Raw genomic sequence first — 72,089 nt, 5'->3', positions numbered from 1 at the left:
TTGCTCCCTGTTCTGTCATTTGCCACCCCCAAGAACGGTCTAGCTCGATCCTTTTTCAACCCCCCTTTAGGTACTTGAAGGCTGCTATTAAATCCCTTCTCAGTATTCTCTTTTCTAAATTAAATAAGCCCAGTTTCCTCAGTTTGTCCTCATAAGTCCTGTGCCCCAACTTTTGTTGCCATCCTCTAGACTCTCTCCAATTTGTCAACATCCTTTCTGTAGTGGGGGACCCAAAACTGAACACAACACTCCAGATGTGGGACCATACAGTTTTAATAGATTTTTAGAGTCAGAAGGGACCTGGGTAGATCATTGAGTCTGATACCCTGCCCTGGGCAGGAAAGAGTGCTGGGGACAGATGACCCCAGCCAGGTGCTTGTCCAGTCTTCTCTTAAAGACCTCCAGGGTAAGGGAGAGCGCCATCTCCCTTGGAAGCCCATTCTAGATTCTGGTAACCCTTACCATGAAGAAGTTCTTCTTGATGTCCAATCTAAATCTTCTCTCTGTCAGTTTGTGGCCGTTGTATCTAGTTACCCCATGGGGTACTCTGATAAACAGGCCTCACCAGTTCTGAAGAGAAGGGAATAATCACTTCCATTGAGCTCCTGGGAACACCTACCAATACAGCCCAGTATGCCGATAGCCTTCCTGGCAAGAAGAGCATGTTGTTGGCTCATATTCAGCTTACTGTCCACTGTAACCCCCAAGTACTATTCTGCAAAGCATGCTGCCCAGCCAGTCAGCACCCAGCCTGTAGTGATACATGAGATTGTTCATCCTAAGTGTAGGACTTTGCACTTGTCCCTGTTGAACCTCATGAGATTCCTTTTGTCCCAATCCTCCAATTTGTCTAAGTCACTCTGAATCCTAGCCCTATCCTCCAATGCATCTTCTTCTCCCCCCAGCTTGGAGTTATCTGCAGACTTGCCACCATTCAGGTTGTTGATAAAGACATTGAACAAAACCAGACCCAGGACAAATCCATGGTGCAGTCCACTGAATACCAGCTGCCAACTAGACATTGAGCCATTGATTACTTCTCTTTGAGCTCAATGCTCCAGACAGTTTTCTGTCCAACTTACAGTCCATTCATTCAGCCCATACTTCCTCAGCTTGCCTGCAAGAACTTTGTGGGAGACCATATCAAAAGCCTTGCTAAAATGAAGGTACACCTCATCCACTGGTCTCTCCGCATGCACAGAGCTAGTCACTTAGTCATAGAAAGGCAATCAGGGTGGTCAGGCATGACTTGCCCTTAATGAATCCTTGCTGATTGTTCCTAATCACCTTCCCCTCCAACTGCTTAGAAATGGATTCCTCGAGGATCTGTTTCATGACTTCTCCAAGGACTAAGGTAAGGCTGACTGGTCTGTAACTCCCTGGATCCTCCTTTTTTCCTTCATTTAACATGGATACTATGTTTTCCCTTTTCCAGTCTTCTGGGAACTCTCATTATCATCATGAGTTTTCAAAGATGATGCCCAATGGCATCATGCCACAAGTGCATGGCAAGAGGCATGATTGTGAGATTGGTCCAGGGGGAGCCCAGTCCCAGTTGGGAGCTGCCATGGCTGGGAACTCCATGCACCACATTTGAGAGGCTCCCAGTTGCCAGGGTGCCCTATACCTGCAGGGCTGGTGAATCCTTGCTGAGGTGATCTCCCTATTCCGAGGGTGTGGGAAGTTCCCACTGAGGCTGGAGGATTGCTGCAGAGGCAGGTTTTCCTGCACCCCTGTATCATCCCTGTAGCAATCATCTGGTCCCAGGAGTTGCCTATACTCACAATCTCCAGGTTCTGGGTGTTTCACATACCACCCAAGTCCTAGGGATCACAACAACCATGATCCCCAGGGGTCAGAGGTTTGTGTGAAACCCCTGGACATGGAGGATTCTGTCTATCAAGATCCCTATGGCTCAGGGATTCTATACTGGGCTTGATGCACCCCTGTGGTCTGGAGCCCCATGAGCTGACAGGGCTCATAGCTGCAGGGGAGAACTTGCTACATGTGCAGATTAAAGCTTGATAGCCACCAGCTATAAAGTTAATGCATGTTTCTGAGATCTAACTTTATCATTGGTTGGAATTTTTTTTACTTTGAACCTGTAGCTTGTCTCCAAGTAACTGTGCAATTAACCAGTAAATTGTGCAATACCTGTAATGTGTAGATGGGGCCACAGTTATGGTCTGTGATCCCACATCCAAGTAAATGCATGATGGTTTGTTTGTTTTTTAAGAGATAATTTATTTTGACATTTCTCCCTCCTCCCCCTCACCCCCCAGCAGTGTTAGAAACTAGGCTTAAGATTCTTAGGGTGCCATCATATGCCAATTCTTAATTTACATGCCTCATTCTTTTTCTGTGAAATGTGAAAGCTGAATTATAATCCTGTAATGTTTTTAACCTCTACATTATTGGCATATTCTCAGCCTAAAATCTATAACAATGTCTGAAAAATTCTCCCCCCCCCACCTCCACTCAGAAAAGCCCAAAAGGAATGACAGTATGCAGTTTGTTATTAGTTCTCTGAGGCTACAGAAGACCAACCTTATATATTTTTTAGATATATTTGAGGGCAGATTCACTGGAGCAGAAAACCAAAGCAAAGTGCATGAGTGCCATTGAGTACACAGCTGTTTTGTATCGACAGAGTAGAGAAAAAGAACTGAAATGCATTGGTGAATTTGGCAATTGCCTCATTTGTTTAGTGGGCTTTTTAGTGGCCCAAGAAAAATATGGAGGTGGGAACGAGCAGTAAAAGCACAATACCCAGCCCTAAGGACAATGCATGTTAGAAGCTTCCTCTATGATCAAGTGGTTATGTCAAAAGACATTAGGAAACCATAGACCCTTCAAAAAGTATCAATGGGATCATCTGACATGCATCTAGTTACCATCCTCTCACTGTCATTACAATACAATGATTAATTTTAGTGGAAGAGTCTGGCAGTTGCCTGAGTTACTGCTGATGTCACAATGACCGCACACAAGATTTACCAGAGCTATTAACCTGAGTTTGTACATAACCAATATGAACATAACACTAGGATGCAATTGTTAATTATAATAGAATACAATTAACCTAATTTATGAAAATAACCTATGCATGAGTAACAATCAATTTGATCTGCATGGGAAGTTTGAAGTGACAGAGTTTTTCAATTGTTAACTTCTTCAAAGTCAAAAGAAAACAAATCTCAGAAGGACAAGACAAGACGAGAAGAGAAGAGAAGAGAAGAGAAAAACACAAAGGTCCTAAAAAGGACCTAGTTTTTAAATGATCTATTTTTTAAATTTTGATGCAGACTAGCCCTCAGATTTACTTGCAAATTCCCAGAACATTCATTTTGTATCCCAAGAGGAAATGCTGTGAGTTTGTGGATGATAAGAGTTGTACATTAGACTCTAGGTGCTTTAATTAGGACATTAAATAATTATATCCAACCTACCTGAAACAAAGGCTAAAATAAGGTTGAGTCCAACTTGCTAAGCTGTGACGTTGTGCCTCTGTTATCTAGGCATGTTAAACAATAGGTGGGCCCAGTTTAGAAAAGAGCTAAGCATCCAGAGTTTACTAAGCTCTCTTTAGATGCTTAGTGTGGAGCACTGGGAAATGCCTTTTATAACTATTATATCTGGCTGTATATAATCTTTAAAAGTTACAAAACTTGTAAAATCACAATCAAAAATTGAAACAGTGGCGAAAATGTAGTGCTGTAAAATTCCAGGGCTCCTTGAGGAGACAATGGGGAAGCCCATACTTGGTAGAGGTATGCGAAACAGGATATATTTGATTCGGATTTGGCCTGAAACAGGGACAGTAATTAGATTTGTTGATTTGGATCACTGTCCCAATTCAATTTGCCTGAATCCAAATCTGAAGATTTGATACTGATTTGGATAATCAGTGATTCTGCCATAGACACAGCTTAAAAAAAATTTTCTACATACTTTGAGGGACCAGGTGTGGTTCATGAATGCTGCAATGAGTCAGATGGAGTGTCTCATAGGAGCATGGGGGGGACTCCGCATGCTCAGTGGCAAATCCAGAAATGGACCAGAAGTACTTTCGGTCCACTTCCAGGTCCACCACAGAGCATACGGGGGATGCCCCCACATGCCTGTGCGATGCTCCCACCTGCCCCAGCATCTCAGCATTCACGAGCCACCTGGTACCTTGAGGTATGTAGAAAAAACATTTAAAGCTGTGTCTATGGCCAAGTCATCAAATGTTTCTGAGTCTCTCCAAATGGACTGGGGGGGGGGGCTCCAATTTGATTTGGAGAGATTAAAGGGTCTCTTGATTCAATTCAGATTCGGAGATCTGGCCAGCAAAATTGGGCTGAATCTCCACCAGACCAAATCAGTGACTGAAGCTTTGCACAGCCCTACTACTTGGCTTCAAAAAGCCTATGTGGTTTAGTCATCCCAAGGCTAAGCCTAGGACCACAGGAAATTGAGGGAAACTTCTCAGTACATGTCAACAAGGGTTAACCGAAAGGCATGGAGGCACAAAAAAGAATCAGTTCTTTTACAAAATGGAGTACTGTGGTCTTCAAGACTATGTTTATCTAGGGGCCTTCAGGACTGCCTGCCATAGATAAAGACAGTATGCACACAGGTGTCTGATATTTTAAATTGATTCCTTTGAGTGTGGTGCACCTCCTGGCAGACAAAAGCAAATTCTTCAAAATTAAGTGTAATCTGTCTTGTTATAGACTATAACCACAAACACGATAAAAAAAAATGAAACTCTTGGCTCTTCTAGGCACCACAGAGCCATGACCCAGTCAGAAAATGTCCTAATCCTAACAATAAGTGGAGGCACAGGTCTGTGACATGAAAGGGGGACTGGTGGGATCTCAAAATGGACACTTACCAAGGGACTGTGCCACACAGTGTCAGGCATCTGTGTTACAGTACGTCTCTGCAGCATATTTGAAAACAGTTACCTCTTTTGCATCTTAAGGCTAGTTTTGAAATAAAATTTTGTTGATCAGTTCTGTTAATCGTAACAGATACACAGTTCCTTGGGAAACATGTAAAATGACTGGGTTCCCAAAGTAGGCTTTTAGAGAAAGTCACACATTTCAAATCTGTATCTCAAGTTTTCTGCATAGTTTGGCAAATCCCACAGAAATATACAGGGAAGAAGCAGGTTTATCATTCACAAAGTAGGATGTCAAGAGTATAGCAAGTCCAGTTTTGAAACCTGAATCAGGTTTGAGACACAAGATTCTTAACCACATACTCAAACCTCTAACCTCTTCTAGAGATAGCTTTGCTTCTTCTAGTGGTATAACACTAATTAATAAAGAACTATTTTTTATTTAATATATATTAAGCACTAAAAATAAGGGCATAGCAGAATGAACTGTAGCCATATCCTGAATGGCTTCCTGCAATTGCAAATCTGGTGATCTCAAATTTACACCGAGGTCAGTAAGCAAAAGTTAATTTGGATTTATGTGCTTGTCTAAACCTGCTAAAGTACACTGTTATAGAGTGTTAAGATACTGAAGATAACCCATTTCGTTCCCCTCTGGGCACCTTGGAGCTGACCCACTTATTTCTGAAATTAGCATATTCTCTGCATATTTGTCATATAGGTTCCTTAATCCTTACGTATAGCTCAAAATGCACTGCCTATGCTTCCATTTCTGCCTTTTTTTCATGATGTCTTTGAATCTTAGGAAATGCTCCTCAGGGACAAAAAAGGTATCTTATTCTTACCCTCATGTTTCTCTCATGGCAAAACAGTAAATGTCCTTTGTTTCTTTCTGGCTCCAAAGAAGCATCATCTAAAAGATTCTACAAGGCATAATTTGAAGTAGTTGTTTATAAAGATCTGGACTCCAAAACTGCCTTTATACTTTGCTACCCCACCTCTAAGCTTACACCTGCTTTATTCCAATTATTCACACAGCAAGCCAAGAGATGGGCAACTCCTGGCAATAAAGTAAAACAAGGAGAGAGCAATTACAGGCCCTCTCTCTTACACAAACAAGGAAAGTGATCTGTCTTTACTAATTAAGAAGTTTGTTGTGTAAAGCTTGGGACAAAAATCTCTTCATCGCTCCTAAAGGGAACAGTTCTAAAACCCTATTCCTTGACCCTGCAAGTTGCAATTCTGATTCCATCCCTTGTGTGCTTTATCTTGCAATTTAATTAGGTACTTGTTTAAAAAGAATGATTTGGTAGACTTTTTATCTCTCAGGTGAATGTGTGGCTGCTAGATGTATTCCTAATTATACCTTATCGACTGCACTATCTGTTCACTGTCCAAAAAAGAAAGTAGTTCATAAGTAGTTCCTTGAATGCTATTATGCTACCTTTCATTCTACAGTTCCTTCTCTAAGCTATTCAGAAAGGAGATCTTTCTGCAAATAATGCAGTTCAGCATAACAGGTCAAAGGCAAGTTCTTCACTTCCCCATTTCAATTTCTTGTTCTTTTCTGGCTGTCACTATGGGACCCCAAATCAGCATTGAGAATTAGTTCTTATTTCTCACAAATCATCAGGGAGGGGTACCATCTCTGTTGAACACACACACACAGAAAGTATGAATAAGCAAGTATCTATAACAACATGTATGCTGGCAGTCATTGGAAGAATGGCAGAACAACTGGAGTGGGGAATGACAGGGGGGAAAAAATACTTGTGTGCAATAGTAAACTAAGCCTGCAACTATAAACTAAACTTTTGTTTTGCAGCTTGGTGGGTGGGGAAGAGGGAGGAAGGGGATTTGTTCTTGAATATTCTTTTCTCTATACAGCCAACAGTAATATGGCCAAAACTCATTCTAGAAATGAGCTGTAATGTCAGTAATGTCGATGCACATACAGTAATTTAAAGGGTCTTTAGCATAATGAATCTCCAGTGTGGAGTTTTCCTTGTTAACAAGCAGCATAAAATATGAGTCTTAATGTAATTATGAGACCCAAGTTCACCATTTATAGGCATTAGAGTGGCACAATGATATCATTAAACTTTTCATTTTACCCCTTGATACCTGTAGTAAAGTAAAATCCATTTATCATTAATTATCTTGCTTTTTGCATCAGCAATGGGAAACATGCATGTCATTAGTCACCAACACCAACACAACAGAAGAAATGTGTTTACAAGGATAAATAATTTTCCCCTCATCGGTAACGAGCAATGAAGAGGGTGCAGGAAGAAACAGCAGCTAGCCACATAAATAAAACCAGTAGCTCTGTTTGATAACAGAAATGTTGTCAAGAATTCTGGTCAAGTGACATGAAAAACTGAACTCCGGCTTTTACATTCAGGGTAGGCAAGAGGGGGAGAAGGTGTAAATCCTCATGTTCTCAACATATCTTTTCCAGTTAGAGCATATCTGGAGGATGAAAGTCATACGTAGCACTGCCAACAGCCTCCCCAACAGTACTATGGTGACAGAGCCCTTGGGAAGATGGCTAGCCTAAAACAGCATATGTTCTTCAAGCCTGCAAAAAAGGGTGGTAGCTGAGCAAGCAGAAATATTCCTTTCCACTTGTGCTATGATGAGACTTGGTCCATCCTATTTGCCTGGGGGCTATCTTTTAAACTCACAAAGCATCCACAAAATATTATTTCCTACCCCTAGCATGCTGGCAAACAACCATTAATTCCTCTTAACATTTAGAAATCTAACGTTTAGTAAATTTCTGTAAGAAACTTAATTAGAGCAATCTACTGGGATAAAGGGCAGACTGCAGCATTATTTACTGGAGGAACCCCTCCATTGGCTAACTGCTCCAGGGCTTCAGTTTGAATTAATAGGCAACTCTTTCTGCATTGTTCCTTTGGAAAAATGACTCCGCATTTTTGAATAGTGCTGAGAAAGGAGCCAGCTCTTAGATAAGTCGGGAGAGAGAAAGAAGACCTGCGTATAAAGAAAGCATTTAACAGTACATATGAACACACATGCACAGGTTGGCTGCCTGCTAATAGTGCATTAACTCCAGCCAGACTCAGAGAAATAAAAATGCATATAATCATTAGAAAGTTTTAGATATAGGGCAATATTAAGGAAAGGCTCAATGACTTTAAAGGAAAATGTATTAAAACCTCAGGTATCCTAGCTAGGACTCACAATCTTTGAACCACAATAACAAGCTGGCACATGTTTATTATCTAAGCATTTATTCTAAGGGACAGTTGTCCCATTTACTTTGCTTCCAGTAAATGCAGCATGACAACATAGGCTGAGAGAGTGCTTATTCACAGACCCCACTGTTGCACAGCATCTGCTGTTTATCTTTGTTATGGCAATTCTTGTTGGATCATTTCACAATTCACCTGTGGGAAATGTTTTTCTTGCACACATTTTTGAGATTGCGCCCAGCAAGTCTTGTCTCAGTTTTGCTACAATTATGTGCTCTTAAGGTCTGCATGATTGGGACCCCCTATTTAGCTTCATGCTTTAAACCTTGTTGCCTCCTGCAGCAAGCAGCATGACTTTTTTTTTTGCTGTCAATAAAAGAGCAACTGGCTTTTTCCCCACAATGTACTTCTTATTAGTCTCAACGGTGGTGCCACTGGTAGAAGTTCTTAGTGCTGTGTCCTGTACAGTGCCAAATCAAGTCTGTAGGATATGAAACTTTACAATTCTTGTCAGATAATTTGTAAACATCCCATCTCAAATATGCTTACATACACATAGACACATACACGTAAATATATACAAATATATTTACATATAAATAAAAATGCCATACTCCTGTCACAGAACATGACCTAGTCACTCTCTCTAATTAAATGTAAGGAACTTCTGGAACGCCATCATATTGCATTCTCCCTCCGTAGTGAGAAACTATAGTTTTGTCACGCGTATGTTTACAATCAAGACTCTTTGGAATGAGTCTTCCATCCTCAAGGCCATTCATAGTGCTTCACCAAGAAGGTGATTGGCCACTGGTAGAAAGATGTTTTAGCGTGATCAAGTAAGTATTATGCTGCGAGTATTAAAATAACCATTGTACCACGATATTACAATATCCCAATTAGGCACTGGGAGACTGAACATTTTAGGCAACTGGCGCTACAGCACCACTGAACAATGTAGCAGGCGAGTTCTCACTCTCAAGTAGCTTGTAAACAAGCATCAGATCCTAAACGGTTGCTCAAACCACCACAGATAAGCAGAAAGGACCCTTGTTTAATTTTGCAGGCACAACAGACTACTATTCATGGGTACAGTAAGTTGATACATGCAACAGAATTACAATATGAGGTACAAAATAAGTGCAGTGAGTGCACTGTCAATTAAAACCTCACATACTTTTAATTGACAGATGAAAACTTTATCAAGAAAAGACATAGTTTGCTGCCTGCCTAGTATCCTTCCCCAAAACACTACTTCAATGCTTACTAAGCCAAATTGTTTTCTTTGATTTTAAAACATATACTGTTTTTACTAGCATCACAATGTCACTGAAAACAATCATGCCTAGCTACTTGATTACTGAATACAATCCAGAAACTCCGTACAAAGCTTCTATAGTCAGGCTATGGACTATTCAGTTACACTCATTACAAACTGTTCTTTTTGTAGTTGCATGCAAGTGTACTAACACAGAAATTCCAGAAGCTCTCAGCATGATTTAGATAGGTTTCATTTTGCCAAGCCATAAGGACTGAGAGAATTTTCACTACAATCTCACCATGCTTTTATCCTGAGGGAAAGTCTGACCTATAGAGACACATGTCCACACTCATCTTGACATGCCCAAAGGGTGCTTACACAAGTTGAATTTTGTGTGTTTGGGCCCCTGGAAACACCTACAGCTATGATTTAACAGGTGCACAGTTGCAGAGCACTTTTTAAATGGTCACTCGTGAAAAATTAACCCAGGTCAAATCAGGTAATAAATGAAGGCACCCCAAAGCAGAGCACCTTAGGGAGCTTGTATTGCCTCCAGGGTTATTTTTTCCCCACTTTGTGCAGCTGAGCTGGTGCTTGTGCCAGTGAGCACAAGCCCAGCCCTGCCCTGGGACTATCAGCAGGGGAAAGGGAGTAACTGCGGGGGGCACAAGGTGGTGGGGCTCCGTTTCACTCTGCCCACCCTCTGGATCCAGCCAAGCAAAACATCTGTCAGCTCTGTACTTCTCTCTCCCCATCCCTTTCCCTGCTTAAAGCCCTGGAGCTGGGAGAGGGAAGCTTCAGCCACTCTGATCCAACAGGAAAATGTGCTGTGTGTGAAGCACCATGAGTTAGAGCAGGGCTCTAAACGCCTGTAGGCACCCAAAATGTTTCTGGAATGCAAGAGTGAAGCATAAACCTGTGTGTGTTTAGAACACTTTGTGATACATATTCCTAAACCCATTTCTAGTACCCTTCTTAAAACTTCTTTCTTTACTTAATTCTTGGACTTGGTATGTCTGAAGCTGTGCACATATACCTACCATCTTTCACTGGAGTTTCATAAAACAAATGTTAATATTCATTTCATTTATAAAAAATTCTAGGATTCTATAAAGAATGGTTTTGGCACTAACCTATAAATAAAATGAGATGAAATTACTAAAAAAAACATATTACAGTTGGAAAAAAATAACATCCAGTTTATGCCACGTTAAATTAAAATATTCCAACAGCCATGGATATCGAGTCTGTGCATCTGAGGCTTTATGCTTCAGTGACAGAGGACTTAGAACGGAACTATACAGAAAAGTTCTGGACCAGACTATAACACATGCAACAAGTATCAAAGAAAGGACAGATTAAGGACAATAGTATATATTTTGGACCTGAGCTTCAAGGGTCTTAGCTCTGTCTGAAGTACTGAACAATCTGTATGAGTATTTACATCTATAAGAACTTAAGATTCTCAGCATCCAGCTAGATTGGTCTCTTGCCTCCAAGATGCATTACTTATTTGCATGACAGAGGCGGATGGCATCATCATCACCACCACTTTCACCACCAAAAATATTACCTCCCCAAAACTAACATAGCAATTAAATAGTCCCTCCTCTAAAAAGTTTTCAAGGGAAATATATTATTGAGATTCATAGTAAGACTTCCCTCATAGACTTCAGTTCAATATAGAACCCTGTTGTGCAAGTAGGCTCTGGGGAAAAAAAACAAACACTAAGACACAGTATTAAAGTTTTGAGCTTTTCTTCAAAGAAGGGCAGAACATGGATTTTATAGCACTGGGGTCAGGTGGAGGACTTCATTACCTATGTATATTCCTGAACCTGGGCTGTTCCAGTAGATAAGGCTATCCTAGTACAATTGGGGCATCCCTGATATGTAGAATACAGACATCCCTGCCAGGGTGCTCTTCAGGCCCCAGAAATGCCTATAAAATCCAAAGTATTGTACTTCCAGCAAACCCTCATTACTTCCAAGTTTACAACAGTGCCCTATGAAGGCAGCCTGCAGCCATCTTCCTCATTTCCTGCACTTGGATGATCCTTCCTTGGTGTGATCAAGATACTTTAAAAGCTGGTTTATGCTATTCAGGTTCTTTAAAAGAGAATAACAGAACCAGAACAGAGGTGCAGTTCATTTCACAAAGCCTTTGAGTAAAAAAAATGTACAATAGTATATCTAGAAAAAGATTTTTAGGATATCAGTGCTCACTTATTCAGAGAAATAGTGGATCATACATAAAATATCTGCTCTAGCCAGGGATAGCTAGACAATAATAACTACATGTCACTAAAAACTTCAGTCTGTTTTAAAAAAAGATCCAAGGGACTCAAACCTGCATCTCATCTGAGTGTCCTAACTACCAACCCATTTCACAAGTCTAGGGTAACCTAATCTTGGACCTGAAAAATATTCCCTGTTTTTTCATTGAAACATTTAAACTGTGTGGAAAGAATATGTTTCAGTGAAACGGCATTTTTGCTGGACAATAATTTTTGCCAAAACATTTCAAGTACCTCCTGAGTATATCTCATTAAACTTCATAATCCCACTACTGTTGTTTTTTGGGTTTTTTTCCTAGGCATGATTTTAAATTCCTGTATTAAAAACATTGCTGGTAGTTTAGCAAAAGCTTCTGATTGCACTAAAAACTAAGTAGGAAAGCATAGTGTAAAGTAACTAATGGGGAATCAAGTTATATAGCCTAAGGCATTAGGCATATTATTAATGAGACTTTGCTAGTAAATCATTTTTCATGTAAGAAGTCATAATTTAGCAACACCATCACTGCCTAAGCAAAACTGAGACTGTTAATAATCTCCCTACCTAAAGAATACATACTACACCCCATTAATTTACACTGAGCAAAGAAGAGATTAAAAATGGTTTGGCAGAAAGCTTTAAGTAATAGGTCTGCCACTTTACAGTGGGTGCTTGGTGAACAAACCTAAATCAAGACTCCAAAAATATTTAAATCCTTTTGAGATAAACTTTGCTAATAGTCAAGACTTTGAGGTTAAAAAAAAAAAAAAAATCAGAATCAAAACGATAAACACATTTTTAGCTTGAGTTAGGAAAGGGAAAGGAACATCCAAGAAACACAATAATATATATAAATAATACATGGGAGGCTTTTACACAGATACTTTCAATTGAAGAAGTGTGATTAGCATTTCAGTTCAAAATTGGCAGTTTTAGGTCACTGGCCTATTCTAGCATGAATAAAATCAGCCAATGAAAAAGAGCAATCATGAAGCAAAAATTAAAGAAAGATTTTGTAAGGGAATTTTTGCTATGTTGAGTAAAGAAGATTAAATTTAATACCTCATTTAATACCAGTATTAATCTGCCAGTGGATTGGGTCAATATGTGAGAAGCCAAATGTAGACAAAAAAGAGACTATGGGTAATGGAGCTTGTATGCATTTTGCTTGCTTTGGAAGTTTGACTTAGTGAAGATGAACCAGACAGAAAATAACTACCTGCCCCTTCATTTTCTTTAAGGCCAGAGGACCTCTTTAAATACCAGTAGGAATAAAAATTATGGTTGTACCCTTAGCAGTGCAACCACTAGAAAAGTAATGTCTGTATTCAGCTGACCACACCTGAATTCAGCTGTTAGCAATAATGAGCAATTATGGCTTGTGTGTAGCTGCTGTACATATCAACATATATGAAAAAAAGAAAAAAAGCCCTGTACAGAGAATAGAATAGAAATATGAAGCAACTCTCCTGACATTTTTAATAAGCCAACAAGTCAATAAGACTATATTTCAGCAAAATGAATGCAAATACTTTACTTAAAAGCATGCATTTACATTAATGTGAATTATTGCATGTGCTTGAATCCACTTTTACTTTATCAGACCCTAAGCAAACTTCTGCATGCTTGTTACTTCAGTGGCAAGGCTATCAACCCCCCAGCTTTTCTTACTTATCATATTTTATGGGGTGTTTTTTGGTTCTGTATTTGAAGATGAGGGTGTGAAGTGGCAATTGTGGAGGTTCCCTCAGTTAATAATTGCCTGATAATGCAGGGGTCTGGGCTCAATGGTCTAGGAAGACCCTTTCAGCCATATATTTTATACAGAGGCACCAGGGACAAGCATTCAAAAAGCCTGAACCTAAATTGATTTAATCTTTGCAGATTAATCTAATGTGCAGGGTTTGAACCAATTTGCAAGTGGATAGACAGTCACTTTTAAATCAAGAAATACGGCACCTGTCTTCAGTGACTTAGGTTAGGAGCTAAAGAGCCCTCCTCTCCCTTCCTCAATTCTGAGCTGGTGGGGAGTGGGGGGCATGGCCAGACCCTGGCAGGATTCTCTGATTAGGGAGGGGTTTAAACCTCCACCCTGCCTGCACAGTCCTAGGCTTTCCCTGGCTTGCTGCTCAAGAGGCAGGGAGTGTGCCAGGCCCTGATTCCCAGCTAACACTCGGAGGCAAAAGGGGGCTGGGGGGAGGGAGGACTGGTTGTGTGGAGTGCATGCACCTCTTGATGATACTGAGCTTTTCAGTCTCCCTCTCCCTGCTTCTTCATACCGTCTGCAGAAAACCTGATTGGCAACCAAGCCAGCAGAGACCTGATAATACAAAGCTCATCACAGCCCATCAAGAAAACAAAATCCTCTCATTAGTCCAACCTCTTCTTAAACAGCCTTTTCCAAGGAAGAAATGGAAGGATATTACCAGCTGGCCTGTTGATCAGCTCCAAAAAGCCTTAAGTAGACACTGTTTCATCTGCCTTTGTCCCAGTGAAATTGGAGACACCCACACATATATAGACACCTTTCAGCATTAGCTAGCATGAGGGTGGTATGACTGGGACCAGATGGTGCCTAGGGTCCATACTGTGGAAGAAGGGAGGGATGGAAGGAGGGATCCCTGATTGAGGTGGGGCAGGGGGAAGCCAGGCAGATGCTGCTGTACCTACAATCTCCAACTTTTCAGCCAGCCTGAGCAGTCATAGTGCTCCAGGTAGGAAGGAGAGGGACAGGGCCAGCCCTGCTCTCTGGAACAGACATCTCAGCCCAGTCCAGACCAGGGCTGGAAAGCATTTTGGGATGCTGGGGGACTGTGATTTAACTTGAACCAGGAAGGGGTCTGGGACAGGCATTGCATAAACCGGTTTGACCCAAATCAGTTAAGTCTGATACTACATTCAACCAGGTTTATGTTAAATCAGTTTCAACAATTTTGAAAGTGGTTTATGTGCACTGAAGTGGTTCTGTTCTGTTACATGTTTAAACCAGTTTCTGATCACTTCAAAAGGTTTGTGTGTAACTTCTGTCCCTAGCCAGAGTGACCATACTTCCCAGGCAAACTGGGACAGTCCCAGCCTCTGTAGTCCAGTCCCAGCTGGGTGGTCAAAAATCCTAACATGAAGTATGGGAGGTACATGGAAAAACATGGCACCAGGCATGAGGCCAAACAGGCGCTGCTGCTGCTGTGTGGGACCAAGATGGGTGAACTGAAGTGGGGTGACACCTGCTCCGGTCTGCCTGCCTTGCTTTGCACACAAGCACTTGCAGTGCCACCCCAACCCCAAGCCTGGTATACCTAGGATGTGCCTGGCACATCCCCACCAGATTCCACCCTGGGACTTTGAGCAACAGGCTAGGACTGGGCTATGGAGGTAAGGACTATCCCAGTTTGCCTGAGATGTATTGTCACACTATATGCAGCATAAGATAGCCTAGTGATGAGACCTCCTACATGCAGGGCCTAATTAACACATAGGCAAACTATGCACATATCTAGGGCCCCAACCCTCCTACTGTGTCTGTGGTTAAAATGGTCCCATCCACCCCCTTTCCCTTTCCCTCCCCCTGCCACCTTCACCACCGCAGGCGGCTGCTTCCTAGCTCTCCAAAGGCAGCAGTGCTGGGGTCGGGATCAGGGTCTTGACTGGCCATGGGCCCATGATTGTGTTTGCCCAGGGCCCAGTGAAGGGTTAATCTATCCATGCCTACATGCTCTTCTCTTGTTAACTCATGAACCAGAAACAGCATTATTTCAGCATCCAAGATGACACGTCTCATTATGGCACTGCACTATGCTACACAGAATAACTTAAAAGCTCATATCTAGACACCTTACAGTATTAACGATCTTAAAATGGAATTACTAAAGATTTACACTGTTGCAACAATATTCTGTTTACCCTTCAGTTCATAAGAACAGAATGAACTAAGCCAATGGTTCTCAAACTTTTTAGATGCAATGCATGCTTCATTAGACTTAAGGCACCTTGGAAATGCCTTGAGTCTAAGGTTTCACTCCTTTTTTGACTACTGAGAAGTACTGCACCAATTTTTATGTTGCAAAGGACTCCGAAAGATCACAATTAGTCAGAAAGTTTTTTAACATTACGAATTCCTATTTGAAAACTTTGGCTCAGAATCATAGAAATTTAGGGTTGGAAGGGACCTCAGGAAGTCATCCAGTCCAGTCCCCTGCTCAAAGCAGGACTGTACCCAACCAGAGCAGTCCAGTAAAAGGTTTGTTGAGCCAGGCCTTAAAAACCTCCAAGGGTGGAGATTCCACCACCTCTGTAGGTAACTGTTGCAGTGCCTCACCCTTCTAGTGAGAAAGTTCTTCCTAACATCTACCTTAAGCTTCCCTTGCTGCAACTTGAGACCATTGTTCCTTGTTCCGTCATCTGCCACCACTGAGAATAGTTTAGCTCTATCCTCTTTTGAACCCCCCTCTCCCTCTTCAGGTAGTTGAAGGCTGCTATTAAATTGCTTCTTAGGGTCCCCCAGCCCCCTCACCATTTTTGTTGTGCTCCACTGGACTCTCTCCAAATTGTCTACAGCCTTTCTATAGTTGGGGTCGCAAAACTGAGCACAGTACTCCAGATGTGGCCTCACCAGTGCCGAATAGGGGGTAAAAAAAATCACTTCCTTTGACCTACTAGCAACACCAATGCAACCCAGTATGCCATTAGCCTTCTTTGCAACAAGAGCACACCCCTGGTTCATATTTGGCTTATTATCCACTGTAACCCCCTAGTCCTTTTCTGCAGAGCTGCTGCCCAGCCAGTCAGCCCCCAGCCTGTAGTGATGCATGGATTTCTTCCATCCTAAGTACAGGACTTTGCACTTGTCCTTGTTGAACCTTATGAGATTCCTTTTGGCCCAATACTCCAATTTATCTAGGTCATACTGAATCCTAGCCCTACCCTGCAGTGCATCTATTAGTCCCCCCAGCTTGATGTCATCTGCCGACTTGCTGGGGGTACACTCTATGCCAACTTTCAGGTCCTTGATGAAGACACTGACAAAACTGGGACCAACCCCTGGGGCACTCCACTTGCTACCAGCTACCAACTAAACATTGAGCCATTGATTACTACTCTCTGAGACCAGTGCTCCAGCCAGCTTTCTATCCACCTACAGTCCATTTATCATATTTTGTTAGCTTGTGTGTGAGAGTGTTAGGGAAGAAGTATTAAAAGCCTTACTAAAAACAAGGTATACCACATCTGCTAGTTTCCCCACATCCATAAAGCCATCGCGTCATAAAAGGTAGTCAGGTTGGTCAGGCATGACTTGCCCTCAGTGAATCCATAATGACTGTTCCTAATCACCTTCTCCTCCAAGTGTTTATAGATGGACTCCTTGAGGATCTGCTCAATGGTTTTTCCAGGGACTGAGGCAAGACTGACTGGTCTGTAGTTCCCTGGATCCTCCTTCCCCTCACCCCCCTTCTCAAATATGGACACATTGTTTGCCATTTTTCAATCATCTGGGACCTCTCCTGATCGCCATGAGTTTTCAAAGACAGTGGCCAGTGGCTCTGCCATCACATCAGCCAACTCTCTCATCACCCTTAAATGATGTCCCATCTGGCCCCATGGACTTGTATATGTCCAGCTTTTCTAAATAGTCCCTAACTTGTTCTTTTGCTACTGTTGGTTTCTCCCCTATTCCCCAAACTGTGCTGCTTGGCGCAGTAGTCTGAGAGCTGACCTTGCCTGTAAGACTGAGGTGAAATAGGCATTGAATACATCAGCCTTTTCTGCATCCTCTGTCCTCCATTCAATAAGGGACCCACACTTTCCCTGATCTCCCTCTTGCTACAAATGTACTTGTAGAAACCCTTCTTGTTACCCTTCTCATCCTTTGCTAGCTGTAACTCCAATACCACTTTGGCCTTCCTGACTTCATCCCTGCATGCCTGAGCAAGGCTCTCATATTCCTCACTATTTTTTTGTCCAAGTTTCCACTTCTTATAAGCTTCCTTTTTGTGATTTTGTTTATTGAAGAGTTCTCTCCTTAGCATAACTGGTCTTCTGCCGTACTTGACAGTCTTCCTGTGCATTGGGATGGTTTGTTCCTGCACTCCCAGTAAGGCTTCTTTAAACTACAGCCAGCTCTCCTGGACTCCTCTCCCCCTCAGACTGGTTTCCCAGGGGATCCTGCCCATGAGTTCTCTGAGGAAGTCAAAGTCTATGGTCCTTACTCTGCTGCTCTCCATCCTTCCCTTCCTCAGTATCCTGAACTCAATCACGTCATGGTCACTGCTGCCATCCATTACTACATTCCCCACCAATTCTTTCTTGTTTGTAAGCATCAGGTCAAGAAGAGCCTCTATTTGGCCACTTCAGCACTTGCACCAGGAAGTTTCCCCCACTACTCTCCAAAAACTTCCTGGATTGCCTTTGCACTGCTGTATTTCCCTCCCAGCAGTTGTCAGAGTGATTGAAGTCCCCTGTGATACCCAAACTTAATCTAGTGAATTGTTTTTGAACACCAAACAGTGGTAACATTGCATGGCACCCCATGCACCTGTGAAATGACCTCAAAGCACCCCAGGGCACCCTGGTTTGAGAATCAATTAACTAAACCTTGCACCTTGTATAGTTGATTGCATCTGCATAGGAATGCAAAGTGCTTCTTTGGAGTTTGTGTTTTATACCCTGTCATTGCTCAAATTCAGGGGTGTAAATTAATACAGTGCATAAGGCACAGGAGATTCAGGCCATATATTTCTTTACATGTTCTGGGTCACAGACTGTGCCAATAATTAGTATGCATCTGCATCCCTAGCCATACCTACAGAAAAAATATGACTGTGTACATGCCATTGCAAGCAAATGGGAGGTAATTGTGGGGAAGTAATGGTGGTAAGCAGTTTGAGAAAGCGAAACAGTATTTGCCAGTAATTTAACCTCTTTTCACTTGAGGTGCTAAGTGCTCACATTTCTTGCGAGTGTGAACATGGAGCTGGGAGTGCTAAAATATCTCTTGGGGCCTTAAAGAATATAAACAAAAGGCATTAAAAATTTTAAAAGAAGAAAAATATATCCTTAACAAAAAGATAATATAGGTCTTACAAAACCATTCATTTAACAATGAGGGGCTTTACAGCATTCTGTTAGCCTACAAGAGTAAATGAGAATTCAATCCAAACTCTACAGCTTTAAAAATAATAATAATAATCATCATCATAAAATCAGTGTCAGGATTTTTTTGTTTTGTGTTTGTATTATACTGAAGTAGCAGCACTGTTTTCTAATGATTTAGAAAATACATGAAAAATGCATAGGGATTCAGAAGCAATTCTGTAGGCCCCACTCCTTCAACTAAACCATGTACTTGCAAAAAATAAGCAACTGTCTCTGCCAGAGTAGGATCGTGGCCAGATCTCAGTTGTATCATCTGTCGATGTCATGAGAAAAATAAAAATTTAAAGTGCCCAATCACGGTGCTTCTGTCACCCTCATTTATTCTACAATTATCAAAGGTTGCCAGAGAAACTGTAGTCAAGAGGGCAGTTCATAACATTTTGTCTAGTCCAAAATAATACTCTTCTAAGCTAAAATAACTAAGATAAAAAGTAAAGGATGGGTAAACTGGAGATGAAATCTCAAGCAAAAAAACAGACAATGGTTTCCTTCTTTCAAAGCAGGAAAACTTGAAAGAGACAAATCTTGTATAAAAGATGAGGAGGGGAAAGCCATGTATGTGAATATTATTGTTCACTGGAAAATATCAAAAGAACAAAAAAAAATTGCTAATAGATCCTTTTTATTTCATGATTGAAATATGCATGGAGTACTACAGAGATACTTGCATATCCCTTACTGAGTAATAAATAAAAATTAAGCACTGATTTTTTTCATCCTTACTAGCTTTGAAGAGTGAGTGAGCAGGCTTCTCTAACAAGGGTTTGGTGGACATAAATGCCGAATCGTACGGGCGTGCAGAGGGCTTAAATCACCCAAGATAGAACACTTGATGAAAGATAATTCACCTGAGTGAGTGAAAGCACAGTCACTTGCTCCAACCCTAGGGCTGCACTATTCGTAGCCTGCCCCCTACCTCCTGACCCCAAAAGGGCTATTTTTAAGCTCCCATTCTCCTCTGGCTAGCCAGCTCTCTCCCTTGACCCACCCACCTATCAACCCCTTTCCCCTGCAGACCCACCATCCCCTCTCCCAATCCTGCCAACCTCCACCCCGTCAAAACCTGTCCACCCTTCCCCCACTGAAAGTTACTTAAATCAGGCTTCCCATATGGCTCTGAGGAGCAGCGAACTACTGCACCCACCACTCATGATCTAGGCAGCTTAAAATATGCAGCCTAGACCAAGACTGGGTGCCGCAAACATTTGTTCACACCCTCAGAGAGTTGTCCCCTGTCTATGTCTTCACTTAGCCAAAACTGGCATTCAGCTGGCTTAAGTGTTAAACATGGCCACCTGATCTAATTTAGTTTGCCCTGGGGTGGGCCTTTCACTTAGACCCAGTCTCAGTGAGCAGAAATCAATCTATGCCAATAATGGTATAGAAGTCCTATGCAAACAGACCAGTCTAAACAGTGGCAGAACCTGGGCCACGATAGACTTAGATCAATGTACACTCAGACTTCATTGATCTAGGTAAGACCAGTGCATCAAAATTCATTACAGTTACCTGCACAGCCCAGGACTGGGAAAACCTAGCCCCTGGGCTGCGATTTTCCTACCCACCCACCCAGCACCAGGTATTTTCAGTCCCCCTGGTCCCTTGCCCCCCCCCCCTTGTGCAGATCCTACAAGCTGCTCCAGGTGCTATTATAAATCACCATTTGCAGATGCTGAAAGCTAAGGAAGTAAGTACAAATGGGGGGAGAGGGACAGGAGAGATGGGAGTATAGGTTCACTGCAGGGGTCAAGGGCTAAAAATAGCCCCCTACCCCCTAAAACACCTCCACAGACCCTGCAAGCTCCCCTGATCCCAGCTTCCTTCCTGATCCCCTGCCAATGGCTCCTATAGGTGCTTCCTGCCTCCCTTGCCCCCACCAAATTGCTCCCACGAATGCCACCTGCAGAGTGCAACAAGGCACCTTGTTGTTAAATAAAAGGTTTTGTGAAACTGGTTTTTTCTTTTTGTTAAGGATAAGTTATATCTTTCTTATGTTTAAATTAATGCCTTATGTTTTAAATAAGATGTTGCAGTCTGATTCTTTAAGGTCCTAGGAGATGTTTTAGCACATCCAGCTCCATGTTCACACACACAGGAAAGGCAAGCACTTAGTACATCAAGTGAAAAGAGGTTAAATTACTGTTGACTATGTTTCTCTCAGACTGCTTGCCACCATTACTGTTTACTACTGATCCCTAATGCATATGATACCAATACCCCTTACCTGCCCATAAATGCCACCTGCCCCCCAATCACTGCCACAGATTCCCTCAAGGTTGGCCTCCATTTTCCCCATGGACACACAATCCCTCTCCCCCCACCCCATCCCGAGTCTGCTTACCCCACCCAATCCTCCCCAACTCTCCCACTAACTCTTCCTATCCTGACTTACCGTAGGGCAGCCATTTTTAGCAGGATCTAGCCTCCCCCCTAAGCACCCCAAACATCTGTACTTAGCCTTTGTGTCTCCCACTCCTGGGAATATTTCTTAAGGGGCCCAATCATAGAAAGTTACAGTTGGAAGAGACCTCAGGAGATAATCTAGTCCAACCGCCTGCTCAAAAAAGGACCACCCCCAACTAAATCATCCCAGCCAAAGCTTTGTCTAGCCAGGTTTTGAAAACTTCCAGGGATGGAGCTTCCATCACCTCTCTGGGTAACCTATTCCAGTGTTTTACTACTTTTTTAGTGAGAAAATTCTTTCTAATATCCAACCTAAACTTCCCTTGCTACAACTTAAGACTGTTGCTCCTTGTTCTGTCATCTGCCACCACTGAGAAAAGTCTAGCTCCATCCTCTATCTTCTCCAGGTGGCAGTCACAATATCACAGGAATCTGGTGATATTTTTGCTCCACATCCTCAGGTGCTAAATAGTGGAGTTTAGCAGCTTGAAGTGCCTTGAAGAAGATACTACGCATTGGTAATAGAATAAACATAGTATATTCCCTCCCTGGAATAACAAGGGAAATATTCCTAAAATACTCTAATAACAGTATAACAAGGACATAGCAAAGCCAACACCAAGCCCTTAACAAGCAACACCTTGCTGGACCTGATGCTGCCACGGGAGATGACCTGGTGAGGGGGCTGCGGGTGCTCGACCACCTGGGTGACAGTGATCATCGCCTGCCGGAATTCACCATCCAGCGCAAGGTGGCAAAGGCCTGCAGCAAGGCAGCAACCCTAGATTTCAGGAGGGCAAACTTCACCGAGCCAAGGAGACTAGTCAGGGATGCATTGAGGTCCCAGAGGGGAGGGGAACCAGGTGTCCAAGGAGAGTGGTCGCTCCTCAAGGAGATGATCCTCCAAGCCCAAAGAGAGGTAATCCCAATGAGGATCAAAGGGAGCAGGAGGGCACACAAGCCCCCATGGCTCACCAAAAGCATCTGGGAATGTCTCCTAGCTAAAAGGGAGGCGTACACCCAGTGGAAAAGAGGGGATATCACCAGGGATGACTATACTGCAGTTGCTTGGGGATGTAGGGGGGCAGTCAGGAAGACCAAGGCAGAGATGGAACTGGGACTAGCTTCCCAGATTAAGGACAATAAGAAGTCCTTCTTTAAATACATAGGGGGTAAAAAGAAGGTTCCAGGTAACATGGGGCCCCTGCAGGACACGTTAGGAAATTTGGTCATCACACCAGAGGATAAAGCCAACATATTTAATGATTTCTTTGTCTCCATCTTCCTAACCAGGGACCAGAACAGCCACCCCCCCCCCGGGCCCCCCTCAGGCCCCAGGGGAGGCACACCTGGGCCAAGGGTTAGTAAGGAACTAGTTAGAGAGCTTCTGGAGGGACTGGGCATGTTCAAGTCAGCCGGTCCAGACGATCTCCACCCTAGAGTACTAAAGGAATTGGCAGAGGTCATTGCAGGACCCCGGCGCAGCTTTACGTGCACTCGTGGTGCTCTGGTGTGGTGCCAGAGGACTGGAAGAGGGCCAACGTGGTTCCCATCTTCAAAAAGGGGAAGAAGGAAGACCCAGGAAACTATAGGCCAGTTAGTCTTACCTCAATCATAGGCAAGCTGTTTGAGAAAATTATTCTGGCACACATCCATGAGGAGCCAGCAAGGGATTTCATGCTTAGGGGCAACCAACATGGGTTCATCAGTGGCAGGTCCTGTCAGACCAACCTGGTGGCCTTCTATGATCAGATACCCAAATCATTAGATGCGGGGGTAGCAGTGCACATAGTCTTCCTGGGCTTTCAGAAGTCTTTCGACACTGTCTCTCACCTTGTTCTGACTAAGAAACTGGGGGACTGTGGTGTCGACACCCACACAGTCAATTCGTTTGCCAACTGGCTGGAGGGCCGCACCCAGAGAGTGGTGGTGGATGGCTCATTTTCAGCCTGGAGGGATGTTGGCAGTGGGGTTCCGCAGGGCTCCGTCCTCGGGTCCGCACTGTTCAACATCTTCATCAGTGATTTGGACGAGGGGGTAAAAAGCACCCTGTTCAAATTTGCTGATGACACTAAGATGTGGCGGGATGCGGGCACTCTAGAAGGGAGCAATAGGCTACAGTCAGACCTAGATAGGTTACAAGGGTGGGCGGATGAGAACAGGATGGGATTCAACACTGACAAGTGCAAAGTGATGCACCTGGGGAGGAACAACCAGCACCATACCTCCAGGCTGGGGAATTCCCTTCTTGTCAGTACAGAGGCAGAAAAGGATCTTGGAGTCATCATTGACTCCAAGATGAACATGGGTCGGCAGTGTGGGGAAGCAGTCAGGAAGGCCAACCGTACCTTGGCATGCATCCACAGATGCATCTCAAGCAGGTCCAAGGAGGTGATACTCCCCCTCTATGCGGCACTGGTCAGGCCACAGCTAGAGTACTGCATCCAGTTGTGGGCGCTGCACTTCAAGAAGGATATGGACAATATGGAGAGGGTCCAGAGGAGGGCCACTCATATGATCAGGGGGCAGCAGGGTAGGCCTTATAAGGAGAGGCGATGGGACCTGAACCTGTTCAGCCTCCACAAGAGACGGCTGAGGGGGGATTTAGTGGCCTGTTACAAACTAGTCAGGGGGGATCAGCAGGCACTGGGGAAGTCCCTGTTCCCCCGAGCACTGCCAGGAGTGACCAGGAATAACGGTCACAAGCTGGCAGAGGGTAGATTTAGGCTACATATCAGGAGGCGCTACTTCACAGTCAGGGCGGCTAGGGTCTTGAACCAACTTCCAAGAGAAGTGGTGCTGGCCCCTACCCTGGGGGTCTTTAAGAGGAGGTTAGAAGAACACCTTGCTGGGGTTGTTTGACCCCAGTAATCTTTCCTGCCATGGCAGGGGGTCGGACTAGATGATCTGCTCAGGTCCCTTCCGACCCTAGAAACTATGAAACTTGGAAGCTAATAAGGGGTCGTTTAAGGATTAGCATTTTAATTCTATTTTGACCATTTGTGGGCCTTTAGAGGGGGAAAAAAACAACTCATCCGTTTCACATTAATCATTGCAAATTAATAGCAGCAGTGGCGACACGTAGAAGGTGCACAGGTGTGCACCCTCTGACAGGCCACGCCCTCTGCTTAGGGGGTGCCCCCTGCAAGGGCTGGCTGGGGAGTGGCACTTCATCCGGCACTCCCACAGCCACTTCCCACTCAGCGTGATTGGCTGTGGGGGGATTCCGTCCTCATTCAGTGAGATTGCTCGCGGAGGGTGGGGGAGAACATGCCCCCCACAACTAAGGAGGCACCAGTCATCCATGAATAGCAATATCTTTCTTTCTACTGGGTAAAAATGTGCTTGGCCTGTTTGGAAACTTTGTGACACAGCAGAGAATTTATGCAGGTTTGTGATGAATAAGGCAAAATATTTTCAGAGTTCATCCATCTTGCGTGGAGTACAACAGAGCAATACCAAACGCTTTTGCACATCTAGTGAACAACTTAAAGGGCCCTACATAGCTGCAGGTAAAAAAAAGAAAAGAAGAAAAAGAAAAAAAGGAACCGCACATTTCTAACAGATAAATTATTATGGATTGGCTCCTAGTTCTGGACTTAAGTGGTTGAACAGGTAAGGGGTCAGGAGCTGTCTTGAAGTGCAAAAAGAAAGCAACTGAAAAATTTCAGCAAAAATAAACGTTAAAAAGCATCTTTTAATTGGGTATTTAGATACTCAGAGGTCAAGAAATCCAAATGTAATGACTGCCACCTTAACTCTGCCTTTTTTGGTAAGTGCATACAAATACATGTAATTTTAGTTCCAAATGAATGGAGATGCTGAAGCACTGCTTTATCTATCCATTTTGACACAATGAACTGAGGTTTCATGTACCAATGGGCCAAGTGTCAGAGTGTCAGTTCACCATGGACGGCTGAGATGCTGGTGAAATAAGGCAGCACTAAAGCCTGGTGCTCTGTGGTGGTGGGATCTGCATTAAAAAAAACAAAAAACAAAAAAACCATTGAGAGCCATTCTAAAATCTACACCCAGGCTTTGTCAACTATATCTGTTCTCCAACAGTGGCAAATGGTGAATATGTCACAGTAAGAATATAAGAAATGTATCATATGTAAAATGGTCGATATTCTGCCATATACCTACAGATAAAACTGGATGTTTGAGTACCTGGGACAGCAGCAGTGCATGGACAGAAATCAGGGTCTGTGTTGCTAGTGGCAGTACAACTGTTGCTATTTTTTATTCTTCCCCTGGGGTCAACACTGGGGGCTGTACCATAGTTGCCCCACCTTCATTATTCTACTGCATGCACCCCAGTTATTAGCACTGATAGCTATAGGAATATCTTGAGTCTGAGTTTCCATCTCATCCATTACGGTTAACGTAAACAGGTCATCCACTCAGCTTCCTTATTGAGGCCAGTGAGCACCATGTTCAGGGTTACCAGCTGGTTTATAGGAGACAGCCTTGTCCCCACAGTAAAATGTAAGCAACAATCAAGCCAGCGTGCTAACAGTAGACAAACAAACCAACCCAATTTGCAGTCTTATACCTTGGACAGAGGAGCAGGAACACAAGCTCTGTGTTTCTCCCAAAGCACGAGGTCCTCTTCTCTCTCTCTTCCCTCTGCTCACAGAGGTTTGAACCCTTTTTTTGTGGCTCCACCCTTGCTTACTACTCATCAGTAGTAGTTACACCAGTCCCAGAAGGCTGTACTTCTTTAAACCTAGTTTCCCCCAGAAAGGGACCTATCCTTCATGAATTTGCCAGTCTGCTTCTGAACCTAGTTTGTCTCTACAATAGCTGTGGAAATAGTTCCCCATACTAATTACACATTGTGTAAACATTACTCCCTTTTAATAATTCTGCTGGCTGATAATTCCATTGGTTCTCACTGAGGTTATTTTTTTTTTATTATTCTTATGAGCCATTTTTAGAGTTCCCTCTTCACTTTTTTTACACTGTTCATGGTTTATAGATCTCCGTTTTACCTCCTCCCTGTCATTTCTTTTATAAGCTGAAGAGTCCAAGCTTAGCAAGTTGTTCCAAATCCTCAATTATCTTTGTTTGCATTCGCTGTACCTTATCTAGTTCTAACTTTTTTTTTTGAGATCTAAAGACAGGATCTGCACACAGTATTCAAGATATGAGAACAACATCAATTTATATCAGGACATGATGATGTTTTCTATTTTGTTTTCATTCTTTTCCTAATGATTCTTAAGATCTACTTTGCCTTTTGGCCACTGCTGTACATTAAGCCAATGCTTTTGAGAGCCACAAAGACTCCAAAATGTCTTTCCTGAATGATAACATCCAGTTCAGAGTTCATACTAATTTTGGCACAGTTAGAGTTACTTTTCCCACATGCATTACTTTACACTCACCAATATTAAAAACTTTGTTCTGCTACTTCATTGTCCACTCACTCAGCTTTGAGTAATATTCTTCCTCATTAATTTTGGATTAGACAATCTGGAATAATTGAGTATCATCTGCAAACTTTGCCATTTATATGCCCTTTTCCAGGTGATTTATAAATAATACAGGACCCAGCAAATATGAATATTTGAATACCTGTGATTTTCATGGATCACAAACTGGTTAAAAGACTTCCCTGGGAATCTCATGACAGCTTAGTTTCTTCAAGGGCCTTTTGGTAAAGGACCTTTTCAAAAGTTTTTTAAAAATCCAAGAACGCTATATTAAATTGGATTCCCCATATCCATAAGCTTGTTGACAGCCTCAAAGCACTGTAGACTGGCAACATACAAATTTCCCCTTTCAAAAACAATACTGATGCTTCCTAAGATCATATTTACTCATGTGACTACTAATTGTATTTTGTACTACAGGTTTTACCATTTCCCCGAGAACAGAAGTTTGATTCACCTGTGGACAGATCTAGGAGGGAGGCAAGCGAGATGCAGCCACATCCTCATGCACTGTGTGGCGCACGTGCTCTGGATACTTCCATTCACTGGCATGTCAGTGTAGCTCCTGCCAGAGCTCCACATATGCCATGAGCTCTATGCTCACCAGGCGATTATTGTGGACTCTAGCCACAATTCCTGCTTTCACAGAGTTCCAGAGCACAGGGGATGAGTAATCACCACTGTTCACCTTCCCTCTCTCCCTACACTTGGGGGAGGGAAAAAACAGAGATGAGCAGCACTGCAGCCAAATTCAGCGTGGGTAGTGTAGGGTGGTGAGGATAGTGGCACTCACCTGCTGGGCTCTGAAGCTGCATGCAAACAAGGCTATGGCCCCAGCCTCTGACAAGCAGTGGATGAGGTTGGAAAGCTCACTATGTATGCACTGCTCATCAGAAGGGGAGGCATGACCCCACTGACACACCCCCTAAATCCACCCCCAGACCCACCCATCCCTAGTTCTCTGGGCCACCTCAGGAGCACTGTAAAAACCTGGCCTCTAAAGTCCAGGCCCCTGGCACTGAAGCTGATACATGAGAGGTTGCACAGTTCTGCTAATGGTTTTTGCAATTTCATATTTGAGTTCCTTTAGGACTGTTGGGTGAATACCATCTTATACTGCTGGCATAAGATATATAGTTTATCATTTTAGTCTAAAACTGCTCTCTTATTCTGTCAATTTGAGTAAATTTTTCATATTTTTCTGATAAGAAGGGTTTTGTTTGGGGAAGCTCCACAACTTCATCTGTAGCAAAGAACAATGCTAGGAATTCATTTAATTTCTCTGCTTTGGCTTTGTCTTCCCCAGGTGTACCATTTAATTCAGATTCTCTCATAGTTTCACCAACTACCTCCTAAACTTCTCGTTTCTAGTGTATTTTCAATAAAACAATATTATTACTTTCATGTTTTCATGCCTTCAGATTATTTTTTTCCTGCCATATCATGATTTTACATTTCACTTGCCATAGTTTGTGTGCTTTTTATTTTCCTCATTTGGACATATTTTGAATGATGTATTTTTGCCTCAGACTCCTTGATTCTGTTATTTAACTTTGCTGGGGAATGCGGGGCACGGTTTGAACATTTATTGTCTCTTTTGAGGTTATAAGGCTTGAAGAGTCCCAAATCCAAACAGCTCCATTACATACAAGTAATGCATTTTCAGCAGTCCTGTTGCAGTGATGCTCAGGCTGCTGAGTTTTGCTACCAGAGATTAAGGGCAAGTGCCAAGACATTGTGGTGCCAGCATTCATTTAACCTCTGGGTCTGACAACAAGAGAACATCAAAAGGATCCCTCCAGAGACCTGTGGATTCAAGTTCTTCATTTGAAGCCAAAATCTTTATATAAAATAGAAGCAGAGGGAAAGAAGAATATGAGAGACAGGTATAATTAGGAAGATAATTAACTGAATGCCATGAGGCAACAGGTGTCTAATGAGAACTGACCTACTCTCATCCTATTTATCCTGTCCTCTTTATTTTGAAAAATGGCATAAGAGAAAGAGTGATGATGGGAGAAGTCAGTTCAGAATCCTGGAGAAATACCAGAACTCTTACAAGAAACAGACAGCATATTAATTATGGACAAAGGTTGCTGAGAGGAACAGCCAAAGATAGATTTTTAGTTACCAACACTTCATCACACCCAGGACTGAAAATTTACCATTTGCTGACCCCAGTCTTGAGATTCAGACATGAAAATCACTGATGATGATGACAATTAACATTTGCAAAACTGACCGGCAAAAGTCTTTTATACCTTCATTAGACAACTAAATAAAGGTGGCCATATATCCAGAGATTCTGAATTCACATCGTCAATGTTAGACTTATTTAAGCAATATCAGTCTAAGTTTAAATTTATGGGGCTTTTCCACTGTTATTTATTTACTAAAATTAGAGCTAAGCAGGGGTAGATCCAGGGAGATGAATCCCATTGATTCCTGCATCTCCCAAACCAAGTGCCTAGCAGTGAAAGCAGCATTTCCATTTAAGCAGTACCAAGGGAGTCATTTGATTTCATGGTTCATGATAATCTACCCAATTCCTTCTAAACTCTTTATTCCACAAGTGTTAATGACCCTCTCTCCTTTTTATCTTAATGTTCACTAATCAAACTATCATTTCTTCAGCAATTCTGCTTTCTGTTACCTGCTCCTGGTAATATAGTTCTTATTTCACAGCCCTGCAGGCTGTTTTTAACTGTAGCTAAAAACATTAAGTCAGGTATGGAATTAACTTTTAGTGATGCATTAGGTGCACTGTCAAATTGTTCAAGAAGGCTAGGTATCTATCTATGAATCTGAAAGAGAGGCTCATTTAATTGTAAATGACAACAAGACTATGAAACAACAACCTAGGCAAAAATACTTAAAAGATGTTGTGGTAAATATTATCATGTGTCTAATGATATTATCATAATATATGATATAGCAGATAATATGATTAAAACACATTCCAATAATGTTATACTTATTTTTGCTCCAATCTTGAAGTGAATAATACAGCCCTAAGCCCATAGTTTTTACTTAAGGCTGTAGTTTCTTTTTACCTGGACAGAAATATGTTATGTTGTTATGTGATGATATAACCACACTGCCTGCACTTCACCTTTTCAAAATCCTAGACCCACCCATGTTTCTAAGCAAGTTGCCACCATGGTAAGTACTTACCTAATCCATTCTCAATGGTAAGTTTAGTAACTGAATAAAAAAAAATTATTAAATTTTAATTAAGTTTTTAACTGCATCCGGTCTTTACTCTTTATTCTCCCAAAATACATAAAATAAAAACACCTTTAGAAATATATATAAAAAGGTATTTCTAATGACTCAGGTTATACAAAGTTTTAGTTTCTACTTCATCAGTCTCTCTGGAAACAGAGTTCCCACTAGTTCAAGACTAATAATGCTGTTATTTGCCCTCCTTTTCCCAAATAAAATAGTATGAAGACACATTACAGATTTACATAATATGAATTAGTCTTGAGGCTTCATCTGGAGTAGCAGTTAACCACAGAAGTCCAACTTTGGCTTGCCCAGATATTACAAAGCCTTGCTTAGGCCACACAGAACTTTAACCATATAGTAAATGTTATTTCTAACTTACATTTCATTAAAAAAAATATTAAAAAGCCTTTAAAGAATTTTGAGAATATTAAGTCTGAAATACTACAATTTAGTTATTTTCTAGCTATCAAGTCCCTAAAACATTTGAACAAAGTTTAATGTTTCCAAAACATCATTTTCAAGTACTGATGACTTGAAATTGCTTAAAAACTTTTTTTAAAGTTACCGAGAAATAATTTGTCTTGTCCAGCATTCACAGCATCATGTTTATAATGGAGCACTGGTTAGTCTGCATTCTGGCTCCACCAGACAACACTTGGAGGGAACTGGGAGAGATTCATAAGAGGACTAGTGGATGGCATGGATGACCCCGTGTCGCCTATATTTAAAAATTCTGCAGAAGAACCTACAGGCCTCAGGATTAAAGAACAAAAAGGGAACTCTCCAACAAACATCTTATTACTAAGTTTTCCTTCTTACCTAGCATGTTCCTTCTACTTCTTCACAGCAGGTACCTTTGAAGCCTAAATTTATGCCGTCAGTTTTACATGGCCATCTTACTTCAAAAAGTGACCATAGTGCCCTATGGTCTCTCTTCCCTTGCCATCCTCTGGCTCATTAGGATGCTGCTTCTCTGCTGCACCTTTGTTTGAAAAAATTTTCAGAGCGCTGACCTAGACTTTGAAAAGAATCAGAGCACTGACCTATATGTGGGAGACTGCAATGTTTGCTGCTGTTGGGAGCCATATGGGGGGCTTGGTGTAAGTGATTTGGGGTGGGGGAGGGGCAGATGGGATCAAGGTACTAGTGTGTTCATGGGGTGGGGGTTAATAGATGCACAGCAGGGAAAGGGGCATGCCCTATCATGGGGAGTGCTGAGGGCTAAAAACACCTCAGTCATTGCTGGGGTTGGTGTGGAATTTGTGCAGCCCTAAGCTGGGGGGAATGACTAGGCTTTCCCTGCCCCAGGGCTGCACTGCAAATGCATACAGGCATTTACAAGGTCAGGTTAACCCTTTCTAAAATGGTTTGACCCAATATCAGTCTAAAGGCCCTGCCACACGTTCAAACTAAATCTGGATAGAAACCAGCCACACAGCTGTTACACATTTTCAAGCATTAACTTTGTACCTGGTTGGCACTTTTTATATCTGGATAGTCATCTCTATGAGGTAATAATTACTTTGCATGTGTGGCCACTCAAAATTCACTTCACAATTAACCAGTTAATTCCATAATATAGGAAATTAGGGCAGGAGCCTTATTTAGTGCACCTGCTCAGGTGGTTAGGTGGCTCTAATGTAATGCCTGTACCTATGACATTTTATTTCACCCCTACCACCTCTGTGTAAATAGGATCAATACCTAATCAAATAAACAAATTGAGCTGTAACCAAAGTTATCTTTTATTCCTGTACTAGTTCCTTTATACCATATCTACTTTTAGCCAAAGCTACCTTTTTCATTTCCACTCAATTCCTCTCTTTTTTAAAATTGTAGCAACTCACTTTTACAATTCTTTAACTTTTCAAGTGGTTTCATGGACTTGTAATAGGCCACATTTCAAATTATTTTATTCTTTTTGTAATTGCATTTTTAAGAAGAAATACTGGAGGATCATATATTACAGAAGAGAAAAATATATATCGCTTTTCTTTTTAAGCAGGATTACTTATAGAATTTTTTTTTTAAATCTCTTTTCCATTGCACCATTTTACAAGCCTGAATCTCTGAGCTCAATGTACCAGAAAAAAATCAAGGCCCACTCCACTGAAATCAATGAAATTACACTATTGCAGAAGCAGCTTCAGTGAGAGAGAATCAGACTCTGCATTATACTCTCCTGCTGTTCTTGACATCTGCAGCTCTTCTGCAATAAGAGGAACTCACATTTCAGGATTTCATTCTCACATCTCTCTCTCATTACTCAAATAAGCCAGGTTTATTTTTGGTTTTCTTACTTCAAGTCTCATGTAAAAGAATTAATGAAAGACTGGTACTCATGAAAAAGTGAAAAAAATAATAGACAAGCTCTTCTTTTTCAATGACACTTAGACACAAATGGTTACTGACAACCAAATTATTTTCTTCTCCCTCTTGGTGGGGGGGAACAAAGGAGTGAGATTCTGCTCCTATTGGCTGATTACTTCAGTGCAGCTAGGATTTTCTCCAAGGCCGCATATTCAAGAAATCAAAAGACCTGGCGAAGGCATTTAAAAGAGAGAGAGGCAGCATTCTATTTAATGCATTCACATTACATACAGAAATATATCTAACTGGAATCCTCAGATACATTTCTTCTTGTATTTCACAGAGCCATTAGGTATAAAAGTGGCAATCTGCAACATAATATGCAGTGTAGCTTCAGAAAGTCAGAAAATATGCATGAAGTAATGCCATAAAACCTAGTTATATGGTGTGACAAAGTGGTTGATATTTTTTTCAAACCTACAAGACTTCTAAATATGACCAGCAACAGTCTAAATAGATATATTTGATCAAATGCGCCACTACATGGGTTTATAAGTCTGTACAATTAGATTTATCTTTGATTTGCCTTCTTAGAGCACTTATACAAGTTACATTTTTCATGTGAAAGTGTTCTACAGCCATGACAGCACATATGTTCACAGCTGCAGTGTTTAAATGTCCAATTGCACTAAAAATTAACCCTTGTTAAATCAGCTATTAGTTAAAGGCACTCTGGAGCAGAGCACCTTAGGGAATTTCTGTTCAGGCTTCCTGCAAGGGATAAACGTGGGCAATTCTTTCCACATCCCATGTGACTTTGCAGGGCTGTCACAGAAAAGAGTCTCGTCCCTGGACTGTGGAAGAGGGAGATGCAGAAGGTATCCCTGCTGAGGTCTTGGGGGAAGGTGGACTGGGCCTGTGAGGTAGAGGGGCTCTGCTCCCCTCTCCCTCACCCCTGCTTTGGCCCCCACAAGGCCAAGTGGGCAGCTGCATGCTGCCAGTGTCACGAGACTGTAGCTGGGAGTAGAGAGAACGGAGTCTCCCCACCTCATGGGCCAGGCCTGGCACCTCCACTACCCCACAGCTGTGAGGGAGGGGGCATCCCTTCTCATATCCCCTGCTGGAGTCTCTTGACAGTATGCAGTTACTGGCTCACAGCTACCAGCTTAACTTTGCCACAACCATATCGGGGCAGGGGAACAGAGTGAAACAGAGCCCCACCACCTCATGGTTTCCCCCTAGCTACCCTGGCTGGGGTATTGCAGGGAATCAGCCCAGGCCTTCAGGGTGAGGGAGCTCTGTTTCAGTCCCCACTCCTGCACCCCAGTTCCAGCCACTGCAAAGCTAGAAGCTGCTACCCAGTGGCTATGTGCTACTGCTGTCAAGAGGCTCAGGTGGGGGGTGGGAAAAGAGAGACCCCACCTCATGGGTCAAGCCTGGCTCTTTCCAATACCCTAGGCAGGATAGCTTGACCGGGCCTGTAGGTTAGGCAGGCTCCTTTCCCCTAACCCCCACCCCCAAGTTTCTTGAAAGGGGCAGCACAGAGCTGCTGGCTTGGCTTGCCACAGCCAGAGCTGAGGTAGGGCTGGGCAGGGGAGAGGAGAGGTCTGCAGCCTCCTGTGAGGCTGCTGGAGCACCCCTACCTGCTGGACAGGGCCTGTGCAGGCAGGCTTAAGCCCTCCCACCCAACAAGTGAAAGCCTATTGGCTTCAGTGTCACTGTAACTCATGCACTTAGTGGAAAGTGCTATGAGTTAGAAATCCTTTCTGACAGGCTGCCTAAACATCTGTCAGTAGCCTTAGTCTTTTTCTTATGGTGGTAAGCTAAGGGATGTAATTGGTTGTTCTGAAACTGTAGGCCACCATTAGATCACATACACACACACAAAAGCCATTGTGATGCAACAGAACAAACTGTTGGTCCCAGTATCTGGTATAATATGCCAGGTTTACAAAGTGTAAATTAGAGTGCTTCTTCATTTGGATGAATATGGTAACCATTCTTACTACTATACAATTAAAATGCTAAAACTAAGTTAGTACATTTGGCAAATGAGAACTGTCCATCATACACTTTTCATTTCTCCTCCAGATCCTTTTTAGGGGTTTGTTTGTTTGTTTGGGGGGGTGGGGTAGAGGGGTTAGAACTTTTCTTTTCTCTTTAAATCTTTCTAACTTTCTTGCTATAATGATTTACTTAAAGAATGGTGAAAAGGTTCATCATCTGGAAGGGTTTTTTCCTCCCAATAATTCCATTTCCATACATACATATTAGTAATTTTTCTGTAAAAATAACATTTAAAAAAACCCCTTACCTGTCTCCTGACTCGTTAAGAATAGTTAATTGGAGCCTATGCAGAATCAGTAGTGCTAATGATGAGTTAGACAAGTTCTAAAAAGACACATGCATGACAAATGATCCAAGTTCAAACTGAGAGTCAGCAGAAGTCCTGATGTCACCCCAAATTACAATGCAGTGAACAAATATTGCATCGAACTATTGATACTAGTCACCAAATGATAAAAAAAAACCTCTCCAATGGAGAGAAATTAACCAGTGGATAAGGGGGATGTCATATTTCTTCTGTTCTCTGAAACAACCAGCTGAATAAAAATAATAACCCGACCTGCTGAGAGTAAATATTCTGTAGGGATAACAAGAGCTAAAGAACTTGCTCTCTAATTATGGCACTCCAGTGCTATATTAGGCAAGGCAGTATGTATAGCCTGGAAGCATTTTCCTGGATTTGAATAAACATGAAGTTGAAAGAGTTGCCCCTGGCTTCCTAGAAGAGAAAGAACACTGTTAACAAATAAATGAAAAGTAATACTAAAAGGTAGCATTAAGAATCCTTCTCAATGTCTTAGAAAGGCTGTGAAGGATGAGGCCAGTTGTACCACCTCAGGTGCTGTTTTTATTCAAAATTCTCCTTTCAACTCCACGCCATAGCAAACATGAGCTCCAATACTGTAACCTGCCTGCCTTCAAAGAAATGACCACTGATATCAAGAAAAATTCTTAACATTGAGGAAGAATAGAAAAAACTGACATCAAGATCCATGAGGTAGTTCCTCTTTTATACCATTTAGCTCAGCACCTTCAAAGCATTCTCGTAGTTGTGTAAAGCATGAGCGAATCCCAAGCAGGAATTAACAGGCACATCCTGTTAATGTAACTGTTCATTATTGGTTATCAGGAAGTCCCAATTTTGACTGAAATATCTTCCTCAGTAACATCAGCTTCTACTAAGTTGGTACATATCAAGAAATTGATTAACAACCAGAAAAAACACAAGGCTTGTGAGGAATCATCCTTGGAAGATTAAGGGAACCACTGAGGCAAAATAAGAGTAAATCAGGAGGAGACACATAGCAAAGCCCATATGGAGAATCTCTCTTCCTACACATAAACATGAATTAATTGCAAAGACCTATTTACTCTACAAATTAATCAAGGATAGATATTTCACACAGTTACGTACCAGACACATAGAAGCCTGCTTAAAATTATCACAAATATAACAAGAAAAGCTGGAAGTGATACTTCTTTTTTTTTCCCAGAAGGCCCAGTAGCAAACTTTCATCCTTTTGCACTATGCAAATTTCGCCAATATTTTTTATTTTAACTAGATAGAGATGAACCGATATATCCGTTTTATATCCGATCTGGACTGATAAAAAGAAAACTAACATTATTAGCTATTGGCTTTTTTTGTTCTGTGTAGCCAGTAACGTTCATTGATAAATATAATATGCCAGACACCATGTGCAAGGGAGCAGGTGGAGAGAGGGATGGAGCCATGGACAGCTAATCCAGAAGACTTGGGGGAGTAGGGATGGGAGGTAACTACCTGCTACTGCATGCAGGAGAGGCATGGCAGGCATGTCCTCCCCCCCAGATTTGTGCCCAGGGCAGATGCTGGCTGCTTGATTTGGGCTCAAGGCTCTCTCTTCTGCTGCCTTTCCCTTGGGAGCCCTGTACCAGCTGCATGCCCCCTGTCCACCCACCCAGCAGCTGATATGTCTGGCACGTAACTGTGTGAAATGTCTCTCCTTGATTAATTAGTAGAGTAAATAGTTCTTTGCAATTAACTCATGTTTATGTGTAGGAAGGGGGTGGTGAGTTGTGCCTCCCACTGCTGGGCAGGCATGGGGCACACAGCTGGCACAGGGCACCTGTGGCAAAGGCAGTAGGGCAGAGAGCCCTAAGCCCAGCAATCAGCTTGTATCTGCTTTCACCCCACTCAGCTCTGCTCTGGTTAAGTGTCCCCCCCACACACTTAAAAAAATAGTAGTGGTGGTGCTTGAACTAAAGTTAATTAGATGAACTTTAGTTCAAGCAACCCTACCACCATTTTTAAGTACTGAGACATGCATCCCCTGGATGAGCCACCTGCATCTCTGTCCCACTCCACACCACGGCCCCGGGTCCCATTCGCCACCCTAGCTGGGCAGCATCCCAGCCCCAGCCTCTGCCCCACTCCCTCCCTCACCATGGAGACCTCAATCTGTGCACCGCTCATGCTAGTTCTCTGCCCCATGCCTCTTCCCCTCCACAGAATTACCTGCAGGATGCTGATCTCCATGCTGCCTGGCTGCATTCCTGTAAATCAGTTATTGGATCACTGTCAGGCAATATGGCTGGTTAATAATTGGCTATTGGTATTGGCCAAGAAAATCTTTATCAGTGCACCCCCTAATTTTAACTTTTGTGAGTAGGTCCAGCTTAGCTTGAGTTTCACAGTCATCATTGTATTACTAATCATTTGTATTCCAATAGCATCTAAATCCTCCGATAAAGAATTTCCTAAGGATTGTACGGTCCGTGCCTCAAAGATTTAATTGTATGTATTGACAAGAAAAGTAAAGGTTAAAGGCAGTTACAAAGTTACAGTGAGGTGCAAGTGCAACCAATAATAAAATCCAGGTCTTCTGGTTGCTTGACTACCCATAACACGAGTAGTTCCCAACCTTCCAGTTCCATTAGCCAGGCTGAATCTCACATGGGGTTGGAATACAGCGTCAGTTGAGAGGTACAATCCAGTACACTGGACCTGATCCGATGCACCAGGTCTGATCCCAGGTCACCAGCTCAGTCCTGCTTGTGGCCTGATCCGGCACACCCAGATTCAGCTGTGTACTTGCACGACCCTGCCTGCTCAGATCTGGCCACATGCTGGCATGATCTAGCATGCAGGGCCATGTTGTGAGGGCTGCAGGGCTCCCTATGTTCGTTAACATGTCCAATCATTTCATCCCCCTGATTCAGTCAAGTTCAGTGAATACGAGCTAGTAAAAAAACTATTACTATGTTGTGTTAGAAAAACTTGTCACAGTGATAAAGAAGGAAAGAAACATCATGAGAACAAACTCAAAGCTATAAGCTGCTTGCAAAAGGCAAGGCCAGCTGATATTGCAGACACCAGCAAAGTGAAAAGTGCAGATAACAATGAGGCTATACAGAACCTAAGCAATGATTAAATAAGGCTGGATATAAAAGAAAACTGTAATTCACCATTCTATAAACAGGTACAACTTTAAAGCATAAAATATGAGAAGCTACCCTAACACAGTTGACTTAAATACTGTGACAGTGTTCTCTAAGCACTTCTGCCCGAGTCTGGGCCTAGGCGTGTCAAATCTCTTGAGATAGATTTCATAGACATAAGGGCTGGAAGGGACCTCGGGAGATCATCGAATCTAGCCCCCTGCCCAAAGGGCAGGAAGTCAGCTGGGGCCACAGGATCCCAGCAAGATAAGCATCCAATTTACTCTTGAAGGTGTTGAATGTAGGTGCTTGAACCACCTCCGCTGGCAGACTGTTCCAGACCTTGGGGGCTCAGACAGTAAAGAAATTCTTCCTTATGTCCAGCCTGAAACGGTCTTGCAGGAGTTTGTGACCGTTCGACCTCATCATCCCTTGGGGCGCTCTGGTGAACAAACGTTCCCCCAGATCCTGGTGGTCACCCCTGATAAACTTATAGGTGGCCATCAGATCACCCCTGAGCCTGCGCTTTTCCAGGCTAAAGAGTCCCATGGCTCTCAGCCTGTCATCGTAAGATCTGTTTTCCTGACCTCTGATCATGCGCGTGGCTCTCCTCTGGACTCTCTCAAGCTTCTCCACATCCTTTTTGAATTGTGGAGCCCAAAACTGGACGCAGTACTCCAGCTGCGGCCTCACCAAGGCCAAGTACAAGGGGAGAATGACGTCCCGGGATTTGCTCGAGAAGCATCTATGGATGCACGCCAGCATTTTGGTCGCTTTACTAGCCGCAGCATCGCATTGCAGGCTCATGTTCATCTTGTGGTCAATGATGACCCCCAAGTCTTTTTCTTCTGTAGTGCTAACCAACGTAGCACTGCCGAGCCTATAAGGGTGCTGCAGGTTTTTCCTCCCAAGGTGGAGAACCTTGCATTTTTCGGTGTTAAACACCATGAGGTTCTCGTCTGCCCATTTGCTGAGCGTGTCCAGGTCAGCCTGGATCACCCGCCTATCTTCTGGCGTGGATGCTTTGCCCCAAAGTTTGGTGTCATCGGCGAACTTGGCCAGTCCACTCCTGACTCCAATGTCCACATCATTAATGAAGATGTTGAACAGTATGGGTCCCAGGACAGAGCCTTGAGGGACCCCACTGGTTACAGGGCACCATTATGAGTGACTGCCATCAATCACAACCCTCTGGGTCCGACCACAAAGCCAATTTCCCAGCCAGCGGATCATGGTGGAGCCAAGGCCACAACTGGCCAGTTTGGCCAAGAGGTGATCATGGGATACCAGATCAAAAGCTTTTTTGAAGTCAAGATATATGACATCAATCTCTTCTCCCTTGTCCAGGTGATAGGTCACCTGGTCATAGAAGGAAATGAGATTGGTCAAACAAGACCTACCCGCAACAAACCCGTGCTGGCTGTCCCTTAGAATGTTAGCCTGGGCCAGTCCCTCAAGGATGGCCTCCTTAATAAACTTTTCTAAGATCTTCCCCAGGATAGAAGTCAGGCTAATGGGCCTGTAGTTAGCCGGATCCACTCTCCTCCCTTTCTTGAAGATCGGCACCACATTGGCCTTCTTCCAGTCTTCTGGCACTACACCAGACCGCCAGGAGTTTTCAAAGATCTGTGCCAGGGGCTGGGCTATGACGCTCGCCAGCTCCTTGAGTACCCTGGGGTGCAGGTTGTCAGGGCCAGCTGACTTGAAGGTATCCAGCTTCTCAAGATGTTCCTTCACGAGGTCAGCATTGATGGAGGGTAGGGGATTCCCCTCACCCAGATTTCCCTGTCCCATAGCAGGCATGGGCATCCCATGTGACTGACGAAAGACTGACAAAAAGTACCTATTTAATAGGTTGGCTTTTTCCTGGGCGTCAGTTGTCAGTTGCCCCTTCTGGTTTAGCAGGGGTCCAACATTGCCCTTGCTTTTCCTCCGGCTCCCCACATATCTGAAAAAGGACTTTTTGTTGTCCTTGATGCCTGAAGCTAGTTGGAGTTCAGTTGCAGCCTTGGCTTTCCTGGTTTGGTCCCTGCAGGACCGGACCAGCATGGAGTAATCCTCCTTGGAGGTGAATCCCGTCCTCCATCCTTTGTAGGCTTTCCTTTTTAGCCACAGTAGGTCTGCTAGGTCTCTGGAGAGCCAGGGGGGCTGCTGTGCCTTCTTGCTGCCTTTCCTCCGTGTTGGAATAGATTTAGCTTGTGCACTGAGGATCACTTCCTTGAGAAGCAACCACTCTTCTTGAACTCCCATCTCCCTGGGGTCATGGTCCCTGAGGGCCTGACCGACTAGCCTCTTGAGCTTGTCAAAGTCGGCTTTTCTGAAGTCAAGGACTTCTGTGTTGCTGACTGACTTGCCAGCTTTACGGTGGATGGTGAAGGTGATCAGCTCGTGGTCGCTGTCACCCAACTTCCCATCAATCACTAGGTCGCCGATTAGGTCATCCCCCGTAGCCAGTACCAGGTCAAGCAGCGCTTTGCCTCTCGTTGGCCCATAGACTTCTTGAGTCAGGTAGAGGTCATCCACGCATGAGAGAAAGCTTTGCGCCCGCTCAGATTTTGCTGAGTGATCTTCCCATGAGATGTCCGGGTAATTGAAGTCACCCATGACAACCAAGGTCCTGGAGCAAGCGGCCTCAGTCAGTTCCCGGGCGAACTCGTGGTCAAGCTCGGGACTTTGAGTGGGAGGTCTGTAGTAGACTCCCACCGTTGTGTCCCCTGTGCTGAATTCCCCACGAATTTTTACCCAGAGGGTCTCTAGCTGTCCATGCCAGTCACCAACATCAGCTTGCAGGGACATGTAGCTTTCCTTCACATAGAGAGCTACACCCCCGCCCCTTTTGTCAACATGATCCCTCCTGTATAGGGTATAGCCCTCTATACCCGTGGTCCAGTCATGGGTGGAGTCCCACCAGGTCTCCGTTATCCCAATGACATCATATTTCTTTGCACTGAGCAGGAGGACGAGTTTGTCCAGCTTGTTGCCCAGGCTCCTGGCATTAGTGTACAGGCAGGCAAGTGTGCCCTTGGGGGCTCTTGCCTTGCCCACAGATTGTGCCAGGGCTGGGGCAGGGGTGAGCTCCCTTAAGTGCCCCCTTAAGTGCCTTGATAATCTGTTTTTGCCTAATTTCTGGGCCATTTCTATAAGCTCAATTGACTTGGATGACTTGGACTGACTTCAGACAAGTATCTAAGCTTTTGGCTGTTTATCGAGAGCAAATCCAAGCTATGGAATGTCAGAATTTACCCAACAGAAGTAGAAATATGAAGGCCTAATTTTGGGCTTTCATTTTTTTGGTTAATCCTGGCCACATTTAGCATCAGTCTTGTCAGTTTCCCCAAGAAAATCTTGTTCATGGTGTGATATAGCAGCATTTAATCTAATAAAACAATACTCAATCCAATTGCACAAGACCGTGAATAAATTTTTCTGATTAGCTATAGTAATGTGAGTACTGCTTTTTGGCAGGTAAAATGGCAGGGTTATTATCATTAACATATGTGACCTACACATTTTTATTCCTTTCTTAAAGGAGAATATAATTATCCTGAGAAATTTTCATAGACCTCATATAAACCCAAAAAGAGCCATTGTTTTAACACCTGCCCCGTACGCTCAATATTAAAAAAAGAAATTTAACACCTGAATTATACTTTATCATAATGGCTATTTGTTTCAAACTAGCAATAAAAAACGTATGTATGTACCTACTGCAATGACCGATCTATTGAGAGATTAAATATAATTTTCTAGACATAACCGTTTTCCATAAACATTTTATGTGGATACAAAAAATTCAGAAAATGGTCAAGATCTATGAACTAAAAATGTTTATATGATCAATTTTCTGCTTTTAAGCTATTGAAGTCTATCATGTCAAAGCCAGTGACAGGCATAAGGATAATGTTTGGTTAAACGCACCTTTATATTTGAATTACTGATCTTGCATAAAATAAATGCTTTCTCTTGCCAGACTGTTTAAACATAAATCTTTGGAGCCAAAAATCGCAGCTGCCACAGCATCATACATATCCTTTAACCATTTACAGTAAAGATCTGACTGAAGCATTGCAATCTTGAACTATTTTTGTATTATAGCAAGGACCATGACACATCTTTTGATACGCTACTCCAGAATATCTGTAATAATAATAGGATTATTCTGTCTTTCCAGAGTACTCTAATTGGTTGTCTTGGCAGCCAATCACAATGCTTACTGAAACATCCAGAATGCTCCAGACAGACTGAATAAGTGTGTTATTATTATAGATCCTGAGGCATTTCAAACATTTATGCAGGCAAGTCAGAGGTAGAATGAAGCACAGCGCCACCCGCCTCCCCTGTCCCATTGGAGTGGGCAGGCTCTGCCAAAGGGAAAAGAACAAGGAAAAAAAAAGTGGTGAGGGGCCCAATCCCTTCCACTCCGCTCTAGCCTGCCTGCCTCTCCTGCAGCCGGAATGGTGGAGTGGGGGGTTAAGCTGCCAGCAGCGATATAGAATTCTATCACATACACATATATATACACATATGTATACAAACACATGTATATGTATGTGTGTGTGTGTAATATACATATATATGTGTAATATATATGTGTGTATCAATGATATATGTATATATCATGGAAGGTTATCAATTGAAGATTACCATATATACCAATGCACTATGAGCTGGCTTTTGCAGGCTGTTAGGGCCGCCCTCAGGCAGAAATGGAGGCGGGGGAAAGAGTGCTAACCCTAACACCCCCCCCACATACTGCCTCTCAGGAGTGGGGGAAAGGGAAGTGTGCCGCACCATCCCTCCATCCCCCTCCATCAGCACCCCGTGCTACCACTGCCTCCAAGGAGGAGGCCTGGGGAGGGGTGAGACCAGTGCCACTGGCCTCGGCCTCCACTACTCCATCCCGGCTCCATCCCCTCTGTCCTTGCCATCATGGCAGCACTATGCCACACTGGTTGCTTCAGTAACCACAGTGCTCCAAGAGTATTATGGACAGACAAACAGACTAAGCCCTTTATTATATATATATAAATATATATATATATATATATAGTGTGTGTGTGTGTGTGTGTGTGTGTGTGTGTGTGTGTGTGTGTGTTAGTTTAAGTGGGTATAACCTTGCATTGCTAGATATCTAATCTCACACTAGGAAAAGACTTGTCTGGGTATATGGCAAAGGACTTAAACCTGTTCAGTCACAGATGCAGATTCAATTTTTCATTATTTTGAGCCATCCAATCCTATTGTAATTCTCTTTGCAAGAGGTCATTTTGAATGTCCATAATTAATAATGGTGATATTAATAAATAAATCTCTTTGCCCCATTGAGTAAAGTAATGATTAACCTGGATAAGTTCAGGTGCCAAATCTACATGACTTGGCTTTAATATCCTAATATGCTGCAGAAGAACATAGATCATTTCAACTGCACAGGGATTTAAGAGATTAATTCATGCCAACAGCCGATGGCAGGCTTATTAGGAAAGAAATCCAATGATGTTAACTCTTCAAAAAGCTGATTAACTGCAATGAAGTCTGGCTCTTTGCTGAAGACTGTCTTCTATATTTTTGGCCTTTTTACCTAAATGGTTAGCCAGTTCCCAGAGTCTTCAGAGGTTGTTTTCATTGGGAAAAGAAATTGATGATGACATCATGTCTAACTGAATTCCTATTTATTTACAAGGAATGCATATAAAATTGTATTTCCCTGACCACTAGAAATCAAGCAGGAGTATGTTTCATTAGTCAGAGTTGCAAGTCTCTTTCTAACCAGTACTTTATTCAAATTTTTCTTGTCTCAGTTTTCGCCCAAAAATCACACATCTCAGATAGTGACTTGGCTTTTTTCTGCCTTCTCTAGGGTGTCTACTGCTTCTTTCTCATACACACACAACTGCATTAAAAAAAATCTGCTCCTACATTTGTTATTAGATGCCTGGGAAATCCCTCAGACTACATGGTCTAGCCACTGCCCAGATTTACATGCATTATGAGGTAGTGTACCTTACAGACTAAATCAGAGATGTGGAAACATTTTTAAGCAGCAGATTGCTTCATAAGATACCAAGAAGAAACTGCAGGAAGCAAGGCTAAAAAGAAAGCAGTGATTGGAATACAAAGGGCATATCTACATGAGATGCTACCATGCAGTTATTACTGTGTATTTATTTAGTACTTGTATTACAAGTTGTATTAGCAAATTAATACACTATTGCACAGTATTATTAGGCTACTGTACAGTAGCATCATCTAAAAACACATTTGCCGGCACTACTGCACATTTATTTAGTACTTGCTAATACAAGTCACCTGTCTTTTAGGTGACTGTGACAGATGCACCTCTTCAGGATCCGTCTACTGGGGACCCTGCCCACCTGTTATGGGCCTACCCCCCATCTTCTCTCCTGCCATGCCTTGTTGTTAATAATTCATTGATGTTAATTAGTGGGAAGCTGCCCATTTACTGCCCCAATGCCAGGGGACACTATCTGCGGTTCCTTTTCCTATCCTACACCACAGCCCAAGCCTCGCCGATAGTACTGACATTGTTTGGTCTGGGTCTTGCTATAATTTGGCCCCCTTGTCCTCTCTGGGCTCTCTGCAGCCCTGCCTACACTGCACCCTCACTGGCGCTCAAGATCTCCACAGCCCTGTCTCGCACCGCGCCCTCACTGGTACTGGGGTCATTGCACCCCAAAATGCTGCACCATCTCTGGCATTGGACCCCCCCATGCTGCCGTGGGTCCCCTATGAGGCCTCCTCCAACCCCTAATAGCCTCACCCAAACCGGCAGTCAAAACAGCAAACAAAACACAAGCCTCTGGGCTATAACATAAAATCCAAACGGCTGGGTTATAACATCAATCTCCCTACTGGGGGATACTCCATGCCTCAACAGTGACAGAAGTGGTTCCTGCAGGCAGGCCTCTCCCCTTTGGTTGCTCTGGGAGAGCTCCTTCCTCCTTGGTGGCTGGCAGGGAACTGCCCTCCTGGCCTCAGGCCTGGGACTTATATGTGAGCTAGGCCCTGCCCCTTCCTGTCAGCTGACCTGTAACCATTGGGTGCTGCTGGCTCACTCTGCTTGCCCTGGTAACCCACAGCTGGGACTCCCTACTCTCTGTTAGGGCTCTTTCCCTAGCAGTTCCCACTCTTATAGGAGCCGGGCATCTAAAGTGCCCTGTGACAGTGACACTACTGTGAGGTAACCTAATATTGCTCAGTAACATATTAGCACTGTCTATGACATGCTACTGTGCAGTTCTTTTCAGCTACTGTGCAGTGTACACGTGTCCAAAGAGTAGGGAAAGTGAAAGAAAACACAGAGACACTGCTGGAAGAGCCAAGGTGTGTAAGAGAGAGACTGAGAAAGTACTTAATCCACTGAGAGACACAGTTTATAAAAACTATTCCAGGTAATGGGATACATGTCTGTCGTCTAGATTTAGACCATACTTAACACAATTCAGTCTCTGGATAATTGTTGTTCCTCAATTTCCTGTTTAAGTTGGTTTTTAAAAAAGGAAAAACAGGGATTACTAAAAGAGGCTGAATGCTTTCAAGTCAGCAGGGACACATGGGATGCATGCTAGGGGACTGAGGGAATTGGCTGAAGTAATTTCAAAGTGATTGGGTATTTTCTTTGAGATCTTGTGGAGGTTGGATGTCCCAGAGGATTGGTAAAGGACAAATACAGTGCCCATCTTTAAAAAAAGGTAAAAAGCAGAATCCAGGGAATTACAAACTGGTCAGCCTGACTTCAGTACCTGGAAAGACTATGAAGCAGGTCTTCAAGGTATCTAATTTGAAGGACCCAGAGGAGAACGAAGTGATAAAGAACTGTCTCCATGGATTCACCATGAGAAAACCATGCCTAACAAGCCTGATTTCCTTCTATGATAAGGTAACGGGCACTGTGGAAGAAGCTAAAGCAATAATACCTTGATGTTAAAACAAGGCTTTTGGACACAGGTCTCCCACAAAGATCTCATTAATAAGATATGGAAATATAGACAAAATGAAACTACTGTAAGGTATATAATGATTGAATCAGCTTGCTCAACAAGTAGTTATCAGTAGCTCAATATCTAATTGGAAGAAGGTATCAAGTCAGGTTCCCCAGGGATCTGTCCTTGGCTTGGTATTTTTAAAGTCTTGATTAATGATTTGGATAATGGGATTGAGTTCAGGCTTAGCAGATCTGTGCATAACACCAATTTAGGTGTTATGAAGTTGTAAAATACTCTAGAGAGTAAGACTAGTATCCTGATGACCTGGATAGAATGGAGATAAGGTACACAATCAACCAGAATAAATTTAGCAAGGATGAGTACAAAGTTCTGCACTTGGGTCACAATAATTTTATATACAAATACAGACTGTGGAATGACTGGCTAGGCTCCAGTTCTCCATAGAAGGACCTGGGGGCTACAGTAGACCATAAACTGAATATGAGCCAGCAGTCTATTCTTCTTGCAAAAAATAAATAAATAAATAAATAAATAAATACAAAAGAAAGGAAGAGAGACAGAGAGACAGAGAGACTTTGACTTTTAGAAACATGTATTCTGGGGAGGGTGACAAATTGGGGGCGGCAAAGACCCTACATGTTGGCCTAAATGTCTGGGCCTCAAGGACAAAGCCTGGGCTCATGGCCTACAAGGCCTGTCTGCACAGTCTAGTCTGTGGTCTTTTTAACAACTATACATTGCAACAAAGGTGGGGGGTGTCCAGTGAGGCAGGCAAGTGGGCCCATAAAGCCAGGCATGAGCAATGAGACTTGGGCCTACAGCTCACAGGGCCTGCTGTCACACTCTAGACAAAGAAATGAATAAATAAACATATACATATATACACATATACAGTTCTACAGCAGAGATGTCCGGGGGGGGGGGGGCCTCAGGACATCAAGGGTCAGCCCGCAGAGGCAAACCCTAAGGCCTCGGTTTGCTGGACCCACCCCCCTGCAGGTGGTGGTGTCAGAGTGCAAGCAGCATGCATCCCCCCCAACAGCCCAGAACTCCTCAAAGGCAAGCACTATCTGTCAGAGGACCTCATGCTTCAATTCAAGGGAGAGGTGGGCCCACACCAGCAGGGAGAAAAGCTGCAGGACATAATCCATCCCAGTCCCAGTGAGCCAATTTCGGTGGCTCTTCAGGACGGCCATCTTGGCCTGGCCCAACAGGAAGTTGGTCAGGACAACTGTGCCCCACTTGGCACAGAATAGGAAAGAGCAGATATATGCGTATTCTGAAAAGTCCTGGACCAATAGCACCCCGAAGGCGGCAAAAAGTGTCTGTAGCCAGGGGCAGTCAAGGAAGGCATGAAAAACAATCTCTTCCACTGCCCCGGGCAGAAGAGACAGGCTGCTGAGGCCACTGGGTCCCTGGCTAGCCACAGGACTAGTTTCCCAACTGCCTCCGGGCACACTGCCCATGTCTCACCCGCCACACCTTGTTGGTGATTAATTAGGTTGCTAGTTAAGGTGGGAAGCTGTCCATTGTACACCCCGATAATGGGGGGCTATCTGTGGCTCCATAACACCCTTACACCGTGGCCCATACCTCACAGATGGCATCTCAGGCAGTTAGCTCAACTATCACCTTTGCCGATTAGCTGTGGCCCCCCCTTTGGCTTCTGTAAGCCCTGGCCCCATCTCAAGCCCAGTTGGGACCCCAAGCTTCTTTGCTCTTTGTAGGCATCTCCCCTGGACCTTTTGACCCTTTGGTCCTGGCCCTAGCATTGACTGGTTGAGTACCTCAGCAGGGCTTCCACCTTCTGCACTTAGTGATTGAGGTCCCCCATTCCTGGCTCAGGTGCTCCTGGAAGCATGCCTGGCCCTGTAGGGTCACTCCACCAGCAGGCTGAGGTGCCTCAAGATGATTACCTGGTCTACCCTGCACTGATGTTATAAGACCCACCCGAAAGTGAAGGCTGGGCTTAAGATGCCCCTACTCACCTTTCACTGGATGGTAACTGGCCTGGCATTTCCTGGGGGCTCCCACACCACTGAGAGCCCCACCAGGCCACCAACTCCTGGCAGGGTGCAGTTTTAGGTCATGCCCAGGACCAGGAGCCTCCAAACCTTCCCCTACAGCTCCTGCCCTTACCTCCAGGATGTTCCAAGCAGCCTTGCAGCCAGGTGAAGTTACTACCTGCCTGCCAGCAGCAAACTGCCCTGTTTATATAGGCAGCCATGGATCTAAAATGGCTGCTGCAATTCAGCACCTGCTGGCTGATTGGCTTGGCCCTTGAAGTGGCAGGCACCCACAGTGCCCTGCCACAGTTGCCAGTCTTCTTGGCGGTGGGTGTCTTGTATGGTGCACACAATGCTGGGGCCCTGGCAATGCCTCGTGCCACTGCCACAGTGTTGGGGCAGCCAGCCAGCACCTAGGCATGCTGGGTGCACACTACCCATGCATAGAGCCCCCTCTAGGGCAGTATGCCAAAATGATTTTTCAAGGGGCAGCCTGTGTTGCTGTTGGGGGGCACAGGGAGACTCAGCAGCATGTCAGGCCGGTCGGCCAGCTCACTGGCCACTGCCCGGGTGACCTGCAGTGGTGGGAATGCATCTTCCACTGTGTCCATGGTGGGGAGGGCCCAGTGCACCTGGAGGTGGCTTTCCAGGGTAGCTTCTGCCCCCACCAAGAGGGCGGCCCTAACAGCCTGCAAAAGCCAGCTCACAGTGCAGATGGAGCACAGGGCCAGCCAGGCAGCCAGGGCGTCAAGTAACAGCCAGCCCAACTGAGCAGGGCCCAGGAGGTGCCCCAGGCAGGTGGTGTGCACCTCTATGAGGATGGCCATGAGGATGGCAGAGGCCAGACTCAGAACCACATGCTTCTGGGCCAGGTTGTAGATCAGAGACTCCTGAAGCAGCTGCAGGAATAGCGGGTGCCTGGCCTGGGGACAAAGGTGGAAGATGGCCTGCCAGGCCTGCACCATGCTGTGGTAGAATGAGGGGAGCACTGCCCCATTAAGGAAGGTAAGGTCCAGCATGAACAGGTCCCAGTCAAAGCTGAGGCCCCCCACTTGGTGCAGGAACCAGCACACCAGCTGCCACCAAGAAAGGTAGCCCTCAGCATACAGGAGCCACTGGAGAGCTTGTAGTCTGTAGGTGGCCACGCTGCCAGCCAAGTAGATCAGGCCCTGGCCCCACTCAGTGGTGAGCAGGTAAAGGGTGGCTCATGGAAGCCAGTGGCGTCTGTCCCAGAAGAAGTCCACCAGGAGACACTACAGCCTCTCGAGCAGCTCTGGCAGTGGGTACAGCACAGCACACTGGTGCCACAGGGTCACAGCCACAAAGTTGTTAGCAATGAGGACCCATCCACAGTAGGAAAGGCTTGGGCAGGTGCCAGCATTGCAGGTGGGCCTCCGCTCCTTCTGCCAGGTCCTCCCAGTTGTTGGCTGCAAAGGCCAGTAGCCCCAGGAAACCCCCCAGGGCTTTGAGGCCTTCCTGGCACCAGGCAAGGTCCCCTGGCAAGTCTATGGGGGGGAGGTAGCCTATGCCTCAAGCAGGAGGGTGTTTCTCTTGCCCCAGTTGAAGTGGGCCAATGAGGTGCCCTTGTAGGTGTGCTGGCAGTCCACCTGGGCCCACACCTCCTCCTGGCTACCCAGAAAGACTGTTACATCATCTGCATATGCCAGCAGCTGGACTGGGGGGGGCAGTGGTTGGGCCTAGTGCTGGTGGCAGGGCTCAACCGGTCAGGCAGTGTTACAGAACATGCAGCAGCGGTTTGATGGCCAGGGTGTACAACATGCCTGATAGAAGGCTGCCCTGGTGGATGCCCCAAAACACCAGGAATGGGGCACATAGTACACTGTTCTCCTTCAGCAGGCTAGAGGTATCATGATACAGGACCCAGAGCATCGCAATGAAAAGAGACCCAAAGCCAAAAGCCTCAAGGGTGCCAAGCAAGTACTGGTGGTTGACCCAGTTGAAGGCCTTCTCCTGGTCCAGAGAGATCAGGCTAATGTTCAGGCCAAAGAGCTCCACAGCCATGAGCAGGTTGTGCAGCAGGAACAGGTGGTCCTGGATGGTCCTGCCCGGCACACAGTAGCTCTGCTCAGGTCTGATGACAGATTCCATGACTGTGCAGAGCTGGTTCACCAGTGCCTTCACCAAGATCTTATAGACGGTGCACAGAAGGGAGCCTGGTCACCAGTTCTTAAGACAGCCGAAGTCCACCTGCTTGGGCAGCAAGGTGAGCACCACCTGGCAGCAGCTGGTCAGCAGGGTCTCATTGGCAAGGCTCTCATGCCAGACACAGAGGAGGCTGGGCTCAAGGAGGAGCCAGAAGGCTTTGTAAAACTCCATAGGCAGGCCATCAAGGCAAGTCTCCCCACAGCAGCCTTTAGCTCTGCCAGAGAGAGCCCACACTCCATGGCCTTGGCTTGTGAAGTGCAGAGGCATGGCAGGTCTTTATGCAGCTGCTGAGCAGTCTCTGGGCAGATGGGGTCAGTCACAAACAAGTCCTAGTAGAAGACGATGGTGTGCCCTCACACTTCACCTGGGTCCATAAGCAGTCGTCCCTCCGGGGTCTTGAGATGCTCCAAGGTCTTCACCGCATCCTGCCACCTCTCCAGGCCAAAGAAGTCAGTCAGGACATCGGCCTCTGCCACCTCCTGGCAGCAGGCATGCACCCTTGCACCGCGGGCCGTGCCCTCTGCCAGCTTCCACAGGCATTTCTTGCAGGACTGGAGGCTCTCAAGAAGTGTTGTGTTGTTGCCAGCGTGGAGCAGAGCCACTTCAAGCTCCACCATGTCCTCCTCCAGCTCCTGGGTGCAGCAGAAGACCTCACTTGCCACCAGCTGGGAAAATTGCTGGCAGAATGGCCAAACCAGCTTTCTGGGGAAGCACATCAAAGAAAATCCCAGCATTGCTGTCAGGAGGCATGGGAAGAGTCATTAAGGTGCCAGGCCCACCACGCAGGTCACTATCCATGGCCGGGACAATGGGCACTGGTGGAAAGGGCTCTCCAGATACACCTCCAGCAGGGATGTCCCACCACACTCAGAGGTAATCCTCAATGGCAGCTGCTGCCTCCACTGGGAGGGTGGTCCACACATCCCTCAAGAGACAGGCGGTGCAGCAGACTGAATGCATGCCCAACTGGGCAGCTAGAGCCTCAGCTGACAGCCAGTCCAGCCAGTCCAGATTGAGAAGGTGGCCTACCCGGACTGTACGTGACTGGATGAGAGAGTCAGTGAGGCTATCAGACCTGAGGCTCAACAGTCTGTGTTTCAGGCCTGGGTTGTAGACAAGTGGCTCCCATAGCAACTGTGGAAATTGCAGACATCTCGCCCAGGGTTGGACACAGAAGGCAGTCTGCCAGGCCAGCACCAGGCTGCAGTAGAAGGGCAGGAAGGTGCCCCAGTCCAGGAGGGCAAGATCCAGGAGAAAGAGTTCTTGGTCAAACCAGAGGTTACCTACGTGGCGGAGAAACACACAGGCCAGCTGCTGCCAGGGAGGGCAGTCTTCACAATAAAGGAGTCTCTGGAGAGCCTGCAGATGGAAAGCAGACACTCTACTCACCAGGTAAAGAAATCCCTGGTCTCCCTCAGCCATAGGCAAGTAGGGAACAGCTTGGGGGGGGGCAATGGCATCTGTCCCAGAAAAAATCCACCAGCAGTCTTTGAAGCTGTTCAAGGAATTCTGGGGGGGAGGGGGAGGTCCAACATGGCACACTGGTGTCATAATGTTGTGGCTGCCAAATTGTTCACAATGAGGACCTGCCCACCATAGGAGAGGCTGGGCAAGCATCAGCACCAATGCTGCAGGCGCACCTCCACCTCCTCACTAAGGCCTTCCCAATTCCGGACTGGGAAGATTGATGGGCCAAGGAACACCCCCAGAGTTTTAAGGCCCTTTCACTGTCAGGTGACACCCTGGGCAAGTCTGGGGGGGAATGATTGGTCCACACACCGTGAAGTAGGGCGTTGCTCTTAGGCCAGTTAATGCAAGCTGAGGAAGCACACCCATAAGCACGCTGACAGTCCACCAGCAACTGGACATCACTCTGGGTGCTGAGGAGAATGGTCAGATCATCTGCATATGCCATCAGCCTAACCAGTGGGCGACCAACCAAACCAGACATCAATGGAAGAATGAGGCCAGCGAGGTGCCATCACAACATGTGATGCAAGGGCTCAATGGCCACAGTGTACAGCATTCCTGAGAGGGGCCAGCCCTGGTGGATGACCTTGTGATCCAGGAATGGAGCACAGAGCATGCCGTTCACTTTCAAAAGATTGGAGATGTCTTGGTACAGGACCCGGAGGGCAGAGGTTAAGACTGGTTCAAAACCAAAGGCCTCCAGGGTCTGAAAAAGGTAGTTGTGGCTGACCCTATCAAAAGCTTTCTCCTAGTTCAAGCAAATGAGCCTGAAGTTCAGTCCAAAGAGGTCTATGACTGTCACCAGGTTACAAAGCAGGAACAGATTAACTTGGATGGTCCTGCCCAGCACTCAGTAGCTCTGTTCGGGACCGATGACTGAGGCTATGACAGTACGCAGTCAGTTGTCTAAGGCTTTTGCCAGAATCTTGTAGTCACCACACAGAAGGGATACCGGCCACCAGATCTCAATGCAGCCGAGGTCCCCTGTCTTTGGTAGCAGGGTGAGAAATGCCCAGCGACAGCTGACAGGCAAGATTTTATCAGTGAGTTTCTTATGAAACACGTGCAAGAGGCAGGGGCAAAGGAGAGGCCAGAAGGTCTGATAAAACTCAGCGGGCAGCCCATCGAGCCCTGGGGCTTTGCCCACGGTGAGACTCCCCACCACAATCATAAGTTCCTCCAGGAATACCTCTCACTCAAGTTCATTGGCCGCCATTGGGCACAGCTTGGGAAGGCCATCATGTAAGCGCTTAGTGGATTCTGGGCAGAGAGGTTCAGCTGCATACAGGTCTTCATAGAAGGTTACAGCATGATGATGGATCTCAATGGGATCTGTGAGTAGTCATCCATCCAGAGTCTTGAGATGGTCAAGGATTTTCTGCAGGGCTTGTTGCTTTTCCAAGTTGAAAAAGAACTGGGTCGAGGCATCAGCCTCTGACAGCTCTTGGCAGTGGGCACAAATCCTTGTGCCTCGGGTTGCGCTCTCTGCCAGCTCCCTCAGGTGCTTCTTCTGAAGCTTAAAGCTCTCCAGCAGTCCTGTGTCTCTGCCAGCATCACAAAGGGCCACTTTGAGCTTTACTACATCCTCCTCCAACCTGCAGACACAGCAGCGGATCTCATTCATTGCCAGATGCATGTATTGTTTGCAAAAAGCTCTAATCTGTGCCTTCCCCACATCCCACCATTGCTTCCAGGAGGAATAGGTGGTTTTCACAGTCTCCCATGTCTGCCAGAAATAGGCAAAGCATTCACAGAAGTGAGCATCTTACAGCAAGCTGGTGTTAAAGCACCAGTAGGGTGCCTGGGAATGCACTCTACCAAGGAGACTCAGCTTGCAGCAAATAAGACTGTGATTTGACAGTCTGGATGGAATAATGCAGCTGCCATGCAGGACCTGGCAGGCAATGCCTGGTGATGTAGAAGCGGTCAATGCATGCCATGGCAATCCCACCAGCAGTTGTTTTTATCCAGGTGTACTGCCTGGCATCAGCGTGGAAATGGTGCAAGATGTCCACAAGGTCTCCTGCCTCCAAAGCTGTCTGCAGCTTCCAGGCTGAGGACAGATGGGGTTCTGGCCCGTTCCTGTCATGCCATTCATCAACCATGCAATTAAAGTCCCTGCCCAGGAGGAGAAGGTTGTCATCATCAGCTGCAGTCCTCAGAAAGTCAGCCAGGGTCTCAAAAAAGGCTGTCCATTCTCACCCAACAGTGGGCGCATAGATGTTAATTAGGAGGAGGCGATGTTGTGCCAATGTGATATGAACAGTTAGCAGGTAGCCAGGGATGACCTCTTGGGTTACTGTTGAGTCAGGCATCAGCTGTGGTGATAAGAGGATTGTGACTCCTGTGCTGAGAGGTTCCATGGCTCAGAAACATATGGCCCTTCCAGGCAGCATGCCAGTTGGCTTGATTACCTGCATCAGTATGAGTTTCTTGCAGAAAGGTGACGTCCAGCTTTTTTTGACACAGAAAATCAAACAGTGCCATCCGCTTCACAGGATCTCTGCAGCCACTGGTGTTAAGTGAATCGAAGGTTGTGGCAGCCATGCGTGAAGGGTATAGTAAGGGGGGGACAGCTAAAGCCAAGGGAACAGAGAGGAACAGCAGAAAGGAGCAAGTATGCAGGACAGGGAAAAAAACCTACAGCTTGCCAGTGGGTGCTGCTCTCAACAACCACCCAACATCGTCTGCAAGCTTGCTTAAGCGAAAACTATATAGCTGCATCCCAGAAGTGGAGTGCAGCATTGCTGCTGCAGCCTTAGTGGACATTACAAATGTCTCTGGTTCTGGGAACCATTTCCGTATATGATGTGGAACCCTCCGGTGTTGCTTTGTCTGGTCAAGAAACTTAATAAGGCTTTCAACCAAGTAACTGACACAGAGAGGTTCCTCAGAAGCAGGAACAAGTTCTGCATCTGGGGTGGGGATGCTCCCTTTTGAGGGGAGCACCTTAGCTAAACCAGAGGATGCCACCTCCTGAGGCAGGACTTCTGTTAACTTGTCCTCAGAAGCAGTCAAAGTCTGACCCCGAGGAGGAGCTGCACACATCAGGAACTGAGAGCCACTGAGACCCACGAGGAGCACTTGTCCCCTCACCAGGATCCTCAGCATCAGGCCCCGTGGGAGCAGTGTCCTTTAAGGAGGCCTGGGGAGGGATATCAGTCCCTGATCTCTTGGGTGGAGCATGGGTCAGGCATTCTTGCTCCCAGAGCCGCTTGCAGCTCCTAGAGGGTTTAATCTCCATATCATCCTCAAGGAGCCAAGAAGTGGTGGGAGGGTTGTCAGACCCCATCATAACTTCCCCCACTCCCAGGTCATCCCCAAGAACCACAGGGTCTGAGGGGGGATGCCAAGAAGGCAGGCAGAGAGAGAGGGCCTGCTCACTAACCTCATCTCCCTTTGAAGTGGTGGGGAGGTCTTGAGGAAGTAATGAGGACTCCTTTTTAGAACACCCCTTTTTCCAGGGATTTGCCCTTCCCAGCAGAAGGAGCCAAATCCTCCCCTGCCGGGGGAGGGAAAGCAGGGGGCAGGTCCACTGGCACAGAGGTAGCTGACTCTGATGAAGCAGGGGGTAAATGGGAAGAAGGCCCTTCCCCACCAGCTGATGGAGCTGCCATACCAGAGGTGGATGAGCCATCATTGGACACAGCCAAAGGAGGCTCCGCTGCGGCTGGCTTCTTCCTCAGGCACTGGGTAACCAGGTGGGACCTGCTACCACAGCGAAGACGTGAGGTGTCTCCAGTGGTGAGGTAGACCTTGTACCACTGCCCATCAATCATGAAGGACATGCACTGAGGCAAACCCCAACCCTCCCTGTTAAGCAGCGTGAACAGCTGCCTTTTAAAGGACAGGACGTGCTGGAGCTCAGGCACTTTGCTGACAAGCAGCAATCTGTGGACTGGCCCTGTAACCATGCCATAAGGGCAAAGGCGGTTAGTGAAGTCATCATCCAAGAGAAATGGAGGCACTTTTGAGGCTACCACAAAAGCGGCCAGACTGTCTAGAGGCATTACAAGGCAAAAAATACCCCTGACCAACACCCCTGCTACCACAACCTCATTCACTAAAGCAGGGGAGCTCAGGAAGATGATGGGGACTGAACTCACCCAGGCAGCACAGAGAACATCAGCCCCTGCCCCCGCAGCAGCAGCACACTCCTACACTCCAATGGAGTGAATTGCTGGGAGCTGCCTTCTGCCATTCCAGCAAAACAAGGTTTAAAGGAACCAGAGGGGTGGGGGATGGACAGGTAACAAGGATACTGGAAGCAAACAAACTAAACCCAGGGGAGAAAAAGGGTAAGCAATGTGGCAGGGAGGGGAAGGGAGAACCAGTAAACAGCAGCAGAAAAGCTACAGGGAGAGGGAGGGAAAACAAAACAAAACAAAACACAAAAAAAAACCTGGGGAAGGGGGAGAAGGTGACTGCAGGAGAAAGGGCTAGGAAAAGGGGGAAAAAGGCAGGGAAAAGTAATGAAAAGTGGAGGACTACAGTGGGAAAGGGGTCAGACTGTCTAGGGGAGGGAAAACAAAGCAAGAGAAGAAGGGCTCACAAAACAGGGAGAAGACCTCAGAGCTCTGAGCACGCACTCCTGTTGGCGGCCATCTAGAAAGACAGAAAGAAAACCAGCAGCATACTGGGTTATATTAGTGTCACTTACAAATCAAGGGAAGTGATTCTTCTGCTCCATTCAGCACTGGTGAGGCCTCCCCTGGAATACTGTGTCTGGTTTTAGGCCCCACACTTCAAGAAGGATGTGGACGGACTGGAAAGTCACAAAAATGGTTCCAGGTTTGAAAAACATACTTTATGAAGAAAGGCTAAAAGACCTATAGTTATTTAGTCTAAAGAAGAGAAAATGGAGGGGGATTTGGCAAGTCTTCAACTATTCCAAGATCAGTTATAAAGAGGATGGAAATAGGCCCATCTGTGGCCATAGGGGATAGGACTATGGGCTCATGATTCAACAGGGGAAGTTTAGTTTGGAGAATAGGTAGAAAGTTCTGACTATGAAGGTGGTGGTCAACCATTGAAACAGGCTTCCTAGGGAAACTGTAGAATCTCCACCCCTGGAAATTTTTGAGAGCGGATTAGACAGACACTTGGTAGGGATGATTTAGTCAGGGATTATGCTGCCTTGAACAAAGAGCTGGACTGGATAATTTTGTGAGGTCACTTCCAGCCCTTCTTCCCTATCATCCTAAGAACAGCTACTATAAGGTTAGTGATAGAATATGGAGGAAGATTAAATTATTCTGCCATGGGGTTGTGTGTCTTTCTGGAATTGATGTCAGATCAGGGTCCCCTCAGTTTTTCATGTAGTGATTGCCCTGTCTGTCCAAGGTAGGCAGCAGTGGGGGCCTGCCAACAGGCAATAGCATATATGCTATTGGTAGAGGAGCACATGAATGAATCACAAATTCTATAATCTGGATTATGTGGTCTGTGTTGATGAGGGGGGTTATTTTACACCTGGGTCCAGAGCAACATCTGGTACCTTGGTGAGAGTAGAAATTAGGTAGGCTACTGCTAGAGGTTGAGGGCTGTCTGTAAGACAGGACACGTTTGTCCCCCATGGGCACTTGAGGTAGGTGGGAGGGGTTGGAGGTCATTAATGATTTGTCCAAGGTGATCAAACTGCAGGCTGCAGGTGACAACAGAAGGGATTTGTCCTTGACAGGGTTCACTGTGTAGTTTTGCTAATATGTTAGATTTGTATAGGATATTTTGGATAGGGATGATCCTGCTGCAGGAAGCTGGCCTAGATGACCATTGGAGGCTCCTTCTAACCCTTCTTTGCTAGGATTATGTAATTGTCTCAGTATTGGTATTCTAGCAGGTTAGGATACAGACTGAGTCTGACTCTGTTGGTTTGTTAGTTATAATTTTAGGATGGCATTGTAAGTGTCCCTGCTTTAGATCCTTAAGGTGTGCATCCTAGTCAGTGGGATCAGGACAGATATGACTGTAACACAGACAATGGATACTTTGCTGTAGACAGTGTACCTAGTGGTATGCTTAGAATGAAAACTGGTGGCATAGAAGTAGTTACAGCAGTCATTTGGTTTCTGATAGCATGGTAGTGATATGACCATTGCAAAAAATTTTGCAGTACTGTCTAAAAAATAAATTTTCTAGGTGGAGTATTCTACAGTCATTTTGATGGAGGCATAGAAGTTGTTAAAATCCTGGTAGAATTTCTCTAGAGATTCCTTCCCAAGTGTTCATACAATGAATATGGCATCAGCATACCTCAGGGGGATGAGAGGGCAGTTACAGAGGAAGCAGACTTTAAGGTCTGTCATGCATATATTGATACATTGGGTAGGGATGGGGCACACAAGCCACACATGCACCCATGGCAGTGCCATTTGTCTGTAAGTATAAGGAATAACCCAGACAAGAGTTCTTCTAATATACTTTTGTAACAGCTCTTGTGGGTCTGCCACCTGGAGCCCTGCTGCCCCCTGGGGTTTGACCCACCTGCCAGCTCTCTCCAGTCCTACCTCATCCCCAGTTTCTCACCTGCCATGCCTTTGATGTTTAGTATTTGTCTATTTAGGAGGTAGTCCCAGGAGCCAGGAGTAGAACCCCTGTTTCTTTCAACTGCCTGCTCTTCTCTTACATAGGTTTCCGCCGGGATGATTCCCCTTTAACGAAGCACTCCCTTAGGCCTCCACACACCTGTCAGGGTTTCAGCCATCCTGGGCCCCCTTTTTCTCTTGCCGAGATGCCAGCCCTGGTCCAAAGTTAGATAGACCTGTTAGGTCTTGACCTTCTCTGCTAGGGTTTATCTCCAGTCTCTGATTTTGGGGTGTGCCTTGCAAGCACCCTGTTTGTGGCCACATCTTCCCCTGTAGCCATAACCTGGTCCTCCAGTTTTAAACTGAAACACAGGTATAAGCAACACTGCTTTCAAACTCAAATGCCAGGGTCTGTGTCGCCATGATGTTAACATATAAACACATAACCAGAATCAATTAGTCTTGATGCCTGGTGCCACTGGGCTTCCCTATAGCCCCCTGTGGTCTGGTGTTCCTCTGCCCTGGCAAGCCAAAGTCCTTCTGAGGCCTCAGCCATTGTCTTAGCTTTATGAGGCTTCTAGCCACACTCCCCCCATGTTACCTGACCCACCACTTCTCCAGCAGGTTTCATAATCATAGCCCTGATTTAGGCTTCCCTGTACCTAGGTCAAGCAGAAATTTTTCTTTTCATTTCTCCCTACTCCTACTGGTCCCTACATGGTCCTGGGACCAACTGGTTGCTCCCTTGTTCTCTCTGCTTCAGTAATGGGGGTAGAGGCTCTTAAAATAACCTGTATATTTCTTTTTATAGCACTTACACTCTGGTTATAGTGAATCCCACTCCAAGGGGAAGGCATATAATGGTGGATTATCCAGTAATGACCAATTCTCAAGTGTTCATATGAAAGCACTAGTGGAGAATTGGAACACTAATAAACTGAAACAATAGTAGCAAATTATCCCATAGCTAAATCAAACTTCATTTTCTCTATTCTGATCCCTGCAGATAAAAAACCGGGTAGGGCTAAGTACAGACAGTCAAAATCCTGAGGCTTAGTCTAAACTGCGTAGATTGAACCAAAAAGCAAGTGAACAGACATTCACTTTTGATTCCAAAAATACAGCCACAAGCCTGCAATAGCCCAGTAGCACAGTGACTAATTTGATGCGAGGAGCAGGTAGGAAGTAATGATTGAAAGGGCGGGGGGATGCTAGAGCACACCTCCCTGCTCAGCTAGAGCAGACAGCTTGGCTTAAGGCTAGCCTGCTAATGCTGTGAGGGGGTGGGGTGGGCAATTGCAAAGCATCCTGGGATACCAGGGGACTGTGAGTTAACTTGAATCTGGAGGGGACCTGGTACAGGAGTTCTATAAACTGCTTTAATCTAAATCAGTTCAGTATGATACTACATCCATCTGGGTTTATCTTAAACCAGTTTCAGCCATTTTGAAAGTGATTTATGTGCACTGAACTTCTGCTGTGTTGCAGATTTGAACTGGATTCCAAACGTTTACACCAGTGTATGTGTAATTTCACTACCTAGATGACTGAAGAGTATCCAAGCCCCACCAAGGTAATCTTGCCTGCATGAGGCATCTTATGTCAGTATCTGGAGTAGGTGGATCTCAGCAAAGTATCATTACCTGCTCCTCACATCAAATTAGTCGCCATGCTACTGTTAACTTTGAAAGCCTCCATGCAGTGCTGTACTTCAAGAATTAATTCAGGCTTGTGACAACCATTCTCTCTCATTCTTGGCATTCTGTTAGCTTAGAAAAAAGTAAGTCTAAAAACAAAGGCTAAAACATCTGAGACTGTGCAAGGCAGACAGAATTGGTTTGTGAAGTATTATCAAGGAGACAAAAAGGTTGAAGAAAGGATATCATTAAGTTCAGGAGTGAGAAAGTCTGACAATTTATAATTTAGGAGACTTGGAGCTATGATACAGTGAAGACAAAGAGGTCAGGTTCCAGGCAGGCTTGGGATAAAAATAATAGGTTGACAATTACTGACCAGGATCAGCCTTCTCTCCATTAAGATACATCACAAGAGAAATTTAGAGTAAGGTACAGCAACAGCCAGTAAATAAATTAACTGCAATAGTAATGTAACAGCAATAGCAATCCAGTGGCACTGGTCTGCAAAGAAAGTATATAGCAAAAGCATGCAAATGGATATGATTTTAGCATCTCATAAAAACTATAGTTAGGGATGGATGTATCCTTGGAGCCCCGAGATGAAACCTGACGTACAGAATCTCATATAATGATAATTATTTTGCTTGTTTATTTTCTTTACAAAATAGAATAAAAACAACAAATGTTAGTGATAGACATGAAACAAAATTAAAGTATTTCTGGATATTTTTACACCAGTTTATTATCCTTGAACATTATTTTAATCTAAAATTAGAGCAAAATTCAGTAAGAAGTTCTGCCAGATCTTAAAATACATCTTTTAACTTAGAATCTTAATATTCCTGTGTGGAACTACAATTTGACTAAAAGTAGCTATATCCTTAAATTGCCATAAGTTATATAACTCTTCAGGAGAATGTGGAAAAAAAGGATGCAAATGGAGCAGGAGACTAGGTGAGACATCTGTGGAGGTCTCAGCTCAGTGTCTGATTTAGAGGAATATTACTATTGTGGCTCTGATTTTATATATATAAACAACCTTAGAGTTGTTACTTTTCTTTTAACAGATCCAATTTTAGGTTGGAACACCAAAACTCCCAAATCTCAATACTTTCAATATGTATTTATATATGTATATGGTTTTAAAAAACAAAAATTCAGATTCTTTCTCCCATTTTGTGGTCAGTTCTAGTTTGTACCTACAAAATCTTTGTAAATTAAAAAAGTTGAATTCACGTTTTCTGATTTGCACCCGTTCCACAGTCACTTTCTACAAACAGTTGAGTTCTGAATATAGTAAAATTGTAAGTGGTGGCAGGAATAGTTTCAGAATTAGCAAATATTAAGTATATAAATAATTAGCTATGGGATAAAATGCACAAACAGCTTTGGAAGTAAGAAAAAAAAAACCTAGAACTTCTTCTTATAAGGGGAGTTCCTTTGTTATAGAGCTTTAGAGTTAGACAGCTTCTTGCTTGTGCCCTCTCTTTTTGGCTCTGTACACCTTGCATTCTTTTCTGCACAATGACCCACCTTTTACAAGGGGAATGAAGAGTAGCCTGAGCCCAGACTTCTGCCCACAGGATTAGAGCATTCTCTTTTGGGATGAAGTATGTGGGGACCCTAAAAATGAGGTCTCCTACTTCCTGGAAAAACAGTCCAACTATAGCTAGGCTAACATATAAAAGTAGTCCCCCTTTTATTTGAATGAAAATGACCACTACTTCTGAACTTATGCATGTGACTTATGCATCTAACAACGTTTCTGGTGATAAGTTAGATGCTTAGGGAGTCTTGGGTACTGGTGGTATTTGGTGGGGTTTCTGTGATTTACTTTCCTGGATGTAGGTGACTAATTTCTCTGTAAGTCCTATTTTAGTCATGTAAATTCCTTTGTGAATCTGACCATTGGTTCTAGAATGTACTTACTCTGAAATGGCAGCCCCCAGGTCTACAAAGACCTTTTGGACAACTGAAAAATCCTGTGTCTAGTGAGGTAGCAACTAACACTAAAGCTAAAGGGCCGTGTGGATATTTCAATATTCTTGCTATTATGAAAAATAACTAACCCTGAACCAATGGCCCCAAACTGTATTTGCTGTGAACTTAGTTTTTTCCATTCAACTTTGTGTCTATGACAAATCACTGTGGTATCCAAGTGCCTAGGTCAGTATTTATAGCATAAACCCTTTTACAGCAGCATTCAGGAATAGTTCCTTGAGATCATGACATCATAATGTAATATGGAGGCAAAGGATCAGTGTCCTCATTGCACCTCCTTCAAGTACTTAAACCACTGATGAAACTAATGATACTACCAGCAGACTGAATCAGACAGCTGTCAGATCTTGGTCAATTGGCTATAAATGCTAACAATGTTTCTCCTAGCCAACCAGCCAACCAGATGGCTTTTCAGGCTATTGGTTCAGTCCTTCAGATATTCCAACTCAAGGTCAAGGGGCTTTCATCAACAAAATGTTCCATAATCAGTTCTACTGCACGGCTCACATAATCTGTCTTGAGGAGACCCACATAGTAAAGGATGTAGCTGGTCACTTTCACTATCAATGGGTAAAATTTGATATGCTAAACCCTTCATGCAAAATATGTGAGCGCCACCTATGTCTGGAGCAACATTTCTGAGGCAACCCACACCCTATCCACTAATCATTATGATGTCATAAAGCTTGGAAGCTTCAGTTCTTCAAATGTCTAAAAACCACCAAGTAAAAATTGGGGGAACTACCCTTTTCCATCTCACCTCCCTCCCACCCCCAACCATACATGTTGCTGACTTGAATAGCCACCACAGAGACTGTGGTTACTCACAGACAAATGAAGATGGTGATCTGTTACAAAATTGGGCATCCAGCAATGACCTTGCCCTGATCCATGGCTCTAAATGGCATGGCACCTTCCACTCAGCAAAATGGGACCAAGATGACTCCCCTGACATATGTTGGGTTACATTAGTCAACAGCCACCCACAACCAGCATCTTGAATTTTTCTCAATAACTTTCCACACAGCCAACAACATCCATCATTCATTCACACTGGCCTGCAACTCCCTATCATTAAATGTATAAGAAAACCCAGATGGAACTTCAAGAAAGCTAATTGGTTCCTATCCATGGAGACTGTTGAATGATCCATTGTTACCATCCGACACAAAATATCCCAGTTGATGAAGCCTAAAAATGTTTCTGTGGCACCCTCTATAAAGTGGCATGATCCTCTGTTCCCACAGAGGATTTTACCTCTTGTATATTCCTTGCTTGGATAGAGACCATGCTGCTCTAAATGAATATGAAAAATCTGGCAATTCAGATATCATAGATCACCTGCTTGAATCCCTCAATGCTGCTCATCAGAATGGCTAGGAGGATTCAAATTCATGACTTAATTTCTGCCACTCCTGTCAGAGGAGCTGGGGCTTCATTCACCACCTGGGAGCATCTTAATGTCCCCCAGCCCAAACTCAACCATCTATGTCAGCCAATGCCTTCGCCAACCATCTTCTGAAAGTGACAAGAGCCCTTTTTTTACTTTTTTCACATCATGTAATCCCTGGTTGGGGCAGATTTTTCTGTTCCATCTTCTATTGAATGTCCCCACTTAATATAAAAAAGATAGCTTCCTTCCTCTTATTCAACAAAAATTTAAAAATTGCTTTCACAACCTATTGCCTACTTTTGCTTCGCTGTTTTTGCAAGTAAAAATTCCTACCGGGGAGTAAATATTTAATGTTGTCCCATTTCTGGTCCTTTTTTTTTCTTTGAAAGAAAGTGGTATAGGGGAAAAGTATAAGCTAAGATTTCACAAAGCTTTTAAAGTTGCTCCTAATGCCGCTTGCTCATGGGTCAGAATTGCCAATCAGTCACAGAAGGAGAGGATGGCCAGAGGTGGCTGTGGGGAACAGAGTACTTCCTCTGTAATTTGAAGATTAAACTGTAATGAAGTAGATGAAGTGATAGAAAATATGATTGAAAATAGAAATTGAAATATGCACTTCTATTTATATACTAATAAATATACATAAACAGCATATGAAGTTCTTTGAAGAAGCTCTACATGATTGTTAGTTTTCTATCATTGCTAGTTCTTTAAAACAGACTGTCTAAATCATTCAGTTTATTCAGATGTAAAACTAGATGATGCTTTTATTCAGCACTGTTAGACACCAAGTCTCCAAGGTTCTGTACTGTTTTCATACATGCCATAATGCATCTGTTCCATGTCTCTTGCAAAGAAGCATTGGGCCATGACACACAGTTTAAACAATGATTTTTGTTTAACTGACATTTCACAGTCAACTGTTTGGCCAAAGGGCAAATCCAAGCTTGCCTGGCCTCTCAAACAAACAATAACCTGTCATTTTTCCTTTTAACTAATAGTATGCAATAGGCTACTTGGACCTGACATTTCAGTTCCCAGCAAGGAATCCATAAACTACTCTACTCTTAAGCCATTATCCCATTTTTTCTACCTGTCCTACTTGTTACTCCATTATAGCTCTGCTTTTGTCAGGGACTGTCCATGTAGAAAGACAGACAGCTAATTGGTATATCATTCATTATTCAGAGTTGAGAAACACTGAGCAAACCTGCATGGGAATAATATTTGTCAAAATACCAGAAGTTAACCAAAGGGATCAAAGCCATAGACTGGCAAAGTCTTAGAAAGACACAGTCTCATCAGCATATGTAACCAGTTGCCACCAACAGCACGAAGGGGAAGACAGAGGAGAGATCAAAATAAATACAAGGCAACATCAAAGAAAAGCCATAGAAAGAGTAGTGAATGAAAGAAAAAATCCTCAAATTTGCCATGATCTCAATTCTGTATCACATTCCAAATAACCTAACCCACTGTCAGCTTTTTGATACTGACAGCTCTAATGGCTACCAGTAGCTAAGGGGGTATACAGAAATGATTTAACATCACAGCTGTATAGTTCTGAGTGAAATAACCTTATTAAAGACAAATTATATGTTTAAGGGGAATGTATATGGAACTACTAGATATTATATTATCGTGACCTTTTTATTTATTGAGCAGTGGGAAGCTTATCTGCCACAAGAGGAAGTGCACTGTGGAAATACCTCCTTTTTCCAGACTGGGGGAGAGAAGAATTTCAGGAAGGAGCTCTGCATTAAGTACACTACTTTTTAAAATATTTCTAGTTAATTAATATTTACATATTTACTAGGAGTGTCATTTCATATATATTTTAAGTGACCATCCAAAATCCATTATCAAACTCCTAAGAACGTTGGGACCCATTAGACTTGAATCCAGTCTGTTCACCTTTTCTCTACCTTCCGTGCAAGAAAAAATTCTTCTATTGGGTTTGGCACAAGATCTTGTGGCTGAACAATTGCTGTGGTACTCCCACGCTGCATTAAGCTTTGGTAAGAAGAAACACCAGTATAAGCATTTCACTCAAAAAGTTCAACATTTCACAATTAAAAATTTGGCCCAGGGGTTTTTGGTGGGAGGAGTGGAAGATGCCTCGTCAGAATTTGTCATCAAGAATTGGAGGCTGATTATCAGCTTTCAGTTGTGCTACTGGAACATGTCAGACACAAAGTGGATGATATGTTTATTGAAGTACTTGGATCCAGGTGAGGGTATGTAAAAGGACTTGTACCCAGTGACACTGCGGGATCTTCTAGTGGACACGAGTCCTGCCTCCTCCAATCCGCCCAGGATGCCCATCCCTGTTACTCACCTTTCATGCCTTGATGTTGTTTGAAAAAAAATGTTGGGGGGGGCTCTCCTGGGGACCCAGAAAGATTCCAGTCCACTGTTAGTCTGTCTTTGTTCAATCTGTCATGGCCCTATTGGTTCTATTGGTGGCCCCAGACACTAGATGCCTTAAGGGCTATGTGCATGGCCCCTACTGTCATGCCCATGCCTCACAGATGTTACCAGTTATCACTTCAGTGGGTCAATTCACCATCAAGACACTGTTTGTCTCCTTGGACTTCCAAGCCTTTGTCAGAGCTTTGGCCTTGCCAGCTTTGGCCCTTTTCTCTAACTGGGCCCCTTAGCTCAAGGTCCACTGCTCTGGGCCCCAGCCCAATGTCTCCTGCTCTCACTCTCCTCAGACACTTGTCTCTTGCTCTCACACTTTTCAGGCTCCTGTCTCTGGCTCTTGCCATTCTTCGGCTCTGGCCCTGGCCCTTTGACTTTCTTGGCTTCCACCTGCCTGTCTTGTTCCCAGACCCTGGCAGGGCTCAAAACCTACCATGCCCTTGGGCACTCCTGCGGCTCACAATGGCGCCCCACCAGGGCTCAGTAGCATGCCTCTCAGACACCCCTTTGGCCTCCTCTTCACCCTTTTTAGCCACATCCAGTCCACCAGTATAACTGGAAACTAAAAGGCAAGCTACCAACTTTAACAAAACCTTTCCCAACTCTAGGTAAACATTTAAACCAGAACAAAAGGCAAGCTACTGGGTAAATAAATACTTCATCCCATAGGCTCTCCCATATCTGCCTAAAGAGCACTCCAGTGTCTGCCAGAGAGTTCTCGTGGAGCTCCTCTCTTCAGAAAGCTTAGCTTCCTACCCCAGTCCCTGTCCCTCCAAGGTATTTGACTTATCTGCCACTGGGGTGCTGCCTTATCAAAGTCAGGTGGCTCACTAGCCCAGACAGCTGTTCCTTTTTTAGTCTAATGGGCAGCTTACTCTTCCCCATTGCAGCTTAGGTCCACTGCATGCAGTCCCTCACCTCAGCTGCCTGTCTGCTTACACAGTAATACAGCCCACTGTGTTTTCCCCCTTTTAATAACAGGAGCCTTAGACTCCCTGTTACAGGGTAGAATCTTCATAAGAAAATAATAATGCATTCATAGACATTTTATTAAGAAAAAAAGAATGCATAAATACTTTATTGGAACCCACATGGGCTGGTGAAAACTGGAATTAACTACCTTTGCTACACTTCGTAAACCAGAAGGAAGCTGTTGTTGTTGTAGTTTTTTTAATCCCCGTCTTCAATGGATTTTCTCAGTGGTTCACATGTCTAATTTCTACACCTGCAAATTGGAATCCTCTGCCTCCATTGCACATTTGGGACTTACATGCCTGGTTAACATTGGGAGGTAAAGACTGTTATTAACAGTAAATCAGATGCTTCCCCATGGATCATTCCAAATATACTATGGAAAATTCTGTAGGGATCTATTACTGAAATACAGAATATATTAAGAATACATTCTCTGTGGCCAATAACTGCTCCTAAGGTCCCCTGAATGTAATCACAGAGAAGTCTGGATATGGCAAGGACTTAAAATTAGGTGCCTCACTCCAGAAGTGTAATCCAAATTATATAAATGCACCCCTTTATGCATAAAGAAAATGGTGACAAATAGGTGTTTTAAAATGATGATTCAGAGTACTTTGAGGCAACTAGGGCTAGGGAATAGGAATCCTTAAGCAGAGGAAAATATTTGAACTTCTACCCCCTCCAAAGCTTGGAATCTGACTCAAAGTATATTAGGCACTCTGTTCCTTGAGATTCACAATACCAAATCCTTCTTCTGAAGGTAGGCACATAAGGGGAGAAGAGGGAAATGTGTCCACCTACTGAATCATAGTGTAGTGGAGGGGTTGGCAACATTTTGACCCCTCCCCCCGGCCAGAGCGTGTGACTCAGCTCCCTCTCATGGGCTGGAAACTCCCCAAATCATAGCCTGATGTCTGAAAAGGGGAAACGTAATTCTGGCCCCTATTCCCCAGGTCATTTATTTTATTTATACCATGAATAGAAATTCATAGACAGTCCTAGGAGTGCAAGAAAATATCCTAATTGTGGGAGTTTTGGTCATACTAGGCCATAATTATGCCAAGCTATTCTTAACCTAAGGCACCACAAAGGACCTTGGGAGTAGTAGGCTTTCTGACCACTGGATGAAAAGATGCAGTGAGCAAAACCACTGATTCAAAGTAAGAAACAATAGCTGAACAAACCAAGTAGTAAAAAGTTAGGACTTGCTAGTAAAGATAATAAGAAATGAGCTGTACTCAGTAGGGAATAAGCTGGATAAGTTCAAAATCAGCAGGGTGTGAGCCCTAGATGCCTGAACTTAGCAGCAGGGAGCTTCAGTTGGCAAGGAGCAAGCTGCCAGTGTCTGTACCTGGAAGAGAGACAAATAAAAAGGAATATCTCAACAAAGAGAGAAATAAGAGTAGTAACGGGGTTGGGGCATCTAACCTATAAATACAGGGGTTGTAAGACTCTACCTCCTGCAGAAATTTAGAGGGTGTCAGTTGCACATAATGCATTATACTAACCATTGTCTGGACAGTCGTATGGAGCTGGATGGATTGATATGCAGACCCGCTCTGTATATCAACCTTTCTAACGGACAATAAACCTTTCTCCACTGAACAAAAATTTGAGTAATTTTGTCTGCTTTGCACATGAGCTTCAGGAGGCTGGCTGCAGGCAGTGGCCTCTTACAGCACACAGATCCCAGCAGCCTGAACACCAAGAGTGACAGCAGAGGAGGCCAGCTGGAAACACTCCTACTAGCTAACAACACTAACTATTAAATACCCTTACAAAATTCTTTCCCTATTCTCCTTCTGACCCAATGACTCTCATTTCTTTCTGCCTAATGGCAAAATTTGTTCCACAAGACACTTAGAAGGGCCCCCCCATACAAGATATTCTGTATGTTGATGGCTTGAGCACCAGAACAAAGTTAATCAAGATTTTTGGAACTTAGATATCAAAATTCTACCTTTGTTTCCTTTAGGTGGCTACTAAACCAATCTGAACTGGCCCAAAATGACAAAGGTATTTAGTGAATAAAATGCTTAAGTAAAATACTGAAATTGAGACATAAAACAGCTTAAAAAACAACAACATAAATGGGAAAGAATGCAAATCAGACAGGGCCCAACATTACTCAACTTTCCCTTTGTGGCTGGCAAATAAATGACTTCTACTTTAACAATAACAAGGGCCATAAAAATCTATTCTATCTGTTTCCAATTTCCTGTAAGAGATAAGCTTAGTGAAAAAAGTAAGCATTTTAATACAGGACCAAGGATATGAAAAACATGATTATTAATCTAGGCTTCACATATGCCCTAAGTTAAAAGCACGCCTGAAATAATCTTCATTCTACAGTGGAATGAACTCCCTAGTCAGCCACACAACAAAGATGAGTGATCTTATACTGAATTTTAGCTTGAAAGTTTCCGCAAGATTAGAATGAAATGGTTGAAAGCACCTTCCCAACACCCCCTCCCTTCCATGCCCTCCTCAAACTGTTATGATATATTCTGTAACACAAAAAATTATGGGATACATCATAGCCATAGATGTGAACAAGTTTCCTGAGACATGCAATTTAGTGGTGTACAAGACAATATAATCTAAGGTAGTATTGATAACTGATGAGTCACTGGGAAGACACTGATCCATTCCAGTTAATCAAAACTTTATATAATTTCCATGCTGTAGTCTTTGTTTTAATTACATTTAAAACCTTTAATGAACTCTATAATGGTATCATGAATGTAGCAGGTATGTAGCTGAGGCAGCAAAGTCACCCTCTGGCAGCCACCTAGGTCCTACCTTGCTCTCCCCTTCTGGCCTCTCAGGGTCTCACCCTGTTGTCTCATCTGCCACGCCTTGATGTTATGATTAGACAGGGAGACTACCCCTAAAGGTCAGGAGGATTTTGCTTTTGGTCTTAGGCTCTTGCCTGGATTGAGCCCCCCTGGCCTTGGGCACTTTACACTGTCTAGGCCCCTTCATCCACTGTCTCAGGACTGCAGGCTCCCAGGCCCCAATTCCAGCCACCCCTCATGGGCTATGGGCCCCTTGGCCCCTGGTCTCAGCCTTGCAGGCTCTGGGTATGTGCCCCCAAACTTTGCTTTTCATCACCATAGTCTTTTTGTTAACAAAGAGTGTAGGACCTGGAGTGCCTTCGGTACCCTTCTCAGCAGCCTCCTCTGCTTCTACAACCACAACCTGGCCCTCCAGTATTAAAATGTAAACAAAAAAAATGAGCATCTGCTCTCAAACAAAAGGGGCTCCCCCCAGGTTAACACCATACCTTAGCAACAAGCTACAATAGCAGGCGTCAAAATACTGATCTTCAGCTGCCTGGTGATACAGGGGCTTCCTGCAGCTTCCCTGCAGTCTGAGGTCCTTCCTCCTTGTCCAGTCAGGCCCCTCTCCTCCCCAGAGCTCAGCTTCTTGTAGCGTGCAGGGGCAGACTTCCCCCTTCTTGCCTCAAGCCCTGGACTAATGCATCTTTCGGGGTCACTTGATCCACTACTTTCACCCCAGGTCTGTCAATTATTGCCCACGCTGTATTGGCTGCACCTGGGGAAGGTGGCAGTTTTATCCAAGGGCCCTCTGCCAGTATCAGTTTGTCCAATAGGCTGGAGCCAGCCAGCTGATCCCTGGCTCCTTCTCTCCTTCGGGATGGGGTAGCCTCCCGACCCACCTTACAAACCTTATATACTTGATCTATTGTAACTGCGTAGGTAAAGGAACTACTAAAATTTCCCAGAAGACTCTGAGAAATGCTCCAAAGAACCAAAGTGTTAATGAGTTCTTGTACCTTCTGAACCCTGTTAAATAAGCTAGGTAGGAGAGACTGGGCCAGTGGGCAGTCTTCAGAAAGCTTTAGTTTATAATAATATGGTGTATATAAAAAGTTAAGGAAGATTCTGTAGTTAGGAGCTCATCTTTCACAGATTGTTACATCCTGTCTAACTGATACCTTCCAAGCTACACGAGGAACTGGTTTGGACTGGAGTCCAAAACAAGGAAGCCTCTTAACATTTTCAGTGAATATTCACACATTCACTTATGGAGTAGGCTTTGAAAAACAGACTAATCTACTACTTCTGTGCCATCACCTGGAGGGCAGTAGAAAATCCTCTGGCTCAAATATACAGTAAAAACTTTGTTATCTGGCATGAGTGGAGTGAAGGGGTGCTGGTTATATAAAAGCTCTGGTTACCTGAGGGAAGAGGTTTTCGGATGGACATGGAGAGGGGTGGAGTGTTGGCAGTGACCACACGCAGACTAGGGAGGGACACACGGAGCGGTGGCAGCACAGGGTGGTGGGTGGCAGCAGCAGTGAGCTTTCCCTGTTCTGTGCAAGCTTCCCCTTCCGCCACAGCTGGAAATTCAGTTAATAGTGTATTCCAGCTACTTAAATGATGGTTAACACAGCTTTTACTGCACTATCTTTATTACTTACTCTTTTCCTTCTTATTAGATAAATTACTCATACTACACTAGTAAAGTCTATGTGAGTTGTTTAAATAGTCTTCTCTTGGAAAAATGAATTGACAAAGAGGTGAATTCTTCAAGGTTCAATTGGCTTACTAGCACATAATCAGTAATTCCCTTCTTAAGTAAAAAGTGAGTTATGGTCACTCAGTTGACAAGGCAGCAACCCTAGGTAACTAGGACCAGTGGGACTTGTGAAAGAGAAGGAAGAATATCTCCTTTAATATTCTTTAATAAGAAGTATCCTTTAATTCATTCACCATGTCTTGATTTCAAAAAAAGGAATTAAGAAAAAAGAGGTTCCTGTGATGGTACAGACTACTGTGAGCGTGTTCCCAATCAATGGTGTTTCTTGGGGCTCTGCCTTCCCTACATTCCACTCACCTGCCAACCGAGTCTTCCTGGCTCCAGTTGTTACATGTCTCAGAAAGATACAGCAAGGTCTTTCTTTGTCTTTAGTTTCCTCTTATCCCCGTTTTTAAAGCTAGGGATGATACTATAATTTGATCTGGTGACAACTTGACAGCTTGGTCCAGCACAGACATATACTGATCCAGAATCACCCAATTCAATTAATTTGCAGTCCCAATATAGAGATATATCAATTCATAAATAAGGAAAAATAAATAATGACACCAAAAATTAAATAATGATGAAATCATCATGTTTATTTTCACTCATATCTATTTTAGAAACATCACATGCGCATGTAGCTCAGGGTTATCCCACCTTCTGAGTCCTCCATCAGTCATGTCCTTAGATTCCTATAGGGAGGTTGACTCACCCTTGAAGCCAGGACTCCTTCTCAATAATTTATAATTCACTGTGCCTGCTTGTAGAGCATTTGTTCTCTGAGCTTTGGCCAGAGGCTTCCCTGATGTCTTATCCCATCTTCAGGTATCAAGGTATATGTGCCCACACAGACTTTACAACTTCATAGTCCTGCACAATCTGGATGCTGGAGACCCCTCCAGGTCACAGGGTTGGTGGTGGATGAGTCATTTTTGACCTGAAGGGATGTTGGCAGTGGGGTTACGCAGGACTTGGTTCTTGGGCCCGCACTGTTCAACATCTTCATCAGCGACTTGGATGAGGGGGTGAAAAGTGGGCATGCTAGAAGGGAGGAATAGGCTTCAATCAGACCTAGGCAGGTTACAGGGGTGGGCGGCTGAGACTGCGATGGGTTTCAACACTGACAAGTGCAAGATACTGCACCTGGAGAGGAAGAACCAGCAGCATACCTACAGGCTGGGGAACTCCCTTCTCATCAGTGCAGAGGCAGAAAAGGATCTTGGAGTCATTATTGATGCCAAAATGAACATGGGCCAACAGTGTGGGGATGCAGTCAGGAAGGCCAACTGTACCTCATGCATCCACAGATGTAT

Source organism: Crocodylus siamensis, chromosome 1 (assembly GCF_052110815.1).
Source record: "Crocodylus siamensis isolate JL-2025a chromosome 1, ASM5211081v1, whole genome shotgun sequence".
NCBI lineage: Eukaryota > Metazoa > Chordata > Crocodylia > Crocodylidae > Crocodylus > Crocodylus siamensis.
The sequence above is the reverse complement of the archived record's forward strand: the minus strand, read 5'-3'. Positions refer to the sequence as shown.